Source organism: Mesoplodon bidens (assembly GCF_964165515.1).
Source record: "Mesoplodon bidens genome assembly, contig: HAP1_SCAFFOLD_287, whole genome shotgun sequence".
Classification (NCBI taxonomy): Eukaryota; Metazoa; Chordata; class Mammalia; order Artiodactyla; family Ziphiidae; genus Mesoplodon; species Mesoplodon bidens.
The window spans coordinates 222,013-294,101 of record NW_027671566.1 but is presented as its reverse complement, the minus strand read 5'-3'; the positions used below and the strand labels follow the sequence as shown (position 1 = coordinate 294,101).

At 38.8% G+C, this 72,089-nt stretch overlaps 1 protein-coding gene and 1 long non-coding RNA gene across 5 annotated transcripts; one reads left to right on the top strand and one right to left on the bottom strand.

Annotated features, from left to right (window-relative positions):
* The first annotated feature begins 26,625 nt into the window (after positions 1–26,625).
* Positions 26,626–56,278, top strand: LOC308611248. Its single transcript, XR_014014807.1, has 3 exons — positions 26,626–27,172; positions 40,430–40,513; positions 55,883–56,278. It is a non-coding gene; the product is annotated as an uncharacterized lncRNA (long non-coding RNA).
* Positions 48,063–71,522, bottom strand: LOC308611247 (spermatogenesis-associated protein 31A6-like). Of its 4 annotated transcripts, XM_081260106.1 has the most exons (8): positions 71,380–71,522; positions 69,779–69,867; positions 65,899–66,171; positions 59,819–60,014; positions 51,883–52,171; positions 50,883–50,940; positions 50,480–50,540; positions 48,063–50,251 (listed from the first exon to the last, which is right to left on the bottom strand). In XM_081260106.1, the coding sequence occupies exons 5-8, from the start codon at positions 52,063–52,065 to the stop codon at positions 48,232–48,234; spliced, it is 2,322 nt and encodes a 773-aa protein (XP_081116232.1). In that variant the 5' UTR covers positions 52,066–52,171; positions 59,819–60,014; positions 65,899–66,171; positions 69,779–69,867; positions 71,380–71,522; the 3' UTR covers positions 48,063–48,231. The 4 variants fall into 4 exon arrangements, with proteins under 4 accessions (XP_081116232.1, XP_081116233.1, XP_081116235.1 ...); XM_081260107.1 differs by lacking the exon at positions 59,819–60,014; XM_081260109.1 differs by lacking the exons at positions 51,883–52,171; positions 59,819–60,014 and having other exon boundaries at positions 50,480–50,616.
* Between the last annotated feature and the right edge of the window lie 567 nt (positions 71,523–72,089).

Sequence of the window (72,089 nt, the reverse complement as noted above, 5' to 3'; positions counted from 1 at the left end):
AGAATAATGTCTGGCACATGATAAGCATTATAGAGTATTGACTGCTGCTCCTAGTACTGTTATTATGAGAACTAACTGTTGAGAATAATCCTTCATATACTGGTTTATTCCACTGAAGATAAAGGAAACTAATAGAATATTAGAAATCTGATTAAATACAGAAAGCCAGTAAAATATACCAAGACAGAAGATGATGAGAGTGTAAAAGCATAGAAGAAAAAAAACGGTTTTTGTTTTTGTTTTTCTTTTTTAAAGAAGGAAAAAGCCTAGAAATAGGACAAAAACTATTCATTGGCTATACTGACATGGAGATCGCTGGTGACCTTCATAAGTAAAATTTCAGGACAGTGGGCAAAGAGATTACAGTGAGAGAAGTCAGATGGATGTAAATTCTAGAGTAAATGGGACGTGAGGACATGGAAACAGTATATGAAGATAACAATTTTGAAAAGTTCAGACAGGAATTGGCTAAAGAAGATATGCAGGGATTAGGGGAGAAGGGAGGCTTTCATGTTACACGTAGAGATTTTAACATTTTAAGTTGGAGTTACTAGTCTAGAATGAGGTTGAATTTTGGCAAGAATCATTCCTAAGGAGTAGATGGGCTGTAGAAAATGCAGTGCTGTGAAGTACTTGAGAAGATGAGAGAAAATGAAATGCTATCTGTAGTGCACATGGCCTTTTAACTTTCACTCGTGTAGTAAAAGGGAATACAAAGATCAACGCAAATGCTAATGAATTAATGGATTTGGCAGTGGACTATTTACTGACTTCTTTGTTCTTAGTGAGTCATGAAGCACCTCACCAGCTCAGAGTGAAGGAAGTAGAGAGGATGGAGGGACATTTGAGGAGGGCAGGTAAAGCTTCTCAGAAAATAGTCCTTAGGGAGAATTAGAAAGAACATACTGTAAGTCAGAGCAATATTTCCAGTCTTGAAAATCCATTTGAAGTTGGTGATTATTAATTTATTGGAATACCAATTTGCCCTGCCACATGATTTTCTCCAGCTACCTGGATATAAGTTACACAGAGGCAGAAAAGAGTGAGAGATAACAATCGAGGGAAAATACAATTAGTATTTTTTTTACATTTTTCCACTTCCCTGCTCCAAATCTGGGGAGCCTTCATGGACATGGCTGCCCTCCCAGCCTCCAGCAGCACTCTGTTATCAAAGAATTCAAAGAAATGGAACATAAGTTTCCAACTTATTAATTTAGCAAAATCAAAAATTATATATAATGTCTTCTGTTGGCAAAGATTTTTGCAATATAATTTGGTTCCATCTTTTGACAAGTAATTTGGCAATGTCTAGCAAGATAAAAATGTTAATAGCTTTTTACACATTAATTCTAATCCTGGAAGCTTATGCCAATATATAATCCAGAAAATTATTATATAAAGATGGTCATTGTCATGTCATTTGTAATAACAAAAAATTGGAAACACCTTTAATTGTTAACAATAGGAAAATACTTAAGGAAATTATATCCACTTAGTAGAAAGCTACACAGTTACTATATTATAATTACAAGATTATGGAGCAAAATAGAATAATGCTTAATAAAGAAAGAATGAAGAAAGCTGACCTAAAATTGTGTCTTCCTTATGACAGTAATTATGTAAACATATAAATATTTGTTAAAACTTAAAACCAAAATAAGGTTTTAAAAGCTCTGTACCAGTAATGGGGATTTTATGTTTGTTTCAAAATATTTTTTAACATAACTCTTATAATTTTGTTTTTTCTACTCCTTTTCTTAAGAATTTCTTATTATTACCTCATTTTTCATTTCATAGTTTCAAATAAAGTCAGCATTTTTATCATCAGAGGAGATTAGACTTATTTGACAGTTCATAATTCCAAGTATTTTGGTATAAAAAGACCATATACACTTGTAGGTGCTTTCAAAATAAAATTTCGTGAATTTTTTTTTTTTGCTTAGTCTTTCCTAGTATGGAGATTAAGCAAACTACCTAAAATTGCTAGCCATCCTTTTTTCATTTTTCTCATTTTATTCATTTATCTTGCCCTTCACAGGAATGATAACAAATGAGTCTGCAGTTGCATCTGCCAATTTCTTAAATCCTCTATTATCCACAATATGAAACCATACTAATATGAATGTTTCCAATATTTTCAGAGCTCTTTAGTTATTATACTTTAGCATTCTGTATGAAGTATCTTATGTAAGTGTAAAATTTAGACTCAACTTCTGGAAGCCTTTGATTTCTTAGTTCAAAAGTGAGAGATCCTTAGTTCAGCCATATGATTAACAATTACTTGTATAGTAGGAAGCTCCTAAATTATTGTCTTATGGATACCTGGTAGTTTTCTTTCCATTTCTCAGAAGTTCTCTATTAAACACATTCTCTCTCTCTCTCTCTCTCTCTCTCTCTCTCTCTCTCTCTCTCACACACACACACACACACACACACACACACACATTGTGATTAAAAGCACAGACTTTGGCATTATGAAGTCTAAGGTTCAATTTCCAGTTCTTTGATTTCTGGGCCACCTCACTTTAAGCAAGTAACCTAATGTCTCTGAACCTTGTTATTTTCATCTGTAAAATGGAGATTACAATTATATCAGATAATCCTCAAAACATCCATAATGATTTTAGAGTTTCAGAGTCAGGTACAAGCAGGCACTCAGTAAATGGCTAGTGCTTTTATTACTTTATTATTATTTAGGTTTTGGTTTTCCTTGAGTCTGTGAGTCCCCATAATGAAATGTAATTTCCAGTAGATTGAGTAACACCTGTTTTCACCAAAAATTGTAACTGAGTTCATTACTTTCTGTGCAACCCAGATTAGTTTTCTGCCTTCTGTGCCATATGTAGGTGTTCAATAGATTTATTTAATAAATGTATGAATGCATGAGTGCGTAGATGAATTTTTAAATGCTTCTTTTTGAGAAGGTAGAACAAATGTGACACAGTAGAACAGATAAGAAAATAGTGCATGGAAAAAATGGCAAAGTCACGTATGTTCCCAGGGCCAGCCTAAAGAGAATTACTTTTTTTTTTAAGGGGAAATGTGTTGAATAGCTTATTTTAATTATTTTTAAAAGTTAAGTACAGGGACTTCCCTGGCGGTCCAGTGGTTAAGACTTCGCCTTCCAATGCAGTGAGTGTGGGTTCAATCTCTAGTCGGGGAGCTATGGTCCCACATGCCTCACAGCCAAAAAACCAAAACATAAAACAGAAGCACTATTGTAACAAATTCAACAAAGACTTTAAAAAGTGGTCCACATCAAAGAAAAAAAGTTAAGTACAAAAATTTGCTGATGATTTACATATTTAGCACCAATAAGATAATGTGAGATTAGCTGTACTAAAACAGAATGTTGAGCTACATTCACATTAAGTGACATTATATAGTCTAAATTTGTGGAAAACTTCTGAGATGGCTGATAAAAAGTAAGGTGGTGAGTGACCTTTGAGCAGAAAAAGACAGAAAGAGAAATGGCCTTTTCTACATCCTATTGTGCCTCTAAGTAAAATGCTTGGTAATCTAGCTACAAAGCTATATGTTATTTGGCTTTAGGCACCTACTGTGATTTACCTTGTGAAGATCAGATTTTGCCATGGAGAGGATTTGTAAAAGTGTCACACATTCCAGTACCATTGGCAACCACAGCTACCAAAAACTCCAATTTAAATTGATGAACCTAATATCAGATGATAGTATCATTTCCTTGTGGGTGTTTTGGGAAAAGGCGGGTAGGAAATGTATAAAAGTGAATACTTTATCAACTGAAAAAACAATTCATCATTTTGAAAACATAAAATACGTTAAAGTTGTTATAGCATCAGGCATTAATATTTCACTGTACTTTAGTCATTGCCTACACTCAACATTTTCTGCCCTTGGAAACAGAATCATGCTTGTGGTATGCATTAATCATATAAAAGATTAAGCACTGAAAAGAAATTCAGCCTTTAAAGACAATTTGCTTTGATTTATTCAGTGGGTTCTTCCAAAAAGTTAATACCAAGAATTATTGCTTGTTGAATTGGAGTTACAAATTCTTTCAGAGTTACTTAGTATTTTCTGTAATATCAGTATCAAGGAAGGTAAAGCAAATTTACATATTTATTAGGAAATACAGGCACATAATCATAAAACAAGAAAACACCTCGTTTTTATAGACTTTATTTTTTAGAAGTGTTTTAATTTTACAGAAAATTTGAGGAGATAGTATAAAGTGTTTCCATATACACTATACCCATTTCCCTCTATGATGATCCACTTACATTAGTATGTTACATTGTTACAATCAATTAACAAATATTGATACATTATCATTTACTATAGTCCAGTTCCTTAGTTTTTACCTATTGTCCTTTTTCTATTCCAGGATTTCATCCAAAACATCACATTACATTTAGTTGCCGTGTTTCCTTAGGCTCCTCTTGGGTTTGATAGCTTCTCAGATTTTCCTTGGATGACCTTGACAATTTTGAGTAGTTAGGTTTTTGTAGGATGCCTACTACTAGAATTTGTTTGATGCATTTTTCATGATAATATTGGCATTATGTGTTTTGGGGAGGAAGACCACAGAGTGGAAGGGTTATCTTGTCAGATCACATCAAGTGTATAAAGTATCAATATGCATTATGAATGCTGAGGTGGACCTTGATCACCAGGCTGAGGTAGTGTTTTTCAGGTTTCTGCATCGTAAGATTACTGTTTTCCCTTTTTCATACTGTACTTGTTTGGAAGGAAGTCAATATGCTCAGCCCACAACTAAGGAATAGGGAGTTATGCTTAAGATGGAGTACTACATAAACTATTTGGAATTCCTTTGCACTGGAGATTTATCTATTCTCCTGCATTTATGTATCCAATTATTTATTTATATCAGAAGAACTCATGGATTTTTATTTTATACTTTGGGTTATAATCGAATTCTACTTTAGTTACTTTGTTCCTCAAATTGCTCTAGTCCTGACCCTTGTGAACTCTTTTCAGTTGGCTCTTGTCCCACTCTGAGGTATCCCCATCCTATATTTTTTTTGGAACTTCCTTAGTTTCTGACACTATAAGATGGTCTTGTATATAAATCTTGTATATTTACTGCCCCAGTCCTAGAATCAGCTATTTCTTCAAGGATAACTAGGTCTTTTTAGTGGAGAACGGTATTAGACAGCAGGATCTGGGTGTGGGGTGTGCTAATTGCTGCTAGGATGTCATTGCTTCTAGATCTTTTCAGCTGACAGAGCAAAGAGATAATATGTGTGTACATTACCCATGTATATGCACATATCTCTAAGTATCTCTCTACATGACCATGTGTATTAAGGTAATATGAAGCAATATTAAGCTAAACATGAATGTATATTGATGTTTCCAACTTTAATCTGTTACCACATAGATCATCTTAGCCTCATCTCTTGCTTATCTTTAAATTTCAACTCCAGCAAAACACTTGGCTTCTAGAAGTATGAAAATCAAATTGTAGCAACTTTGGGAATTCCGCCACATCATCTAGCAGAATAATTCTTAAAGGGCAAGGTGTGTATCATCAAATTTTAATTTACAGTCAGCAGTACTTTTTAACATCAAAAGGCCTCCAGACCTCTGCTTCCAAGAAGATGAAGTAGCCCATTTCTCCCAGGTTCTCCCACTTAAAACTAAAACCCTGAACATAACAACAAACAAACATAGGAAGACGCTGAAAGGTGGAAATGAGAAGGCAGACTTAACTAAGGACTTTGGGACTTGAGGAATGACATGGTGATGAGTCCCCTGTGTTTCCTGTTGCTTCCCATACATCCTGGAGAGGGTATTACAGGACCCCCAATCAATAACCACCAACAGAACAACAGACAAAAAAGCTTCAAAGAAAAACCCTACAAAACCCTGTTCCCCCTAGCCAAAGTATGAGGAAAGGGGTTGCTAAAGACAGAAGACCATTTGGGCAATAATATACACACCACTCGAGCCAAGTGCCAGTGGAATATACACACTACTCGAGCCAAGTGCCAGTGGAATATTGCACCCATCCCCTACGTCCTGTTGTTTCAGTTGGGCCAAGGTAGGATTTGATCTTCCACACCACCCCACTCCTGCCCTCAAGAAGAGCCAGCGCTCTGATTCCCCACCAGGGTTGTTTCAGTGTGGTCCAGTGGTGAGCTGAGCCTCCAACCCTTTCCATGAGCAAACAGACTTTAAAAGGTGGTGCCTGACAGGCTAGTTAACACTGGGCTGCCCTCACACAGTCGTGGGGTCCACTGGTGGGACTTAGCCTCCATCTCTCCCTGACATCAATAAGAATAGGGTGTTACAGATTGGAGGGAGTAGGCACCCCACTAACCCCCAACACATGATGTCAGTGAGACCCACTGGGATGCTGAATCCCCATAACCATCCTGAGGCAGTAAGACAGAATGAGATGGCACAAGCAGGGCTAGTTGGCACTTATCTTCCTCTTACCCTGGTGTCAGTGGGGCCAGCAGGTACCTGACCCTCTACCCACACCCGGCATCAACAAGAAGGAATGAAGTGGGAGGAAGGACAGCAAACAGTTCACTTCTCCCCTCCCCTGGTGTCAAGAAAACTACTGGGGAGATGAACTTCCACTCCTACTAAAAGGCAACACAATGATATTAATGTTCCCACTTTTGGGGGGAAGGTGTCAGAAGGGCCATAGGCTAGCTGAACTTCTACTTGATCTGTCTGCAGTGAGACAATGTAAGTGCCCACTTTTGCTGGGGTATTGTCAGTAGGGCCCAATGGAAATCTGTACGTCACCCCCCAGTCCTCATACTACGCCTCAAATAGGATGACTTCCTTCTAAAAAGTAATAATAAAATTAAATGGGATACAGAGTCATATAATAACTCCCAATGTTTAGAATACAATGGAAAAATACTCATGACACCAAGAACCAGGAAATCACAGAATAAATGAGAAAAGACAATAAACATACACCAACACTGAGATAAAACATCTATTGATATGATCAGACAAGGATTTTAAATAAGCTGTCACTTAAATGCTTCAATTAGCAATTATGCGTTCCTTGACAGAAATGGGAAAAATAGAAAATGTAAACAAAAAACTAGAAGTTATAACAATAAAAACAAATGAGAACAGTAGAACTGAAAAATAAAACAATGAAAAAACTTTGCTCAAGAGTAGAGTGGAGATTACAAAGCATAGAATCATGAACTTAGAAGAGATCAGTACAATGTACCATATGTACAGAGAAAAATAGACTGAGCGGTAGAGATGGGAGAAAGAACAGGATCTCAAGAATGTGTAAACAGTAACAAAACCACTAACATTTATATCATCAAAGTTCCAGAATGAAAAAAGAGAGCAAGTAGGACTGACAAAGTATTCAAAGAAATCATGACTAAAAAGTTCCCAGTTTTTTAGAAGACATAAACACAAATTCAAGAATCTGAACAAACCCAAAGAGGAAAAACGCAAAGATATCCTTGCCAAGACGCATCATAATTAAACTTCTGAAAAGTGGAGACAAAAAAATCTCGCAAGTGGACAGGCAGAAACAATGCATCACTTATTGAGAAACACCAATTCCAATGACAGCATATTTCTTGTCTAAAACTCTGGAGTCAGAAGCATTGACATAACATTTTTCAAGTGCTCACAGAAAAGAACGCTCAGCCACAAATTCACACTTTTATCTCCACTTTCCTGTTTGACTTACATTAATGGATTACTAACTCATCTTTCTATATCCGGGACTGCCGTCACCCTTCTCCAAAAATCTAGTCACAGTATTTCCAGAGTGATCGTTCTGAAAATGAAACAAAAGTTTCTTATAAAAATACCTGATTGTGTTATGAATCTTGTCTCTCTTCTAAGTTACCAGTTAAAATCCTTCAGTGGATTCCCATCTTTCTGGGAGTAAAATCTCACATCCAAACTCTCTTTGTCCTTTTGGGCTGCTGTAAGATTATACTGCAGGTTGGGTGGCTCATAAACAACAGGCATTTTTTTCTCACAGTTCTGGAGGCTGCAAGTGCAAGAATAGGGTGCCAGTACGGTCAGATGAGGGCCCTCTTTTGAGTTCCAGACTTCTCACTGCAACCTCACACGGCAGAAGAGCTTCAGGAGCTCTGTGGGGTCTCCTGTGTAAGAGCACTAATACCGTAATCATTTCCCAAAGGCCCCACCTGCTAATACTATCACCTCCGGAAATTAAGATTGCAACGTATACATTTGGAGGGGAACACAAAGACTAGACCGTAGCACTTAGTGTACATGCATGGACCATTCATGGTCTGGCTTCTACCACCCTCTCCATTGTCTTCTTTTCTTACACTCCAGTGAGCATTTCTTTTTTTTTTTTTTTTGCGGTACGCGGGCCTCTCACTGTTGGGGCCTCTCCCGTTGCGGAGCACAGGCTCCGGACACGCAGGCTCAGCGGCCGTGGCTCACGGGCCCAGCCACTCTGTGGCATGTGGGATCTTCCCAGACCGGGGCACGAACCCGTGTCCCCTGCATCAGCAGGCGGACTCTCAACCACTGCGCCACCAGGGAAGCCCCAGTGAGCATTTCTTATACTGATTATGAATGGAACTCCTTTCTGGACTGATCCTTAACCATTCATTTTCTGGCAAACATGAATTTATCTTCTCTTTTCCTCAAAAATTCACCCTTCCTTCATGTTACATATCCATTTCAATTGCCTTCTACAGGAAGCCCTACTGATATCCCCCATATACTACTCTCCACAGAATGCATTAAGCTCTTACCGTGTCTTCCTATAGCATTCTTTAATAATTTTTATGGTAACTATGGATTTTCTTATTTGAGTGTCACAATACATTGACTTCTAGGTGGCACGATAATGATTTTAGTAACAGTAACACTGGTGCCTAGTTTAACCCATGGCATACTTTAGGTGTTCAATAAATGTTTGTTGAATGAGTGAATGAATGAATGAATGGTCAATTTGAAATCTTAATCATGTTACTTTTCAAAAATCTGTTAAAAGATACCCACAGTTTTCCAGAAGATTAGGGACTTAGGATCTTCAACTTGATTTAATAGAAGAATTTTTACTCATACATCATGTTTAAATACCTCAAAGTAAAACCATTATCCCAGGAATTTAAGGTTATCCATTTGGACTTGCAAGCCAATAATTAATATATTCTGCCCCAACTGTATTAGATGGTTTCACTGTTCCACTCATATCTCCCCAGCACTCATCATTCCACTATATGCTGATAGACTCATGCTACCACCTGCAATTATCCACCTTAAGGCAGGCCAGAAATGTACAGGAGTTAATGTATCTGGGTGTAGCTTTCAACCAAGGACAGAGGGGACTGGAAGATAAGTACTTCAAGTTTCTCACCGATTCTTGGGATAACTCTGAGACATGTTCTGTAGAGTTTCACAGAACTCCCCTGAACTACTGGTAGCAGTTCCCTGCAGGAGTAATTTATTCAGCAATGCACCTCTGTTGTCTTCCTTCCATGCCTCCATTCTCAATTCCCACTCCACTTCTGAGTTTTCTGGAAGCACCTCCCAGATGAACAGTTTGCATTCAAATTACTGCCTCAGGTTCTGCTTCTAGGGGAATTCAATTTATAGCCTCCTAACGATCCGGTGCTCCTTACAGAGCCATCACTGGTACAAGTACCAAGGCATGGCACATTATGTATCACTCCTCCTAAATCCTAATATTTTTAAACAGATAGGAAAGAGTATGACCTTGAAGAGAAAAATCGTTTATATGAGAATGGCCAATGGATAAAGGGAAGGAGAGACAGTGCCATTTGTTTTCTATTAATGATAGTGTGAAATTTATGGGCAGATGATCTAACAGGTGTGACTATAATTTGAGGAGCCTGCTCCCTTGGTTACAGAAGACTGCTATTTTTATTATTATGGAAGCACAACCTCATGACTTTATTGCTTCACTTGATGTAGCCTTTTCCTTTACCCTTAAATCTTTCTACATCACTGAATTGCAGCCAATAGCTTTATTTTCTCCCTATGGCTCCATCACAAAAAAGGCACACATGTGCACACACACACACACACACACAGAGTTTTGTGTATGCCAGTGCTTGAAAAGACAAGCTCATGGTGCATGTATGCAATGGATATTGTACATTACAGGTCTCTGTGAAATAGTCTTCTGCAGGTTCCTATGTTTATTTTATGAATAATTAACTTTAGTAAAGTTAATTTCCTGAAGATCTTGATGAAGACTGAAGAAAGGAAGTAAATTTTAAAGAAAAAGACTTAGAAACTTGCCCTTTTTGCCCTCTCTTTGTGTCTTAATGAACAAAGGATAACTGGGCCTTTTTTGAAGTCTTTGCTTGAGTTGAAGACACAAAATGCAACCTGTACTCTTATCATAATATGTACAGTTTATGAGTACACAAACTTATAAACCGTGAATTTCCCTAAAGTTATTATACCATTTAGAAGATGTTTGCTTGGACGTTTACTTAAAACCAAACAATTGAGGTCTATAAGTCCAAATAATTTCTTTCTCTCTTGCTGTCTCCATTTCAGTTTCCTGAGTTTCTGGGAAGGCCTGGTTTCCCCAAAGGAACGATTTCTGGTAGAAGTCTGAAGGTCTGACCCAAGAAAAATAATCCAGTATAGCCAATGAATTGAGGACAAGAAGGTTTCCAATCAGGTAGGAACATTTAATCTCATACATTACAATCACCTTAAGTAAGGTGTGCTGATAGCTGGATATGATTTAACTGCTTGGAAAAAGTTGCATATATAACCTACCTCACAAGGAAGCTGGTCTCAATTCCCTTAGAGGTTGTGGTGTTTATCGGAGAGTGCCTTGGGGGAAGACGAATACAATAACAGTATGATGCTATTTTTTTTTCATTTTTAGCTCATTGTTGCCAAGTACACATGGTGATCTTGGTGCCTGTGGTTTAATCCCAGGAGGTTAGACATGTGGAACAACACATTAACCCTTTTTAGTATTTTCTCCCAAGACAAATCATTTTTATAGGTTGTCTCCATGGTCTTCTAGTTCCTTATCAAAATTAAGCATCAAGTCTTCTAAGTGAGCAAAGCCCCAGTCAGTGTGCGGAAATCAGCTTGGTTCTTACTGGGGCACATCTTCTTGGTCTTGGCACAAAGTGAGTTCACACAAGGAGTTAGAAGGAGGAGAATGGGGCATGCGAAAGGGGAGTTCTGTGTTCTCATTTACCTATGCATGTTGAACCTCCACTAACAGTTTTATTTTCATTAGCAATTTGTGCTAAAAACTTAGGGTAGGGCTTCCCTGGTGGCGCAGTGGTTGAGAGTCCACCTGCCGATGCAGTGACACGGGTTCGTGCCCCGGTCTGGGAAGATCCCACATGCCGTGGAGCGGCTGGGCCCGTGAGCCATGGCTGCTGAGCCTGCGTGTCCGGAGCCTGTGCTCCGCAAGGGTAGAGACCACAACTGTGAGAGGCCCGCGTACTGCAAAAAAAAAAAAAAATCTTAGGGTAAAGGGAATAATGAAGCTGTCCCATTATATGGCAGGACAAAAGATAGTAGTGACATCAAAATCAGGGCCTATCCATCTCATTTGCAGTTATATACTCAGTGTTTAGCATAGCATTTGACCCCTCATCAGTATTCAATAAGAAGATGCGTGTTGAATGACTTAAGGATGAATTAATGAATGAAAAAAGTTAATATGGTAGAAAATGTGTTTTATCCTTGTATTTTTGTGTGTTGACTTCTGTATTTCAAGACCCAGCACTGTAACTGACACATAGAATATAAGCAGTAAAATTTGTTGAAAGAATGAATGAGTCCCCACAATTCTAAGAATAATTTTAAGACCAACACAGACCCCATATCTGCCAAGGTCTATGACAGAAGTATCCAGAGAAGAAAGCCTGATCTCAGCTAGTGGTAGAGCTGACAGAATTTATCTAGTTTTAATAATTTACAGCTCATCCCATTACATTTAGGCATAGTACCTACATGAGCCATACAATTAAATGTTGACTGAAAAAAAAATGCACAACCTAAAAGTTGAGAATTATGTTTTATTTGGAGGACATACTGAGGACTTAAGTCAGGAGACAGCCTCTCAGATAGCTCTGAGGGACCGTTCTGAAAAGGTAAGGCAGGGCACAGGATATTTAAGGGGTTTTGCAAAAAAAAAAAAAAAAAAAAACAGGTAGTTGTAACATCAACATCTAGCTCCCCCAAGGTAGACTGCAGTGTGTTACCCTTTCCTCGGCCTACCCTGGGGCACCCTGAAGGGCCTACGGGTCTGAGTGTGGCCCAGCAAGCCCAGGGGAGCCGGCGGGTCCTCAGAGTTCTTGTCCTGAAACTGGCGCTGACGCGATGGGGCCACGAGTCTCTAGACGCTTACTGCCCTTAAACGAATGCAGAACTGCGGCTAAGGCCTCAGGGAACGTGCTTCACGCCTACCCTTCTGGATGGCAAATCAAGACCTTACGTCGAGGCTAGGGCCCACGTTGAGATTCCCCTTAGCTCTAGAGCAGGCAGGAAGAGCTCCCACCCAGGACCTGGAAGCACCCTCTTTCTTTCGAGAAAACTCTTTTTCTTCTCAGAGCCATGCCTACACGGATGAGCATCCGGGCCACATCAGTGTTTTTCACGTAGCTTCAAGGCCGCATAAATGCAGCTTTCAAGGCGGGAAAACAAGGCCTGTCTCAAACGGCCGACATTTCCAGGTTGACATGGGGCAGAATCTTCAGTGGCTTGTACCAAACCAAAAAGACCAAGCTTCTCACTGAGTCCTTCCACAATCAACTTTTCTAGGCAGCGTGTTCTTCCTGAGGTGAACTGCCTAAACGAAAGAATGCGCTAGGGCTCCTAGGGTCCTGCGAATCTTCCAAAAGCCTGCAGCGTTACAGTAGACACTGTGCTCTAGATGCACTTGGACCGCAAGCCGACTTTCTCCTTGAGGCAGGTTGACTTCAGGTATGAAGTACTGGGAGGAATTGTAAGCAAAGTGTTTTTCTCAGTATAGCTCCGACTGTGGCAACGGGGCCAGCGATGACAATGAGGCAGACTTCCATGGCCTGCTGCAGCTGCTACAGTCATCTTCCTGAGGCTGCTGGTGAGCTGAGGAAATCTAGCTCCCCCGAGGACGTGTGCAACATGCTGCCGTTCACTCGGCGCACACACGGGTGCTCCGAAGTGTCTCCGTGTCTGAATGTCGCTCCTCAACTGAGGAGAGCCTGGGGGTACTCAGGGCCCTGGCACGGAAACGGGTGCTTTCACGAGGAGTCTAGGAGTCCTGAAAATCTTACTACAGTTCGACTAAAGCAGAACGGCGACTACTGCCTAATGGAAACTGCTGCACGCCTTTCATTCAGCATGCAGTTCAGGGCCTTATTTCGGGGCTGCTGCTCAGTTGAATTTCCCTTTAGCTATAGAGCAGGGAGGATGAGCTCCCAACCAGGAACAGGAAGCACTGTGTTTCTTTCTTTAAAACTCTTTTTTTTCTCAGAGCCATGCCTGCAGGGACTAGAAACACGGCAACAACAGTGTTTTTCAGTTTCTTTCTGGCCGCAAGAATGGAACTTTCAAAATGGGAAAACCAGGCTTTTCGCTATAGACGCCATGTCTAGATTGACACACAGCCTAAATACGTGTGTTTTCTAACAAGTAAAAGAGACACAAGCTACCCACTGTGCCCTAAACTGAATCAACTTTTTAAAGCAGGGTGTTCTGCGGCTAGCGAACTGCCTCAATGAAGGGATGCCTTCGGTCGGCCGAGGGGCCTGTGTATCTTCCAATATCCGGCAGTGTTACACGAAGAACTGTTGTTTAGTTGAAGTTGCAGTGCAAGCTGAATTTCCCCTTGAGGTATGGTGACTTCATGTATGAGGTCCGAGGAAGAATTGCCTTCCTCCCCTTTGAAGTCCCAAACCACTACACCCAACATCTTTGTCTTTAGTTGAAAGTGGTATTTAAGGTGAGGATTTCAGCCATTTGGGAGATTTACTGAGTTCTCCTGGGTCTCTTCCATGTATACATATTATTAAATTTTGTTTGATTTTCTCCTGTTCATCTTAATCTGTCTCATATCAATTTAATTCCTAGACTAACCAGAAAAACCTAGAAGGGTACAGGAAACTTTCTTCCTGCCCAACAGGCATTATAGTGCAGGGCACATTGCCTGCCTTTGAAAGCATCTGAACTTATACACATTGAGAACCCTCTCCTTTCCATGCCCCTTTACCATAGGCATAAAGATTTCTGTGCACATCGAGGCTGAGCAGAACTCCTGAGTCCATCATTGTTTCTCAAGGCAGTCATGAAGACTGTCAGAGAGGAAGAACTTTTCCTCTGCCCTTCTGTAGGCAAAGGGAGTAGGGGGTCCCCAAAGAAAAAGAATCAAATATAACTTTTTGACATAAGAGAAGCCATTTTAAGCCTAAATCATTTGTGATCTCAGCCTGGTCATGATGCTTGCTCTTGAACAGGTCTCAGTAATTAATGATCTTGTGAAATAAAATTGTCCCTTACCATCTGGTTCTATAAGAATGAAGTCACTAGCCACTGTAGTCTCTGACTTTGACAAAAAGTAATCACTTGATCTAAAAGAGAACTGGAAATTTTTCTTTGAGCCAAATTTGAGGATTATAACCTGGGAAGAGCATCTCAGAAAACTCTGAAAACTGTTCTGCCCATTAGAAATCCAGGGAGGTGTATAAGTTTTTTTTTGAGACAGAGGGCTGTACATCAAATGACATTTTATTGAACGTTTACATAATTCAGATCTAAGTGCCATCCTGCTGGTCATGTAACCCCTTACAAGGTCAAGAAGAAATGTTATCTCTTAAGGAGGGAGTTGTCTTGTTGATGTTAGGAGAATGTTGCTCTTTATGGTTGAGCAAGTGTTCCTGCCTATGGGGGAGTTTTGGTCAATGTATAATGCAGATGCACAATGCACAGTGTGGGGAGAGAGGAGACCAAAGGGCAGAGAAGAATTTATGTTTAAATTTCTCTTGTCTTGCCATAAAATATAAATTTTGTTTCACAACCTTCAACACACCCTGAATGGAATTCAGGACAGAGATCAGGAATGAGGCAGTCTATGCTCTGGGAAAACCCGGCAGAACAGGCCTTCAGATAGTTAGATATTTTCAGAAGATTTTTTTTTTTTTTTTGTGGTACGAGGGCCTCTCACTGTTGTGGCCCCTCCCATTGCGGAGCACAGGCTCCGGACGCGCAGGCCCAGCGGCCATGGCTCACGGGCCCAGCTGCTCCACAGCATGTGGGATCTTCCCAGACCGGGGCACGAACCCGTGTCCCCTGCATCGGCAGGCAGACTCTCAACCACTGCGCCACCAGGGAAGCCCCACAGAGAGGATTTTGATCAAATGGGCTTTTCAATGTTCCTCCTGTTCTACCACACCTAGTATTATACTACATTTATCTCTAGTGATAGCTTCTTCCTGGGACAGGCCTCCTGTCTTAAATTATTTTAGGGAATAAGGGGGAAGTTCAAAGGCTCTTCCTGTGTCTTTTGGGCCTTGATTGTTTTCAGCTCAAAATAATCCACATGCCATAGTGGCACATCTTGTGGTGGCCTGCACTTAGACCCATTGGCTCCCACGTGCAAATGAGAACCATGCAATGACTCAGGGAGAGCCCTGAGCACATTATTCAGATAGACACCAACATGATGCAATTTTTCTTCGGTGTGTTCAGTGAGAGAAAGCAATACAATAGGCACTGCCCTTTTACTTTGGGGGAGGTTGAAAGTCCCTTCTTGGAAAGGAAAAATAAGTCCTTTTAGAGCATTTAGAAAACCTAAAACCTGTGACTCAATTTTTTTAAGTGCAGAGTTAATTTTACCCAAATGTGTTTTCTTAAAAATTGCAACCAGTCAAGATCAGTATCTTCAAGGGGTGCACCAGTTGTGATATTTGCTGACTTTACACTGTTCTGAAATTGAGGATACCTTCCCTCTACTCAGTTAATGTTTATTTTTATTAAGTTTTAAAACTGTTTTAAGTAGGAGATCTTTTACTGGAGCCTGCGGTTTGATAATGTTAACCACTGTGACACTGCTCTGTTACCTCACATCAACCAATCAAAGAATGGTGCAGGAGCTGATCACATACCCTGTGATTCCCCTCTCTCACCTGGTATTTAAAAATGCTTTCATGAAACCCATCAGGAAAGGGAGTTCAGGGGTTTTGAGCACTAGCTGACCTGAACTCCCTGCCTGGCACCTGCAGTAAATGCTGCACTTTCCTTTGCCATAACCTGGTGTCAGTAGATTTGCTTTACTGCACATGGGAGAGCAGACCCACGTTTTCTTCATCAGCATATTTATATATATATTATTATATATTGTAGGCAATGGAGATATTTTACTTCTTTCCTATTGTGCTGTTTTATTTTCTAACTGAGTTAACCATGAAAGTCAATTTTTGTTGATAGGAAAGAAAAGGTACAAATTAATTAGCTATAGTTAAAAATTTAAACCTTTCAAAATGCTTGTTATTTATAATGAGATTTATATAACGAGAATTAGGAAATAATTCTGTATTTAAATGGTTAGATTGTGATTGTGGAACATGAAATTGGTAGTCCACAGGACATATACTAAATTTTCACGCTTAGTGATACTATACTTGTACTGCCCATGTCAAGCTAAAATGTTGTTTTTCAACAATCTTTAGCAAACATATCTTAGTTTTATTATTCAGAGGGAATATAGGAGCTCAATTTGTTATAGGGAACTTGAGCATTCCATCAACAGGAATTTGAAGAATACACTAAGAATATCTTCTACATTACATTGGAGTAGTGAATTACTGATAATTATTTAGGGAATTCTTTTGAAAAATATAGTCATCAGGGGCCGATAATTGAATTCTATTGAAATATAGAGATAGATATTAATAAGAATGGAAAATCATATTTTCATTTTATATTGCCCATATCTTCATTTTATTTGTAGTTTTTGAAAGTTTGCAAGAGAAAGATATCAGAATTTATACTTCATTCAGCAGAATCCCTTGGACCAAATGATCACACACTCAGAATACATAAGTGGAGACATTACTGACTGTGGCCCAGGAGACAAGGACAAGACCTAGAAAAGACACAGTAAATAATGGAGGGAAAAAAAGATTGGAATAGACAGGCATTTCTCTTAATGAAAAATGTTAACAGTAGAATCCTTGAGGGAGAATCTTTGAAAACATTGGATTTCTATAACAATAAAAAATTGAGTCCCAAAGTACAATGAGAAATAACAATAATGAATAAATAGGATAAAGAAATTATATGTTAACTGGCATACATTCCAGGAGATTATCAGACTCCTGCAGAAACCAGGGCGTTCTGGCCTTTAATTCCCCTTGGGCAGAACTGCAGCGCCCCTGTCCCCAGCCTTCAGCCATCAACTCCAGGACTACACAGGCAGAGTCCTGGCCCTCAAGTCAGGCTGCCTCACTGACTTGAATGCCCATGGAAAAGGGAACTTTGATCCTGACCTGAGACACAGCCCTCAGATGTTTGTAAGCTGGAAAGTCTGCGTCAGACTTCCTCCTTGCATCTCTCTAGGGTGAACTAGGGAAAACAAGACATCACAAAACCCTTTCCCACAGAAGAAGTCTGGGAAAAAACACATGACGATGTTGGCCTTGGTGCCAGGTGAGGCTGATATAACTAGAGCACACCTTCTCCTGGGTTTGGTACCAGAATCCAGGGCCCTGGTGGGAGGACCTGGGCTCTGCCCTGGGTTGCATGGACACAGACAAGCAAGTATGATCTCAGCAACCTTCAAGGACCCAGATGTAAGAAAGAGGCAATGAAGACACGATGGCTGCTTCAGGGTGGCTTGGTGTCAGCCTAGAACAGCTGGACTTCATAAGGAGTAACACACTGTGGAGGGAAATAATAAAGAATTTATAATAGGAACAGAAAACAGTTTTATTTGAGCCAAGCTGAGGGCTATAATCTAGGAGGCAGCCCCTCAAAAGGCTCTAAGGAACTTCTCCGCTGAAGCATGGTAGTCTTATACTTTATCAGAGCAAAGAACATACATCAAACATGACAGGGGTCTATTCCTTAAAGATTTAAAAAGAGACAGATTGAGGACATATCTAGTGAGACAGTAGGATCCTGGTACCTGGGAAAGGAAGCTCGTCTTCGAGAGGGTGTTAACATGGACATCGTAAGAAGGGAGTCATTTCCCCTTATTTTTGAATCAGACATTTCTTTTCCTTAATGGTTAAAGCAGATGTGCTGTGTGTGTTTGACAGGCTCTTTCAGTTCACACAAAGTTTAGACTGAACCATGTATAAGCCTAAATGACTTCCCCATACCTCACTACGTGAAAAATTTCTCCCTCAACACTATAATTTGGGGCTTGACTAATCTTGGCGATAAACCAGACACATAATACCCTCAGCTCTCTAGGCCTCTCCACCTGCAGATCCTGCTGTCTCCTCCCTCCAGGGCCCAGCACCACAAGAGGCTGTCAGGTGAGGGGTTTGGGACTCAGAGAATTGACTCCCGAAAGTGTTTCTGTTTTCCAAGATAAATAACAATACAGTTTGGATTCTAAAAATCATCCAAATAAGTGAAAAAAAAATGCTAGACCAACAGTGAATCACAGCGTTTTTCATAAGATAAATGAATGTTATATAACGAAAGAGTAAATAGAGCCCAGAGGCTTTAATATGTAGAATTAAAATGGAGTTCAGTAGTGTTTAAAACACATCCAAAGGTCATATTTATGAGCTGCAAGTCCAACTGTATTCCACAAGAATTTAGGCAAATGCATGAAAGATGAGTTATGAGTAAAGCACTATCCCCAAACTGTGGGTGTGGGGAAACTCATCCTAGCACTTTGTGCAGAACTAATACATTGCAACCATATCTGGTTTCAAAATTGATATTTTCTGCAACTAAAAAGGCAGAAATAAGCTAAATAAGCTACCTATCCCCCTCTGTCCTTCAGTTATTAATTAAGACTCCTATTTCTTCCTCTCTTATCTATTTTTTAAATTCCAATTTCAAATGCCAAAATATTCAGCTATTATATATGTTATTGTTCTCTTAATTTAGTCTCTACACAGCCTGAAATTTCTTTTTAATTTCCCTATTATATAATTAGTGTTATATTCATCAATTATGTGATATTTCCAGCAGGTCCTGAGCTTTTATGCTCCAAATGTATGCCCTTCCATACTTTAATGCACATAAATATACTTTATACTTTTACATCAATTTAAAAAGTAATCTGTTGAGTGCAAATTCTGTCTTCAGCATTTTGTTGGGGTCAGCAGTGGGGAGAGAAAATGTAGAAGAAGGAAAAGACATGGCTTATTGTTCTCAAAAGAAGTTACAGAGAAACCTCTGACTTCCTTATCAAAAGGAGGCCCATTTCTTTTTCAATGTCTTTTCTATTGACTTCAAGTCTATCGGGCTTTAAAATTATTTGTGTGTGTGTGCTCATATTCTGACTGTCTCTCCCAGCAGATTGTGAGTTTTGTGAAAGTGAAGCAGGAGATAGATGGGCCCCAGGGTAAGCAGCAGGAGTTCATTCCCTCTAGACAGAAACTCCAAAATATCAATAACAGGACAATCGAGAAAGGAGGCTGTGCCCTGCCCAGATAAGAGATAAAAGACTAGATATTCCTCATTCTCAAGTCAAGGAGACCTTCCCAGCTACACATGTGCAGAAGGGTTCCTTGGAGGTCAAAAAGGGAGAGGGCACCACCCCATAGTAAGTGATGTCAACTACCCATAGGCTTCTTCGCTAGAATCCATCTTGGCTAAGAGATGCACATGAACATGGGAGGACCCTGAGGTATACCAAATATGAACTCAGAACCAGGCAAAGCAAGATGATTGGTCAAAGGAAACCTGGAAGAAATTCCCCATAAAAATGATTCAAACTACCATGCGAGCGCAACTCTCTCTCTGAGCCCGCCCATGTGTCTATCCACATGTATTCTTTGTCCTCCTAATAAACACTTTACTTGTTTCACTACTTTCCATCTCTGTGGAAATTCATTTCTACACAGCAGACAGGCCAGGACCTTGTCACTGGCCACTAGTTCCTAGTGGTCTAGTGGCTAGGATTTAGTGCTTTCACTGCCCCGGCCTGACTTCAATCTCTGGTCAGGAACCAAAATCCTGCTTCAAGCAGCTGCAGGCTGAGGCCACCTGAGATGAAAACAGGGGCAATGTTTGTCTTGTTTTAGGTCATGTCTTGTTAAAAAACAAAATTCAACTGAGTCAATTTGAAAATCTGATTGGCCTTATTTGATGCTTTATGAATTGGGCAGCATCCCATCTAGTAAATAGAAGGGCACTTTGAGAAGTTATACAGAATGGAAGGTTTTTATAGAAAGGAGGGTGGGCGAGAAAGTCATTAGCAAAAGAAAAAAGGTTATTTGGGACCAGTACTATCTTCTCTTTGGAGGGAAGGGAAGCCTTGAGTTTTATCATGCAGATTGCCTCTTCTTCTTGGGTTGGGGGAGATGGAGAGGGCCCCTGTGACAGATTACCACATTGGTGCTGACCAGAAAATTCCAGATTTCAGAATTAAGATAACATTTCTGGTGAAGGTCGAAATTGCAAGTAGGTTAAGTATTAAATATATGCGTGGTGTCGTGGGCTTTAGCACAAATGAAACCATTTTGTGTCAGTGGTTTTCCTCCTTAATAGTCCCTAATGTAGAACTAGCAGAAGCACAACAAAGATTTGTGGAAAAGTAAATGAGTGCCTAACTCAATTGATCAACTGGTGTAAAGAATGTGGCATAAGAATAAAAAGATCTAGAGAGCAGATGAAAGAAGCTTTTGTGTATATTTTTAAAAGGAATGTCTTCTGTGTTTTCAAATTACTGCAAACCTAATCAGCAATGTTGATGTGACTATTAAAAATGATGCTTTTTGAAAGGTTAGGGAAAGGAAAAACAAGAAAAAAATAAGGGTGTTTGGCATTCTGGATGTTGGCTAAATGGCAATTTAATCACTAAGAACATATTTTATTCTATTGTCATGATATATATGTAATATATGTAAACATTTATTTATATGTCATACATAATATATATTTCTTTTTAATCACCCCTATTGGGGTACAATTTACATACAACTAATAGTACTCATGTTAAGTGTATAGCACAGTTAGATGAATTTTGACAAATATATACAGTTGTGTAATCACTACCACAGTCATGCTACAGAAAATTTCCATTACCCAGAAAGTTTCCTTAGGCTCCTTTGTGGTCAATCCTCACCTTCCTACAAAAGTGATATGATGATTTGCTTCCAGTGACTGTAGTTTTCCCATTCTCAAATTTACATAAATAGAATCTAACAGTATGTATTTGGTTCCTGTTTTCTTTCACTCAGCATGTTTTGAGATTCATCCATGTTATGTATATTAATATTTCATTGCCCTTTACTGCGGATGTGAATTACTCATTCACTTGATGATGAACATTTGAGCTGTTTACAGTTTGCAGCCTTAACCTTTATGAAACCACTGGGATTTCCATTAGAATTCTTTAATTTCTTACCCAATTCAACAGTATGATTTGAAAGTTATCAGAAACCTGCACTTGTCAGAAAGTCTTTAGTATGAATCTTCCTGAAGATGAAGCATTTTTGCAAAAGCATCTATGAATGATAAAAAGATTTAAAAAGACACAGTTAAAGATCTGGTTAAAATGCAATTGACAAAAAAAAATTTGTTTACTGCTGTAACATACAAATTTGACATATTCAAATTTTAGAAATTTTATTTAATTTCATATAACTTATAAGAATATCTATATTAATGATATTTAGTATAATCTAAGTGTATAACCTAAGAAGGTTGGAGATACATTTATCTCTAATCAATTGACAGTGCCTCCTATAACATACCAAATAATCCTAATTAGTTTAATATCTCTCTTTGAGATGACTTAGGGGTCCTCTGAAACATCCCAAAGCTATCTAGAGGTCAAACTAACTTTAATTAGGATTCTATCCTTGAGAAGTTTATCCAAAATGTTAAAAAGTTTCAAAACACTTGGTCAAATAGGATTACAGATCACTGTGAAACAATGCTTATCCATTTAACCAAAGTGACAATGAAAGATGTTAAAAGCAAATACAGAAAGTTATAACAGATTATTTAAAAGGTAAAGAAAATTTACAATCTGTAATCAAAAGCAAATCAGTACTCCAAGAAAACTTTTTTCTCTTAACAGAGAGAGAAAAAAATTTCAAGTTTTTGTACCACTTTACTTTTAATCTTAAAATTCATTTACTCAATTAAATTCATTCTAATCTTAGTGAGTCCTGACAACACATAGAATTTCTTTCTAAAGATTACTTTTTCCCCAGAAATCTACAACTTTCTATATTCATATTAACTTGCCCTTTATTTTATTTCCTATTTAGAAATAACCAGCATTAAGACAAAATTACTTCCTTTTTCTTTAACAAAATAAATTTCTATTCTTCATACCTTCTTTTAATGAAAACACACATCCTAATACCCTGTATACTAAAATGTTCTCTTTATTTCTAGTAGCTTTAATTACATATTTAATTAGAATTCTCAAGTCTTAAAAACCTAAATTCCTAGTGAAAATTAAGAAGTAAGCAATTATGAGCTGTTCTTTACATTAGCATTCTGTAGATGGGCAAATTTATAAATAAATGCTATTTATAATTTCTAAAAATATGTGCTTTCTTATGGAAAATGTCTCAGTGTGACAGCAAACATATTTATTAATAGTCTTAAATATCTTTACTTCCTCTGTAAAAGGAAGCCAATGTTTAGTAATTAATATTTCAGTATATTATTTTATTTGGAAATGACCTCGATATTCAATGAATTCTCGTCATTTAGCTTAATTTAGTTAAACTCTAAAATTTCAAGTTACTAAAACTTCCAGAAAAGCTATTTTTAAGTAGACATTCCTAAAACATAATTATTCCCAGAGTTCACCTAAAAACTCTTGTCTCATTTACCTCTGTTTTATTCACTTGTTCTCAAAAATTATGTTTAGATTACCCAAGAAAACTTTATGAGACATTAGACCAAGTCAGCCATTATCCCACATTTAATATTGAATATTTTTCAGATCACATGAATCTGAAATTCATTCAAGTTAGTTTCTTTTATATTTCTGAGAATTTCTATAAGTGCTTAATTTCCTTTAAGTCAATTAAATAGAGCTCATTTACAAACTAACTTTGATAATACCATCCAAAGGAAAAGAGACATATTTGTAATGTACACATGGACATACATACATCCAGACAAACAGAGATCTCACAGTTTTCCTGCCTGAGTTTAAAAAGGACTCTTCTCCCCTTTCTTCCCCCCTCAGTCTCAGGAATTGGCGATGGTATAGACAAGAGTGAGTGAGAGTACATTAGAGCCCAGGGTAGAACATTTACATTTCAAAGGCACAGGGAGAAAAATGTAAGTTCCTCCTAGTAAGATTCGTTTCCTTCTGGTCAGAATAGTGAAGAGATACTTTTAACAAGCCAGCTTTTTCATATGCAAAAACAAGTTTTAGAATGTCAAAAAGTGCCCCATCTGGGTCATTATTCTCCAGAGCCTAAAGAATACTGTGACCACATGATTTTAGAAAAATATCACCTTCTCCTTTTCATGGGTATGAGCCCATGAAACGAAGAGCTAAGAATTTCCCAATTCTGCAAAATACACTGTAGGGAATATAAGATGAAACAGAGCTCTGATTACCCATTCTCAGTTGCTTATGGCTGGTAATCTTAAAATCTCAAACAAACAAACAAATGTAGTCTCTCAGTGTTGCAAACTCCTCAGCCCAAAAGGGAAAATCCCAAAAATGTTTAGCCACTGACAGACCCAAATGGCTAAGAGAATGAATACCCTGGTATTATCACACACAAGTTCCACTACTTACTAGAGAAATCTCAACCAGCAAAGCATGTGTCTTTTTCCCTTTACCACAGAAATGAAAAGTGCCATGGGCCAATGATGCCTGGTCAGTGGCAAGTGTTCAGGGCCATCTCTGAGACAAAGGTGCTCAAGCAGCTGCTGAGTAGTATCCATGAGCTGCCACTGGTCAGGGGCCAGTGTGCTATGGTTGAGATGCCCACTAGGGATGGTGGCCCCTTCATGGTTGCCAAAATTATTGCCAAACCAAACACAGATTCACTCACCCAATACAGAGCAAAGCCAATCTACTGATACCAGTTGTGGTGAAGGGTTTTATTTGCAGGATGCCAAGCAAGGATAACAAGCAGCTAATGCTCAAAAGACCCAAACTCCCTGAAGACTTTTGGGCAAGTGTTTCTAAAGGCAACATTAGGAGTGAGGGTCTCAGGGTGAATTATCAGTTCATGGACATTCTTTTGATTAGTTGGTGGAGAGGTGACAGGGTGATGTTTTGGGAACCTTAACCATCAGCCTTCTTGTTCCAACCAGTCTGGGACCTACATGATCAGCATGTAGTCAAATCCTCCATCAGGTGGAGAGCCTTAGTGTCTACAAAAAACGCTCAAGTGTCGTGGTCCAAACGTGGGTTGGAAAAGAATTTCCAGACACAAGGCAGAATGTAAAGAAGATAGAATTTATTAGAGGAAAGGGTCTCTGCCAGAACAGCAGGCTGACTTCCTAGTAGTCTGGGGGAGTCGACCCCAAACATGTGCTATTGATCAGTTTTTATAGCCAGAAAACAAAGGAATGGTCCAAGGGGAAAATTTCGTTTACTAATTGGTGGAGGCACATATACTTTCCTTCTGTAGGGTGGCAGTGGGACAGGGAAGATGCCTTTTCTTATTTGGGACAGGTCTCATGGCCCAGCTGGGCTCAGGAATTTCATAACCATCACAACATGGTGGGGAGGGCAATTAAGGGTCTGATAAGGGGTGTAACGCTGACACTTTTTCAGAGAGGGTTGTCCTTTGTCCTTGAAGCACCATTGTCCTTGGAGCACCACATCAAGGATATGTGTCAGACTGTTATCTATATCCCTTGAGGAGAAAGGGATATAAATAACACTGTTTTTCAATCTATTGTTACTTTTCTTGCTTGACTGCTTTTCCTTTGTTTCTGAGTTTTGTCAGTTCTATAATCATTAACTGCTCTTTGGAAATCAAGGGAGGCCTAGGAGACTAAAGCTTTTTTCTACAAACAAGAAGCAGGGAACACTGGGAAGGCCCCACAGGATTCTACTCAGTTTCACAATCATGAATAAAGTTGTTTCTATGAACGTTCATGTACAAATTTTGTGTGGACATATTTTTCTCATTTAAATTCCTAGGGGGTGAAATTAGGGGGTTGTATTAATGCTAAACTGTTTTCGAAAATAGTACATTATTTCACGTTTTCTTCAGGAACGTATGGGACTTCTGGTTGTTCTCCATCCTTACTAACATTTGATGCTATCAATCTTTTTAATTTTAGTCATTCTAGTAGATGTGAAGTTATTTGCATTGTGGTTTTAATTTTTCTTTGATGACTAATAATGCTGAACATTTAAAAAAGTTGCTTATTTACCATTCATGTATCTTCTTTGGTTAAGTGTCTTATTAAATTTTTTGCCCAATTTAAATTGAATTGTTTGTCTACTAAGTAGTGTTTTAGTAAAAGCTGGAGAAGAAGCAAGTTTGGCTGGATTACAGAAAACAAGGGGGAGAGTGGTAGGAATGAGGCCAAGAGAGACATGGGAGAAGGGGAGAACAGATCAAAAAGGACTTTGAGGCCTTGGTGCGAACTTTGGATTTATTGTAATTAAATTGAATTCACTGGATGATTTTGAGTATAGAGTGGCACAATCAGGCTTAAATTTTAAGGGACCACTTTGGCAGCTCTGTGAACAGGCCAGAGGAATGGGAGTAAACACAGGATAGACTAGGAGGTTATTGCAGCAGTCAGAAAGAGAGAAACTGGTTAGTTGCAGTTCTGAATGACCTTTCCCCTCACTCTTGTTCCTGACATTCCAAACTGTATAATTTCAGATGTGGAAGACTGAGAAATTTCCTGGATTTTCTCAACAGAATATTGACTTACTCAAGGCCTTTAAGTGGAACACACTCTACTGAGGGTTGAGAGAAAGCTGACAATAGTGGCTTGCTTAGCTTAACTCAGTGGTTATGGTTGTTAGTTGTGGTTGCAATATTATGGTTGTGTGACTCTTTGGTTAGTATTCACTTTCTCCATCTTGGAATATAAGTTTGATGAGGATGGAAAAATTATCTCTTTTTTTAACTCACCACTGTAGCCTCAGTTTGAGCACAGTGCCTGCCAATTAGCATTTAGTCAATGGGTTTTTTTGTAGGGGAGTGAATGTGTGTATGTGTGAGGGAGAGAGAGAAGAGGGGCAGAAACAGAGAGGGGAAGAGACAGACATAGGGACAGGGGAACAAGTCCATATTGCAAAAGAACAGGACAATATTTTCTGTGAGTAGAATGCTCAGAGCCTGTGTACTGTGTTCTTTTCTACTTTCTCAGGTTAGATTTATCACTTCATAAATTTTCTTTATCTTATCCAAAATGAATCTACATTTTTTTTTCTTATAAGTATAAAGAAAAAGATTTTTTTGGGGGAAATTTTTAATGTCTCACTACAATTCAAGTACCATAGATGTCTCTTTCTATTATTTGTATATCCTGAAAATATACCAGCATTATTGTCTAACACAAAGGAAGTTGGTACTATAAATTATAAGAGACAGGAGCTATGTTTTCACAGCTCTGTTTCTTGAGCACCCAGCCCAATGGTATTGTGGAGATGGAATAACAATCACCATGAGCACAGGTCACTGCTGACATAGGGACTTGCTTTCTCTCTAAACCATTTGACTTTGTTGGTGCCCAGGGCAGGATGCTCCAAAGTATGCCTCAGTGGAATATTACTTTGAATTAAAGTTACTGAAGAAATGACTGATGCAAGAGAGACACACTGACCTTCCTATCTGTCTCCATGAAAGCAGGAAATTAATATCTCATGTGAATGGTGCCCTCCCTGTACCAGGAGGTAGAAAGACATCATTAGCACCAGAGATAGGGAATGCAGGGTCAAGAAGACTGTATAAACCTTGTTACTTCTTTAACTCAAGAAGGTTGGCAGGGACATTTCTTCCTCCTCAACAGCTGACAAGACAACCAGAAGGCTGGCTAAACCCTGCTTCCCACCACAAGACTGCTGCAGCTGAGAGATCCTAGGACACATGACAAAGGCCAGCAGAAGGTAAAATTTCTTATCTCCTCAACTTCCCAGGCCTTTAAGGTCTGGTGGGAGGGAAAGTGCTTAAGAGTCTCCTTTTCTCTATCTCTAAATTTAGATTAGCAGAAGAAAATACTTATGGAGCAAGATCCTTGTGACATAGAAAATCTGGTATTTGGAAATGAGTAATCTCATCTCAGTTTTTCTTAATCCTTTCCTCCCAGAGACAGTCACTGTTTTTCTTTGTCTCTGTCTCCTGAGTCATGTTTCATAAGAAGAAAGAACCATAGGGCAGAAGACAGGCATAGGCCCTATAAGCCTGCTGTTTGAGACAGCCTCACAGACTGGTGAGTTAACAGTTCTCTCCAGTCCAGTGCCTATTAAGACAAACTTTGCTGTCAGTCCTCTGTATAAAAACTGGATGAGATTTTTCCTTCTGTATTTTTCTATGTCCTGAGAGTTTGGCTTTTTGTCCAGTGAGAATATTATCTCTGGTCTCCACCATCTGGATGGTGTATTTACTGGGGTGCATCTGGTAACCCATTGAATTGACTGGGGTTCTGAGACACAAAGTCATAAACAGCACACTCTAGTCTTGTTGTGCCAGCTGTCAGAGGAGTTTGTCCTAAGGGGACCCAGTCCATAAGGGGCCTTTGTTGTTTCAACCTTCATTGCCTTGTTAGTGTTGGAAAAGTCCCATTCCAGTAGCATATGCCTGATGTCACAGATTAGTAGGTTTGGGATCAGAGGTGCCTCAAATTCCCAGGAGAGACCAGGGACACAGTTTGCATTATACCACCCTTACTGCCTGTGCAATGAAGGCCTTTGCTTTCTTAGATTATCCTTGGAAATGAATTTTCACATTATAGGGGCTATATCATCTGTGCCCTCTCCATCTGAAAGTCTGCTTATTTTATCCATGGTAAGGATTTATTCTAAGCCTGAAAAGTTACCTCTGGGTCGTTCCATAAAAAGGCTTACTGATTTGAGTCACTATTTGAAATTAATGTAAGGTCTTACTCCTCAATGGCCAGATGATGGATCCTTTAAATTTGCTGTATTTAAATGATTGCCTTTTTGAGAGCTCTCATCATAAACAGCTGTCATATTGATATTTATGGAAGGATCAAATTGAAAGGAAAAATAATGTATAACAGCTAGCCTTAGGGAATCGTTATTAAGATGAAATAACAGAAATTAGACTTAAAGATCCAACATGAATTCCTCTTTTTAAGAAAAATTTTAAAAATTGCCCCATCTCCTCAGCAATTCCTTAGGCCCTCCTACAAATAATTAGGAAAAGATCAGTTGGAAGCCAATATTCAAGAGCTAATAGAAACAATTATCTTTGTCTTCCAAATCTCTACAAAACCAGAAATGCAACTTAGGAACGAGTCAAGGCCCATTTATCTTCACCAACCCTGAAACCTCTTCCTCTCAAATTCTTGTAGATATTATAAAAGTTGAGGATAATTGGAACAAAATTGTCCTGTACTTAAGAAGAAAAAGTATTTTAAATAATAATTACCCTGAGACTTATGATAATAGAAAAATACACTCCAAAACTCATAGAAGAAAATTTACATTTTTTTCCTCTGTCGCTTAAAGTTATAAATCTTACCATGTCTTTGAAATGTAAACACAGCCACATTGCTTGAGACTGAGCCCAGATTAGCTCAATTGTTAGAACCTGAAACTAAAATTTAAAGAAAAAAAGAAAGAGGTTTTTTTTTTAAACAAAAACCCTCTCTTGCTCAAACTCTAAATGACAGTCTCCTTAAAATTGTTTATCAAGGGCAAGTACACTTAAAGGGCAAGAAGACTTAAAAGTCTTCTCCATAAATAATAAAAGACTGTAGCTATCTGAGTGAGTAAACTTAATTTATTCCAACAAGCAATATAAAAATTCTCAAAAATATAACAAAAACAAATACAAATATTTTTCAAATTCACATGATCTAGGATAATTTTTGGTAAGTAAAATCTAGTTCAGGTTTAGGTTTAATTAATATAGACATATCTTAAGAGTTATCAGCATTAAGTATAATAGCTTTATTCTATGTAGTTTTACTAAAAGTCAAATAAGCTCATGTTATCTCTTTTACAAAATTTCTCAGAAAAAAGTAATAATAATAATAATTTAAGATGATGGCTAACACTATTTTAACATCTTATGAAATTGTCATGAGTAATCTGAGTGATTGTTAAGAACAAATTAATTAAATAGACATAAGATAAGAATTCTTTTAGGTAAACTTTTTTTAGCAATAATTGTTTTTGCTATGTCAACTTAAATAGTTTTCTAAATGTCTTTGATAAATTGTACCCTTAGAGTTTTGCTAAGTTAAATTAAATGAATTGAATGTCTAGATCATTTCCAACTAAGACAAAATACTGAAATATTAATTGCTGAACGAGTCTAAGTTTACCTACTTTTGACCTCTTATTACACACTAAATATGTTTGGTTCTATTAGTAAACATGTCTTGTGCTTCATTAAAAGCTTGTACTATGAAGTAGAATATGTTTCTAGAAATTATGAAATGTATTTATAAGTTTGCCAAGCCACAAAATACTTACACAGTTAATAATTTTAACTTTATCTTTACAAAAAAATTAAAGCTTCAAAGGATTAAGAATTGTAAATAATATATGTGGTTCAAGCTGCTAGGAATTATAAGGAAATTAGAATGTGTTTTGGGGTAAGAAAAAGTGTAAGGTATGGAGATGTTTTTGTTAATGTAAAAACTTTGTTAAGTGATTTTTGTCCTAAAGCCGGTTACTTCTAAATGGGAAAGAGAACAAGGGACAAACCAAAATGGACATAGAAAGTTGTAAGAGGTTTGTTAAAAAGGAATCTTTAGAAAGGAATTTTATGTGTAGTCAGGTCTAAGATTGGAATGAATTTAATAAAGTGATTGATTGAGTTTTAATATCCAATGTAAGCTGGTAGAAAATTAAAATTTGTTTTTTCTCTCTTTTTGCAAAATTTTCTTAATTATTAGTCTGCTCTTAATGAGAAATTGTAAACAAAGACTTTTTTTTTACATTTAATGTAATCTGTCTAGCAAAACAAATATTGTTCATTTTGTCTTTATGAGTCTTTGATAATTTTGAAGAAAAACTGAGTGCTTTCAATATTAAAAGAGCTAAGTCTTTGTACAACTATTTAACTATCTGTATTTACATGTGAATCTTTGTCACTTTGATTAAATTGATAACTAAATATTAATTCACAGTGACATATGATCGTATTTGACAAAGTGTTTTAAAACATTTTTATTTTTGAAAAAGTAGATTTTCCCCCAAACCAAATTCTAAATGAAATCTTATTGACCTGGAAATAACGTTCAGGTTTTCCAGAGGCCCCCTGGAACACCTTAAAAGATTTGTTTTGGGCTTCCCTGGTGGCGCAGTGGTTGAGAGTCCGCCTGCCGATGCAGGGGACACGGGTTCGTGCCCCTGTCCCGGAGGATCCCACATGCCGCGTAGCGGCTGGGCCCGCGAGCCATGGCCGCGGAGCCTGTGTGTCCGGAGCCTGTGCTCCGCAACGGGAGAGGCCACAGCAGTGAGAGGCCCGTGTACAGCAAAAAAAAAAAAAAAAAAAAAAAAAAAAAAGATTTGTTTTATCTTATTAGAAAAGAGAGCTATGAAACTCATTAGGCTTATTTGGTATGTTACTTACATGGGAAGCATTGCTAAATAAATGATCATAAACTCTAGGTTATATCATAAGGGTGAATGTTATTAATATAAATGTTCTAGAAAGTATATGAAATTCCTAAAATTGGATATGTCCTAGTATAATGTTATCAGTCATAATTCTAGTTATTATCTTAAATGTTTTGTGTCACAGATAAATTTTCTTGTCAATTCCATTAGAATGAATCAAATTTTTAGTAATGGATATTTGTCTTTTATTACTTAGACGATGGTTTCACTCAGATGCTTTTACAAAAGCTTCCTGAAAATGTGTTTCATGTTCAGAGAAATTCTTGGAAAAGGATCTAACAAGTATTCTAGAGCACAAGTTTCTGATGAATTTCAAATCATTACACTGAACTGAGTAAGAATTTACAAAACCCTAACGGAGAAATTGATGGTTTCATAAAACTTCTAACAAAAGATCAAACAAAACAAGAATTAATTACATGGGACTAAGTAAACTGAAGAAGATGGTTATAATGTTTTATGATTTTAAAAATAAATTTATTTATTTTATTTATCTTTGGTTGCGTTGGGTCTTTGTTGCTGTGTGTGGGCTTTCTCTAGTTGTGGCGAACGGCAGCTACTCTTCGTTGTGGTGCGTGGCCTTCTCATGTTGTGGAGCGTGGGCTCTACGTGCATGGGCTTCAGTAGTTGTGGCTCGTGGACTTCAGTAGTTGTGGCTCATGGGCTCTAGAACACAGGCTCAGTAGTTGTGGCGTGTGGGCTTAGTTGCTCTGGGGCTTGTGGGATCTTCCTGGACCATGGCTCGAACCCATGTCCCCTGCACTGGCAGGCAGATTCTTAACCACTGTGCCACCAGGAAAGCCCCATTTTATGATTTCTTTTTCGTAGTACACGGGCCTCTCACTGTTGTGGCCTCTCCTGTTGCGGAGCATAGGCTCTGGACGAGCAGGCTCAGCGGCCATGGCTCACGGGCCCAGCCACTCAGCGGCATGTGGGATCTTCCCGGACCAGGGCACGAACCCGTGTCCCCTGCACCAGCAGGCAGACTCTCAACCACTGCACCACCAGGGAAGCCCTATGATTTTTAAATTTGAAACATTGCTGGTTCTTTTTTTTAAGTTTTGTTTCTCCAAATTTAGGAAAATTTGTTTTTCTCTTTTTTTTTTTTTTTTTTTTGCGGTATGTGGGCCTCTCACTGTTGTGGCCTCTCCTGTTGCGGAGCACAGGCTCCGGACACGCAGGCTCAGCAGCCATGGCTCACAGGCCTAGCCACTCCGCGGCATGTGGGATCTTCCCGGACCGGGGCACGAACCCGTGTCCCCTTCATCAGCAGGTGGACTCTCCACCAGTGCGCCACAAGGGAAGCCCTGTTTTTCTCTCGGAAGCTTAGAGCAATTTGGTAAATTATACCCTTGTAAGCAAAATTGAATCATTTGTCTTTTTCTCCCTACCCGATTCCTCCAGAATTCAGAGGCTTTCAGTGAACATTCTTATTTTCTTGGCAATATAGTTATTTGCATAATTTCAATAAGAATCTGTTCTCCTTATAATAGCACATAATTGCAAACATTGATTATATTACTAAAGTTTTGCCTAGAATGTCATATTTGAGAGAGATATACATAAACTTAGATTTGACCAAACAGCTTTAAGAAACTAAGGTTGACTTCATGGAGCCAATAAAGCCCCTTGGGAAAATAGTGTGGTACCTTGCTTACAGAGTTCCCAGCAGCCTTACTAGCTGAGTAAGGAAGGTCACTTCCTGGCAAATGCAAGAACCTCAGAATATTTGGGGGACATTGAGGAGAAAAATTCCCCCAAATCTATGGATGTCAAATGATTGGCTTGGCTTCTTAGCCTCAAGGGACTATTAAAAGTTTAATCTGGAGATTCCTTATAAAAAGTTCCAGCAAAGCAGATTTAAAAGAGCCTATATGGGAGATTTCCCTCTAACCCTGGAGATATTCTGCATAGACAGTGGTTGACCAGAGGTAAAGCCTGAAGTCCTTCATGAATTTCAATCAAAATTGGACTTTAAGAAGCCAGAACTCCTCACAGTGACATTCAGGAGAGAGGGTAGAGACAAAGATGGCAGAGTAGAAGGACGTGAGCTCACCTCCTCTCATGAAACCACCCAAATCACAACTAACTGCTGAACAACCATCAACAAAAAAGACTTGAACATACAAAAAAGACATTCTACATCCAAAGACAAAGAAGAAGCTACAACTAGATGGTAGGAGGGGTGCTTTCGTGATATAATCAAATCTCATACCTACTGGGTGGGCGACCCAGAAAGTGGAAAATAATCATCATATCACAGAGGTTCTCCCACAGGAGTGAGAGTTCTGAGACCCACGTGAGGCTCCTCAGCCTGGGGACATGGCAATGAGAGGAGGAGATCCCAGAGCATTTGATCTTGAAGGCCAGTGGGACTTGAGGGCAGGAGCTCCACAGGATTGGGGGAAACAGAGACTCCACTTTCGGAGGGTGCACACAAGGTTTCATGTGTACTGGGACCCAGGGCAAAGCAGTAACTCTGTAAAAGCCTGGGTCAGACCTACCTGAGGGTCTTGGAGGGTCTCCTGGGGAGGAAGAAGTTGGCTGTGGCTCACTGTGGGGGCAAGGACACTGGTGGCAGAGGACCCAGGGAATATTTTTTGTTGTGAGCTCTCCTGGAGGTCACCATTTGGGCACTGAGACCCGGCCCCACCCAATAGCCTGCAGTCTCCAGTTCTGGGATGCCTCAGGGCAAACAACCAACAGGGTGGGAACACAGACCCTCCCATGAGCAGACAGGCTGCCTAAAGTTATTCTGATCCCACAGCCGCCTCTAAACACCACTTGACACAGCCCTGCCCACAAGAGGGAGAAGACCCAGCTCCACCCACCAGTGGGCAGGCACCAGTCCCTACCACCAGGAAGACTTCACAAGCTCCTGAACCAACCTCACCCATCAGGGGGCAGGCACCAGAAGTGAGAGGAGCCATGATCCTGCAGCCTGAGGAAAGGAGGCTACAAACACGGAAGGCAGAGAAATGTGTTCCAGATGAAGGAACATCATCAAACTCCAGAAGAACAACTAAGTGGAGTGGAGATAGGCAATCTTCCAGAAAAAGAATTCAGAGTAATGATAGTAAAGATGATACAAGTAACTGGAAAAAGAATGGAGGCACAGACCAAGAACATAGATGAAATTTTTAACAAAGAGCTAGAAGTTTTAAAAAACAGAGATAAACAATAACTGAAATGAAAAATAGCCTACAAGTAATCAACAGCAGAATAAATGAGGCAGAAGAATAAATAAGTGAGCTGGTAGACAGATTGGTGAAAATCACTGCTTTGGAACTGAATAAAGAAAAAAAATGAAAACAAATGAGGACAGTCTAAGAGACCTCTGGGACAACATTAAATGTGCCAACATTCACATTATAGGGGTCCCAGAAGGAGAAGAGAGAGACAGAGGGGCTGAAAAAATATTTGAAGAGATAATAGCCATAAACTTCCCTAACATGGAAAAGGAACAGTCACTCAAGTCCAGGAAGCACCGAGAGTCAAATACAGGACAAACCCAAAGAGGAACATGCCAACACACATGAATCAAATTGACAAAAATTAAAGACAAAGAAAACATTAAAAGCAACAAGAGAGAAACAACAAATAACATACAAGGAAACCCCAGTAAGGTTATCAGCTGATTTTTTCAGCAGAAACTCTGCAGGCCAGAAGGGAGTGGCCCACTATATTTACAGTGATGAAAGGCAAAAACCTACGACCAAAAATACTCTACCCAGCAAGGCTCTTATTCAGACCTGACAGAGAAATCAAAAGCTTTATAGACAAACAAAAGCTAAGAGAATTCAGCACCATCAAACCAGCTTTACAACAAATGCTAAAGGAACTTCTCTAGATGAAAAAGAAAATGCCACAACTAGAAAAAAAGAAAATTATGAATGGGAAAGCTCACCATTAAAGGCAAACATACAGTAAAGGTAGGAAATCATCTACTCACAAATATGATATCAAAACAAGCAATCATGAGAAGAGGAGAGTACAAATGCAGGATATTGGAAATGCATTTGAAATTAAGAGACCAGCAACTTAAAACAACTTTATATATACTCTGCTATATCAAAACCTCATGGGAAATACAAACCAGATATCTACAATAGATACACAAAGAAAAAGCAACCCAAATGCAACACTAAAGATGGTCATCAAACCACAAGGGAAGAGAACAAAAGAGGAAGGGAAGAAAAAAGAGCTACAAAAACAAACCCAAAACAATGAACAAAATGACAATAAGAACATACATATTGATAATTACATTAAAAGTAAATAGACTAAATGCTCCAACCAAAAGACATAGACTGGCTGAATAGATACAAAAGCAAGAACCATATATATGCTGCCTACTAGAAACTCACTTTAGATCTAGACACCCACACAGACTGAAAGTGGGAGGGTAAAAGAAAGGTATTCCATACAAATGGAAATCAAAGGAAAGCCAGAGTAGCAATAGTCATATCAGACAAAATAGACTCTAAAATAAAGACTGTAACAAGGACCAAGAAGGACACTGCATAATGATCAAGGAATCAATCCAAGAAGAAGATACAACAATTGTAAATATATATTCACCCAACACAGGAACGCCTCAATATATAAGGCTAATGCTAATAGCCATAAAAGGAGAAATTGACAGTAACACAATAGTATTGGGGGATGTTAACACCCCACTTTCATCAATGGACGGATCATCCAGACAGAAAATCAATATGAAAACACAGGCCTTGAATGACACATTAGACCAGAAGGACTTAATTGATATTTATAGAGCATTCCATCTGAAAGCAGCAGAATACACATTCTTCTCAAGTGCACACGAAACATTCTCCAGGATAGATCACACACTGGGCCACAAAGTGAGCCTTGGTAAATTTAAGAAAATTGAAATCATATGAAGCACCTATTCCAAACACAATGCTATGAGATTAGAAATCAACTACAAGAAAAAAACTGTAAAAAACACAAATACATGGAGGCTAAACAATATGCTATAAGCAACCAATGTATCACTGAAGAAATCAAAGCAAAAATTAAAAATATACCTACAAATGAAAACAAAAACACGAAGATCCAAAACCTATGGGATGCAGCAGAAGCATTTCTAAAAGGGAAGTTTATAGTGATAAAATCTTACCTCAGGAAACAAGAAAAATCTCAAATAAACAACCTAACCTTATAAGTAAAGCAACTAGAGAAAGGAGAACAAACAAAACCCAAATTTAGTAGAAGGAAAGAAATCATATAGATCAGAGCAGAAATAAATGAGAGACAAAGAAAACAGTAGGAAAGATCAATGAAACTAGTAGCTGGTTCTTTGAAAAGATAAAATTGATAAACCATTAGCCAGCATCATCAAGAAAAAAATGGGGAGAGCTCAAATCAATAAAATTAGAAATAAAAAAGAAGTTACAATGGACACCACAGAAATACAAAAGCTCATAAGAGACTACTACAAGAAACTATATGCCTGTAAAATGCACAACCTAGAAGAAATGGACAAATTCTTAGAAAGGTACAAGCTTCGAAGACTGAAGCAGGAAGAAATAGAAAATATGAACAGACAAATCACAAGTACTGAAATTGAAACTGTGATTAAGAAACTCCAACAGGGCATCCCTGGTGGCGCAGTTGTTAAGAAACCACCTGCCAAGGCAGGGGACATGGGTTTGAACCCTGGTCCAGGAAGATCCCACATGTCACAGAGCAACTAAGCCCATGGGTCACAACTACTAAGCCTGCTCTCTAGAGCCCACGAACCACAGCTGCTGAGCCTGCATGCCACAACTACTGAAGCTCACGTGCCTAGATCCCATGCTCTGCAACAAGAGAAGCCACCGCAATGAGAAGCCCATGCACCGCAATGAAGAGTAGCCCCCGCTTGCCACAACTAAAAAAAGAAAGCCTACATACAGCAACAAACACCCAATGCAGCCAAAAATAAAATAAATAAATAAATTTATTTTTAAAAATTTATTTAAAAAAAAGAAACTCCCAACAAACAGAAGTCCAAGATCAGATGGCTTCCCAGGTGAATTCTCTCAAACATTTAGAGAACACTAAACACCTGTTCTTCTGAAACTATTCCATAAAATTTCAGAAGAAGAAATATTCCCAAACTCATCCTATGAGGCCATAATCACCCTGATACCAAAACCAAACAAAGGTACTGCAAAAAAAGAAAAAGAAGTCAATATCACTGATGAACATAGACTCAAAAATCATTTACAAAATACTAGCAAAGTGAATCCAACAACACATTAAAAGGATCAGACACCATGATCAAGTGGGATTCATCCCAAGGATGCAAGGATTTTTCAATATCCACATATCAATCAGTGTGATACACCACATCAATGAATTCAGTAAAGTCACAGAATACAAAATTAATACACAGAAATCTCTTTCATTCCTATACACTAAAAACAAAAGATCAGAAAGAGAAATTATGGAAGGAATCCCATTTACCATCACATCAAAAAGAAAAAAATACCTATGAATAAATCTACCTAAGGAGACAAAAGACCTGTACTCTGAAAACTCTAAGATGCTGATGAAAGAAATCGAAAGTGACACAAACAGATGGAGAGATATACCATGTGCTTGGATTGGAAGAATCAATACTGTCAAAATGACTATACTACTTAAGGCAATCTACAGATTCAATGCAATCCCTGTTAAATTACCAGTGGAATTTTTTTTTTAGACTTTTTTCATGTGGACCATTTTTAAAGTCTTTATTGAATTTGTTACAATATTGCTTCTGTTTTATGCTTTGATTTTTGGTTTTTGTTTTTTGTTTTTTTTTGTTTTTTTTTTTGGTTGCATGGCATGTGGGATCCCAACTCCCTGACCAGGGATCGAAGCCGCATCCTCCTCATTGGAAGGTGAAGTCCCAAACACCGGACCGCCAGGGAAGCCCCCACCAATGGCATTTTTCACAGAACTAGAACAGAAAAATTTAAAATTTGTATAGAAACACAAACCCCCAAATAGCCAAAGCATACTATGAAAGCAAAATGGAGCTGGAGGAATCAGGCTCACTGTCTTCAGACTATATTACAAAGCTACAGTAATCAGTATGGTACTTGCACAAAAACAGAAATATAGATCAATGGAACAGAATAGAGAGCCCAGAAATAAACCCACACAACTATGGTCAATTAATCTATGACAAAGGAGGCAAGAATATACAATGTAGAAAAGACAGTCTCTTCAATAAGTGGTGCTGGGAAAACTGGACAGCTACATGTAAAAAAAATGAAATTAGAACAATTTTCTAACACCACAGACAAAAATAAACTCAAAATGCATTAAAGACCTAAATGTAAGATGGGATATTATAAAACTCTTAGAGGAAAATCCAAGCAGAACACTCTTTCACAGCAGCAATATCTTTTTGGATCCACCTCCTAGAGGAAAGAAAACAAAAACTAAAATAAACAAATGGGACCTAATAAAACTTAAAAGCTTTTGCCCAGCAAAGGAAACCATAAACAAAACAAAAAGACAACCTACAGAATGGGAGAAAATATTTGCAAATGATGGGACTGACAATGGAATAATCTCCAAAGTATACAAATAGCTTATGCAGCTCAATATCAAAAAAGCAAACAACCCAATCAAAAAATGGACAGAAGATCTAAACAGACATTTCTCCAAAGAAGACATACTGATGGGCAAAAAGCACATGAAAATCTGCTCAACATCGCTAATTATTAGAGAAATGCAAATCAAAACTACAATGAGGTATCACCTCACACCAGTCAGAGTAACCATCATCAAAAAGTCTACAAACTGTAGACTACAAAAATGTTGGAGAGGGTGTGGAGAAAAGGAGTCCTCCTACACTGTTGGTGGGAATGTAAATTGATTCAACCACTATGGAGAATATTATGGGATTCCTTAAAAAACTAAAAATAGAACTACCATATGATCCAGCAATCCTACTCTTAGGCATGTATCTGGAGAAAATTATACTTCCAAAAGATACATGCACCCCAGTGTTCAGTGCAGCACTATTCACAATAACCAGGATATGAAAGCAATTTAAATGTCCACTGACAGATGAATGGATAAAGAAGATGTGGAACATATATACAATGGAATATTACTCAGCCATAAAAATGAATGAAATCATGCCATTTGCAGTAACATGAATTGATGTAGAGATTATCATACTAAGTGAAGTAATTCAGAGAAAGACAAATATCATATGATATCACTTATCTGTGGAATCTAAACAAATGATACAATTGAACTTAATTACAAAAGAGAAACAGACTCACAGACTTAAAAAACAAACTTATGGTTACTAAAGGGAAAAGGTATGGGGAGGGATAAATTAGGAGTTTGGATTCACATATACACACTACTATATATAAAATAGATAATCCACAAGACCCTACTGTATAGCAAAGGGAACTCTACTCAATATTCTGTAATAACCTATATGGCAAAAGAATCTGAAAAAGAATGGATATATGTATATGTATAACTGAATCATTTTGCTGTACACCTGAAACTAATTCAACATTGTAAATCAACTATACTTCAATATAAAATAAAAATTAAATTTAAAAAAGAGATTAAAAAAAGAAGTGTCTTCCAATGCAAGGATCAGATCAAAGAACATGAATGGAATATTCCTACTGGGACGATTAGGAGGATAACACATCCTTGGTAGGTGCAGAGCCTGTTCACTTATCCTCTGACTTTCCTTGCCTTTCTCCACTACATCCAATTAAGCAGATAAAAACTTCGAGAAAGCTGCCTCTTCCTTCACCAGTGCCAAGAAGGACAAACTCAAAGAGCCATTTGTCTGTCTGTCTTCCTCTGATGTTGCTTCTTCACGTTTGAGCTATTGGGAGGAGAGAGAGGCAATAAATTCTCTTAATAAAAGCAAAAAATAAAAATAAAAAACAAGCCTATATGGTCAGTCACAATCCTTGCTATACTTATATAAATAAGACCAAGTTTATTGAATCTAGACTTATTTTGCAAACAAATTTGTCTTAATTTGGCTATCTTTGATAGAAATGAGGGTGATTTTAGAGGGAAAAATTATCTTTCAATAGAAACCAAAATACGTATTGTGGATATTAGATTCTAGTGCTATTAATTTTCCTTGAAGTTTTGTTAATTACCTGAAAACTGAACTGTATCCTGAATTTTTCTAGTTTCCTCCACTACCTGACTACAACTCTCCAAACTAGTGTTTCCAAATTTTCTCCCACCCTTTTGACTTGGAATCATTGCAACTAAAACTGCCTTTTTTTCTGAAGTCCTGCAAACTGAAGGTAGTTACCGTTAATATAAACTTCAGAGAAATCTCCACAGCAGCTCATGTTTAGACAATCTTCTTCGTTCCTGTTGCTATATGGACCACTCAGAAAGTTTACCTGAACATCTGATGGACATTCAAACTACAAAAGATGCTTTAACCCTGACATTTAGAGATCTTCTCAACTGTCTACCCTCAGAACTCAAAAACTGATCCGAAATTTGCCTCAATTATTAACCATTGTTTTTTTGTCTCCATAGCAATGCCTCTTATTAAATACCTGATTGCTTGTACAGTAAGCTTAACTTCTACTTGGAAATACTGCTTTGGAAGAGAAAATTAAGGTAAAATGATCATATGGATGGACTCTAATCCAATATGACTTGTATCTTTATAAGGGGGGAATTTTAGAACACAGACTGAGGGGCAACCATGTGAGGACACAGCGAGAAGGTAGCCATCAAAGGAGAGACCTCAAGGAAACTAAACTTGATACTTTGATCTTGGACTTCTAGCCTCTAGAACTATGAGAAAATATATTTTTGTTGTTTAAGCCACCTAGTAGCCAGTGTGGTATTTTGTTATGGCAGCCCTAGCAAACAAATACAATCACTATTAGGGGAAAAAAATCATGTGCTTTGTTATTCCAGTAGAATGATTTTAACACTGATTACTTCTTACCTTGAGATTATAAAAGACAGGGATAAACATTACTGTAGAGTATATATGAGTTGTGTCCTATGAAACAAAGCTAGTTAACAAACACCTCTCAGCTGTAGATGATGCCATGTGTTCATCTGATCAGCAAGAGGACATGAGTGGAAGGGAGAACCTTTTCTGCTTCAGACAAGCAACTTCCTGGGTTACCCTGAGTATGACAAAGAGGGCCATTGCTTGGGGACCAGGTCTCCAAGCAGTCACAACAGGCCTCAGGAACCCACAAGAAAATTGTGAAGGAAGAATATTACTAGCCAGGCCCATATGTATCTTTTCCTCCCATCACTGCTCTTCTGTGAAAAATTCTTCCAAATACATATTTTTGTCCCAAAATATCATGTTGGACGCTCGCTACTAGGAGCAAAATTTTCTAGCATCTCTGTTGGATGAATTTTCACACTTGCAAAATCACTCAGAAAAGAGTTCATCCTCCCAACACCTCCCCTGCACCAGTGTCCCCCTAAACAGCATCTGACCACAATATGAAGGAACTTACCTCCCAGGTAAACAGATGCTTGAATGTGATTTAATTATCTCTGCATCCTCTCCCTGGTCTCCCTGTGAAATCTAGTCACCTCTTTGCATTAAAGCATTTCTGTGAGAAGCCCTGTAAGGTGCTGGATATTCTCAATTCTGTCCTGCTGGTTTCTCTGAAGTGCCTAGAAGCTGTCCTCTCCACACACAAACTATTCTGACAAACTTCATTTGAATGAGTTGGATTTTAATTCTCAATTTGCTTCTGTTCCTAAGCTCTTAAGGCTTTTTTTTTTTTAACAATTCAGAAAAAAACATTAAAAAAAAGACAAGGTTGGGCTTCCCTGGTGGGACAGTGGTTGAGAGTCCGCCTGCCGATGCAGGGGACACGGGTTCGTGCCGCGGTCCGGGAAGATCCCACGTGCCGCAGAGTGGCTGGGCCCATGAGCCATGGCCGCTGAGCCTGTGCGTCCGGAGCCTGTGCTCCGCAACGGGAGAGGCCACAACAGTGAGAGGCCCACGTACCGCAAAAAAAAAAAAAAAAAAGGCAAGGCTACTCGCAGATCTAACATGCTAAGCTTTAACTTAGTACGTTCTTAAGACTGATGTTTTCCAAGGAACAAACTTTCATGTTTCCTGTGCAATAATAAAGGTTTGTTATAAAAGTTAAGTACGAAAAGTGAAAAAAAATAAAAATAGTGGTATCTTCACAGTTGAGTTCTTAACATATTTTCTGATATATGTAAAAAGAGAAAAATTGGCAAAATGAGTACCAACATTTTTAAAAATAATAATTAAGCCTAAATCCCTAGATTTACCAATTTTATAAAATAAGAAAATAACATTTTATAAAATACAATTTTATGAAATATGATTTTATAAAATTTGTTTAGGTAAGTAACAAATGATTTGCCCAAAAAACAGATTTAGCAGGTGGAGTCCAGGGGGCACATTCTACAAAATAAGTTTATTGACACTGTAAAGGGTTACTAGCATAAAATTGTGGTGGGAATAAAAAGGGCAGTGACCTTCCTCCTGAAGTTTAGGAGTGATCCCTGATTTGAGAGATATCTGAGTTGAAGTGGTCATTGGAAACAAATGGTAGAGAGAAATCACAGAGAGCAGACTGTATCAATTCCAGCTTCTGGACTCAGAGAAGGAAGGAAGAGCTTCAGATTTCACTGCAGAGAATGAGGCTGAGAAACTTTAAAATCAGATGCTGTTTCCCAGATCCAGGGGGCCAGCTAATGCACAAAAATGCTTAAAGCCACATAGGTATGTCACCTTTATTTCCTAGAGAAGATGTTAGCATTTTCTAAATCCTCATCTACCATGCCTGGCATGCATTATTTTATAGCTTTCTGGAAGTTTCATCAGCACCACTTGTATATTTGTAGTACGATGTGTCTGTGGAGAGTACAGAATGCAGGTCCGGGGTGGGGGCAACGGACTCTTCTAGCTACCACAGTGAGTGGTGCCCCTGCAAACCTGAGTAAGGAAGACAACTTGCCTTTGGGTGGGTAGTGTTACAATCTGCATGTCTAGGGGCACAAATGTAAAGACCAACCCTGTTCTGGGAATGATTATAATTCTGACTGACCTCAAAGGGGTAATTATGAAACCCCTGGATCATCAGGATCTGGATGTTCCCTACTTTTTCCATGGTGTGATCATGACAGAAAGTGTGGCTGTAGATATCTGGGAACATTTCCAGAAATGTCCTCCTGTAGGAGTTAATTATAAAGTAAATGTGTATAAAACAGAAAATAATATTGAAACCTATCAAGGGGAGTAGATCTTAAGGGTTAATATTGTAGATGGACTACTTTGGAAAAACTCTTTTTCCCTCGGAGTATTAAAAAGTCATCGCATAATTGCCATCTCCACATTTTGTTCTAGAGTGCCTGGTTTATTGATACCAGTGTGAGACCTGTTTTAAATAAAAATCTATTTGTAAAAATCCAGATCTGTAATATGTTCTAAATATCATTAGAGTGTCTTTTAACTATAGATTAAAAATCACTTCATTTTCAACAAAATATTTTGATGTAAACATCAAATGTTTTGAAAACAAAGGGGATCTGTTTTTGTTGTTTTCTCTTTTATCTAATTTTTGTATCCATTTTGTCTGGGCATATTAAATGGTAAAAATATTTATAAGATTTTCAGTAGGTGAATCTTCTTAAAAAGAAAATACTGAAGGCCACAGAGTCTGGGAATATTAATATCTTTTTAATAGATTGATCCCCTTTGATTTCTTATTCTGGAGTAAAAGTACAAGTTTTTCCATGAAAATTAGACACACAAATCATCTGACACAATGTATGGCAGATGGAAAATGATTGATGGGAATTTTGCTTTAATGCACATTGCTCATTGTGATTTTGCCCAGCTTAATGAACTGTGAATTAATAATGAGGAGCAACACATTCAACGTATTATAGTAATAAAGTGCTTTTATGGACATTTTTCATGTTTCCAGACTTTCTTGGCCACCCTGAACAATTTTAACTCAAAGGATTAAAAAATAATCGCTTATTTAACTGTGTTAAAATAGTCAACTTTGAAAAGGATATTTTCCTGTGTGAACTTTTTCCTAATTGATTCCATTTGGTTCGGATCAGTAAAGTTACCTGAGTAAGCTGCACTATTAAAACAAAGTGATCTGATAGAGTATTAGATGACATACGTGACCACAGCCCATTGTTTTCTGATTCAACGACGTAAGGGAGTAAAGTGAAAAATTAATACTTATACATTTGTTAATTAGGAGAATAGAAAAACTAAATTTCTTGTAGAAATAAGCCCAGAGTCCTCGTGTCAGCCCTGCTCCTCTTAAAAGACCGCGACGCTGTAATACCAATGGATAATCTGGGAGACAACCAGCTGTCATTAAAATAGATTTTACCAAGGCAAGGACAATAGGTTGCTTATTAGCAGTGAGAAATCAGTAGTCTTTTAGAAGTGTACCCTTTGGAAAGTGTGAGATATATAATAAATGAAAGCCTTTCATTATTCATTGTTATAAGCCAAATGTAGATTAAATGTAGACTACCTTCAATTCAGATATTCAGGTATCCTTCCCTCAGTAATTTTATGAGGTAACATGTATAATGTCAAGCATAGGCTAAGTCATATATTTTATAATCCTTCAAAAATTTTTAAAGCAATGTGTTAACCCTATAATGAATATAAAATGGATCCTAACTGCATGTCTTAGAAAATGTGCATTTCATAGAATTATTTAAGAATGAAGCCTTAATAGCCCATCTTTTTAAGTATGTTAGCTGAACGTTATGATTGTGTAATATCATTTTAGGGCATTACCACATTTTAAGAAATAAAATAATATTCAGAAGCATAATTTTGCCAGAATGTAAAATTTAAAACCAGAAATTTGACTTGTGAAAAATCCTCACATGATTATTGGCCTGTTAAAAAATAAAGCAAACCCCACAAACCTGATGCAAGCTATTATGTGCAAAATAATGTGCTAGTTACACAGCCCTCTGGGAAGTGAATGTGAGTCCGGATGCTTCTTTCTTGGTTTATTTCATTCCTAGAGTACCTTTGTTGCAGGTTTTTCTTATGTTTCCAAAGGAAACAAGTAAGCCATCTCAAGTTTAAGTTTTGTCCTCAATAAAGTAAAAAATGTGCCAGATACCATTTGACTGGATGATAACTAAAACTGGACAAATATTTTCCCTCACTGGAGACTGACAGTGTTCTAGTTGTGCTTAAAATTTGTGATTCTCCTAAAAAAAAAGGGTACAAATGAAAACTTATGGTTACCAGGAGATAAGGGGGGAAGGATAAATTGGGAGATTGGGATTGACATATACACACTACTATATATAAAATAGATAATAATAACTTACTGTATAGCACAGGGAACTCTACTCAATACTCTGTAATGGCCTATATGGGAAAAGAATCTTTAAAAAAAGTGGACATATGTATATGTATAACTGGCTCACTTTGCTGTACACCTGAAACTAACACAAATTTGTAAATCAACTATACTCCAATAAAAATTTTTAAAAATAAAAAATAGAGTACTACATGCATTTCTAAGAAATAAACATTATTTTCTTCATTCTTCTAAAATAAATAAAAATAAAAAAATGTAATTTGTGATTTTCAAGCTAATGAACACCTAACAATGAAATTTGCAAATCTACATTTGGAATGTATAATTCTTTTGTTCAGAGGCAGTGACATTACAAAAGAACAAAACTTCTCAAACATTTCCCCATTTAGAGTAATGCTGACAGTGAGTGTCTGGTGGATCTCAGAGGGGCACAACTGATGATATATTTATCATGCTGCCAGTTTGCTAAGTGGTTTCCTATTCACTAAGAAAGACTTGTCAATGGATACTGAAGAATAGATGTGAGGTCTCTGTGAGGTCTTTGTGCCAAGTCTCTGTGTGTTGTCTCTGGGTGAGATCTCTGTGTGAAGTCTCTGTATGAGGTCCCTTTGGAAGGTATCTCTGGGAAATCTGTTAAATCTGTGCTAGGTTTCTGTCTGAGGGTCTGTGAAGCAACATGAGGTCCCTGTGTGAGGTCTCAGTATGTGATCTCTGAGAAAGGTGTTTGCGTGAGAAGTCTCTCTTGAGAGGTGTGTCTGTGAAGTCTTTGTGTATTGTCTCTGGGTCTCTCCATTTCTTTTTTTCTTTTGGTCTCTCAATTTCTTGTCTTACTGTACCTTATGGAAGATGGAGCAGCAAGAGAAGGGCAAAGGGACTTGCTTCTTTCTGTTTTCTTGCTGTTCCATCAGCATCACCTGTCTGTGGCACTCTCCCAGCAGGAGCCGAGAGGTCCAAGTCCAGCTTCCCCATATTCCCAGAACTCACTTCTGGGTGCCCCTGAGAGGACCCAGCAGCAGCCAGGCTCAGGTCCCAGCCCTGTCAACTCTTTCCTCTGGGTACCGACCTCTCCCACAAGTCCTGGCTCCACTCTCACTGCTGTGCCCATTCTGGAGGCTGCCTTGGGAATTGGGGCCCAGAGGTAGGGCCTGGCTCCAGGGAGAAACCAGGGGTGTGAGCAGTCCTGTGCTCACTCTGCCCCCTCCACCCCAGGTCACAGCATTTCCACGTGTTGAGGGGCCTGACAGGGATGGGGGATGGGGTCCATTTCTGTTGTCATCTGGATCAGGGGCATCAGCTGGAACAGAAATCTCCACACTGAGAAAGACACCACCTGGAGCTGTGTCCACCATGCGCCCTGCACATGGCAGAAAGCACCAAATCACTCTAGAGAAATTCTTCCTCATCTCCCTGCTTTTCCATATGGATGGGGGTCAGGAGACAAGAAAAGCTGTGCCAGAAGCAGATCAGTGGAACACTCCTGGATTGCACCCGGCCCCATCCACTTTGCACAGGTCACCTCCACACCACCACAAATCCTGTCTGATTGCTTCTTCACCTGCCAGGCTCTGGGGTGATCAAGGACTGGGAGACAGGCAAGGCTTACTACACAATCACAAGCCAGTCCCCACCTCTCCCCTGGAGCAGTCCTTGGGCCATGTGTTTATGTGAAGGTCACCAGACTAGGAGTCACATCCCAAGTTCCCTAGTCCTGGCTTTTACACCTATTGTTAAGTTATCCTTTCTAAAAGTCAAGAGGAGATGATGTGTAAGCTTATTAAATATAGTATTAAGAGATTAACCTTCCCTGATTTGCTTTACTTCTATAAGTTTGACTTTCTGTTTTGACCTAAAGGTGGTTTCTCTAGGTCTGTGATCTTAGAGTTGGAATAGGGTAGAGACCCTGGGGTGGGGCCATGATGAGCTACTGGACCCTTAACTTTTCCTCCCCTTTAGGCCTTTAGATGGTGGTTGTATGTCAGGGGGCTGCTCTTTCAGAACTGCACATTTATGGGAATCTGGTACCACTTTGCCTCCTTCCTTGGATCCAGTGATTTTTCTACACCTACATCCCACCCTAAATTCACAGTGTTTGACCATCAGGTAGTTACTACCCACAGTCACACCCCTATTCCATTCATCCAAAACTCCTTCTCTGGGGTTAACATAGAGTGGAAGGTAGGTGACCCATGAACATAGCCATTCATTTATATGGGACTGGACTCAACACAGCCCTCAGCAGCCTCCCTGATACTCCCCTCACCTACACACACACAGCTGGAAATGCCATCCTTGCTGCTGCTCTAAAGTATAGGAAAAACAGAGGTGGGGGAGGGTGATGCTGTACATTTTATTATGGCTAAGCTAAAAGGGGTTCATAGGGCATATCTCAATCCCAGCCTTCATCAGAGAGAGAAGGAACTCTTAAGAGCAGATGTTGTATATTCCCTACCAAGAGATCCAGGGGCAAGCTTTCTCCTGTTTCTGAACTCAGAGCCCATACTCTATTCCCCCCAAACTTCCATCCACTTGGCTCTGACACTTCCTGGAGACTGAATTGGAATCTCCAGCCCTATCGTGTAAACCTATCCACTACAGTTGCATAAAGTTCAAAGTAGCATAGAAGAAGGAGAAAGATTGGTTGAACCAGATCCTTGGGTGTGGGTTTCATAGGTTTTTCCCGTCTCATTGTTAGAGTAATTTTGGTTTGTGTAATGACAGTATTATAAGGTGCAATGAAGGGACACGAGACAAGGAGCAAGCTTGTGATGCTACTGTCCACCTCCCTCCATGCCCATCCCTTCTAGAAGACAAAGTGCGCAGCACAGACAGCAGCCATTACACTATGCTTTTATTAGGAAAAAAAAAATATATATATATATACATGTATTGGGGAACACTAAATATCTTGGATGTGCTAATGAGAAAATCATTTTCTCTACATGGACTGAATTTTTACTTGGAGACATGTTTTCCTACTAAAGGGAAGACTAAAGAAGGATTTTACTGTCGACCAGGCAAGACACCTCCCCAAAGATGACAATGCCTTGGACAGTGTTGATGGCGGGCTGGGGCACCTGGAATCCTTGGCCCATACTGGCAGGTACTAACTGGAAACAAACCCTTCTTGGGGGGCAAGGATGGGAGGCACCTTAGGCCCAGCTGCTCATCTTCGAACCTTACACTTTTCAAACTATGTTGGTGTCTGACTTTCCTTTCCCTCATAGAACAACTCTGGCCCTTGGAGGTGGCTTTATGACTACAGGCTGTATAACCCATCATTCTCCCTTGCTCTGGGTAGGAGGTAAGCCTATGGTAGCAGAAACACCCACATACTGGGACTTGGAATTCCAGTTTGTGTTCATTTAACTTTGTGGCATGAAGTCCATGGTGAATTGCTCTTTTTTCTTCTAGGATCTGTCCAACAGCTGCCATGCGTGCCTGACCCTCAGCAGTCTCACTCTTCAAGATTGATCTGCTTTTGACTGATCCGTGACTCCGGGCAGTGGCTGATATGGGCTTTTTTTTTTGCAGAGCATCTCGACCATTGACTTTTTTCTTGGGGAAAATCCACTTTAAAAATAGCCTCATCCTTTTTCTGAAGAGGCTTTCTGGAGGGCTATGTTTCTTCTCTGGCATGCGCTGGAGACATCTGCTCCCAATAGAGTCCGTTATTCCCCTGACCTGGGCAGGGTGGCGCATACTTCCAGCTTGAGAGGTCCCTAATTCTTTAAACCTTTCTTCATGCTCTCCTGGTTTATGCCCCCTACAGTCCTCTCTTTTGTAAGTAGGGGCAATCATCTTGCTCTGGCTCTTCCGTGAGTCTTGGAGTTTTGAAGTTTTGGGCTCCTGCTGCCCTAGGTTGCTCCTTTGGGCTTCCATAAGGCCACTTGGCTCCTGGGAAGCTAACCTGTCTCTGGTGGGGACTCTCTGGGGATGGCACTGAGGCACCTGAGAAGCCAAGTTGTCTGCAGCAGGGAACCTGTGTTTGGGAAAGTCCTGAAGCTGGTTGTCTGACTGTACCTTTACTTTGGAGTTAAACTCACTAGCAACCTCCATGTTAAGGCATGGCTCACCTGGATGTTGGAAAACAGACATTCTAGGTAGTAGGAAACTTTTACTGGCCCCTGGCACCTCTAAACTCCTCATATGTACATTTGTGGTTTGGGATTTTGTCAACACTTTGGTTTCCAAGATAACACGAGACTGTGGTTGAAGAGCAGGAGACTCCTTGGCCTCCACAGCCTCCCTGGCCTCTTCACCTCTCAAAGACTGGGATCCTAAGTTCACCTCCATCACTGTTACCCTATGGCAGGGGTCTCCTGAGGCCTGACCACCACTCTCCTCTCTTGGCTCATTCCTGACCATTGCTGAACTTGGACCTGGCTCTAGGCTGTCCCTCTTGACCCATTCCACAGTCTCACTCTTCCAGGTTCTGCCCACAAGGCTGAGTGTGAGGGACTGAGAAGGTGGCCTGCCCTCCTGTCCAGTCAGAGAAGCCTTTGAGGGCCCATGGCAGTCACCAGATGGAATCGCTCCCAGGGCACTCTGGATTTCCTTACACACAGTTGAGGGGACAAGGAGAGGCCTCTTCAGGGTAGGAACTGACTCTTCTGTTCTCACCTTCTCTCCTGAATGAGCCTGAGGAGGTTTCTCCAGGAACTCAGCAAACTGGACTGTTGAGTGGGACCCAGACACACAGGTAGCTGCAGGGGAAGAGGCAAACTGCAGAACGGTGGAGGGTTGGAACTTTTTCAACTTAAAGACATTTATGGCCTTGAGGACCTTGAGGGGTAGGGTCCACCTGTGCTTTACCCCAAACCGTATAATATGTGCTTCCAGCACCTCTCGAGTGTCTGGATCAAGGAAGGAAACCCTACAGGAGGTGTTCATGCAGGGTTCCCGACCCTTCAAGCAGTGTCTTCCACAGGCTCCAGCAGGCACTGCTTTGCACGCCTCACCAGGAGGGTCTTGACATGAGAGCTGATGAAAGTTGTCCTTGCCAGGAAGCCTCCCCAGGCAGCTGTAGGAGAGCAGATGGGGCCAGGATGGCTGGACAGGACAGGCAGGGGTGGGCACCTGCAGCCCAAGAACCCTCCTCTGCCCCCACACTGACTTCATAAAGCTCCTGCTCTCCCTCACTCTAGGGCCTTAGCCACGCCTTCCCATGGCTCCCCCTCCCAGGGCTGGGGTCACATTATAGGCTCTGGGAGGAAGGACGACCCAGGAGAGAAGGGGAAAGATTCTTTACCTTTGCAGAAGTGAAACCAGGTTGTGAGTCCCCTCCAGTTCTTCCAGGCAATCTCTGCAAGCTGGAAATCAGGAGACTGGGTCATGGTGGTGAAGGCAGAGGCCTAAGAGTCTTTCAGGAGGCTGAGTGCAATGGCCCTTTAAGGGAAATCTTTGGAGGATTAGACTCTGGAGCCCAAGTATCAGTGTCCAAGGCCACATGTCCCTGACAGTGATGGTAAGTCTCACTTGAAAAGGGTTTGTCCTTTGCAAAGTGCTTCCACGTTAATTAGGCTCAGGCTCTGTTTCCTGAGGAATAAGCTCTGCCACTGGCATCCTCAGAGACCGTGAAGCTGGGCCCTCAGGGTTAGGAGAGATGGAAGCTAACTCTCGGGGGCGCGCAGGGCTGAATGGCAAAGGCTTACCTTTCAAAGATCCACTTTTCTTCCTACTCCTGCTCCTCCCCTTCAGCTCTACTTGATGCTGAGAGAGAAGAAAAAATGAGGGGCGAACACCCAACTCTCACTGTCCTCTATCTAGGCAAGCTGTGTTCATGAACAACATGACTTTCTACATTTAACTAAAACTCTGTGGGTTTTCTTCCCCTTTTACTTATTTTTAAAGTGGATAACAATATTTTCAGTTTTTCTTCTTTGAAGCGTGCAAAGGTTTTTTTTTTTTTTTGCGGTACGCGGGCCTCTCACTGCTGTGGCCTCTCCCGTTGCGGAGCACAGGCTCCGGACGCATAGGCCCAACGGCCATGGCTCACAGACCCAGCCGCTCCGTGGCACGTGGGATCTTCCCGGACCGGGGCACGAACCCGCGTCCCCTGCATTGGCAGGGGGACTCTCAACCACTGCACCACCAGGGAAGCCCAAGAAGGATTTTTTAAGTTTTAATCACCATAGATTTCTTCTGTCACTGTTCCTCTGATCAAGAAACACACACATTCTCAGACCTAAATGTCCACGTGAGCTTTGTCAGATAGGATTCTGCTTCCCAAGGCCAGACCTCCACTCCAGCCTCTTCTCTCAGGCTCTCAGGGGCTCAGCCCCAACACAGAGGAAGGTCTCACTTGTGACACCCGCTGTGGGTAGGTGGCTGGTGAACCAGGGCTCAGGGGTCAGCCTTCCTGCAGAGATTGAACTCTTAGTAATCCAGTCCTTGACCATTATTAGTCACTGCATTTGGGACTTGCCCTGGAGCCCTCTACCATACCTGAACTCCTGGTCTACGATCTTAGGCTAGAAATCCTCATGCCCACTCTAACCCCTCTCTGGCCTGGCTTTTCCCTAGAAGGATGATGTTCTATACTTTTCTGAGAGTTCCCATCTCAGGAGTCTCTCTAGGTGGTTTAGAAAAGTGGAAACAAGAATAAGAAAAAAAGAGATAATCTCTGCTGGGATTAAGCCAAAGGTTTCTTACCTTCCTGATGTTTCTATGTTTCCTAGGTGGTGCTAAGAATGGATTACTCTGGAAGCAGGGGAGTAACATTAGGAAGAGCACCAGTCCACACAGGAACCCAAGGATGATATTAATCACCCAGGAAGTTGGGCTGCATCTCAGCCAGATAGCAACAATGTTTTTCGAAGAAAAGAGATTCTCCATCTTCTGAATTGCATTGCTGCCCTCAGGCAACAGAGCACTGGGAGTTCACTTGATGGCAGAACCCCAGGCCTGCATCACAGAGCTGTGGCCTTGTCACAAAGGGCTCCTGAGTGTGGGGGAGGGGCAATAAGAGAAACAGGCTGAATCACTGCCCCGCCTTCCCATCCAGACCCACAGACACCTGCACCCTCCTGGGGCTTCCAGATCCCTCCTTCCAACTACTCTCATCCTGTCAGAGAGACCTTAGCCAATTTTCTGTTCATTGCATCTGGAACCTGGTTCCTTCATCCATTAGAGACCTTTACTTGAGGCCCACCAATTTGATAACTCTTGAACATCTTAAGCTGACCCTGGAAGACTGGCTGTTTCACAGACATTTTTACTCAGGATTTCCTTTGTCCTCAGCTCCAACTTTCCCACATCATGTTTGTGTCTTGTGTAAACCCAGGGATAGAACTTGAATTTCTTTTACACTTATTTAGTTTTGTGAATTGTGAATAGTGTATGTTTTGCCTCATTTTCTATCAGAGGGAACTACACACAAAAATTAAAATAATTTATTTTTCAAAATTCATAAGTATGAAAGAATGATAAATAGTTATGTAATAGGGAAGAACAAATCTGACTCCACATTAGATCTTCTTTACTTTAATCTTTATGCTTTGTTGCCGGAGCTAACTCTGTCCATCCCTGTGACCCAGGCTGGCTCTGCACTTTTTGGAAAACAATGTTGCCTATAGCCTGAAATATACAGGATAGCCTATTGCTAAGGCTCTGACTTTTAAGAGCCCATTCATGGAGATAAAAAGTTGCAGAACAGAGAATAATAATTGTTTTGTTGGAGGTTTACAGGAACACGTGACCTGACCAGGATCTGACCCATCTGGCCAGCTGCTAGAACAAAGGATCCAACACCAAGATATTTGCAACAATTAGCCATGCCCCTCCCTCACCTTGCCTTTAAAAAGGCTTTGCTGAAAGCCTTCAGGAAGTTTGGGGTTTTTCCTGGGCATGAGCCACGTGTCTTCTTGCATGGCACTGTGTAAACCTTTCTCTGCTCCAAATTCTGATGTTTCAGTATTTAGCCTCACTGTGCATCAGGCACACAGACTTGCATCTGGTAACAGTTAAACCTTCAAATGATGTTTTTGTAAGTTTATAGTGTTTATAATTCTGGAGTTAGTAAATCTTTAAACTGCACAAAAACTTTTGGGACACACTGCAAACACGCACACACACACGTACTCATTTTCCTTAACCAATCTAGTACTTTCAAATCCAATAATCCATAATTTTCTACTTAAAAAAAAATCTTTCATATGTTGTCTCAACCCAACTTCTTAGTTTGCAACGATAAGACAGTCCCCACTCTCCAGATAAATTTTGAAATATGTGGTCTTAATCCATTAAGGCTGCTATAACAATATACCATAGACTGGGTAGATTAAAAACAACAGACATTTATTATTACAGTTCTGGAGGCTGGGAAGCCCAAGATCAAGTCACCAGTATGGCCACCTCGTAGTGAGAGCTCTCTTCCTGGTTCACAGCTGGAGCCTTCTCTCTGTATCCTCATATGATGGGAGGAGGCTAGAGATATCTCTGGAGTCTCTTTTATAAGGCACTAATCCCATTCATGAAAGCTCATAAGCACTTTTGCATGGCCCCGCCTCCTATCTTTAAGAGGTAGGATTTCAACATGTAAATTTTGAGAGAACATTAACATTCAGACGTGCACTCATTCTATACCCGGAAGCTAGGAATGGGTTAGGGGAGCCAAGGTCCTGACCCTAACGGGCTGTAGGGTGAAGAGTAGGACTAGGAGTCAAACCCTTGGGGCTGAGCCAGGTCTTGAGCAGCCTCTTCAGATATTCCTAGTGTGTTATGTATGTATTCTCTTTTCTGAGTGTGCCTTGCCTTTCCTGCCCCATCCTCCCAGGCCCCTGAAGCTTCAAGTCCAGCCTGAACCATATAGAAAGGGAGCTTTGAGTCTTACACAAAATTCCCTTATGACACCACTTTCTATCCCTTAGCAGTAACACAAGATTCACTGAAGGATTCACATGGTAAATATGTCTTAATGCCCCATGAGGGCTTTACAATAATGTGTATTCTCTGCTTCTTGGTCATAATTTTATACAGTTTTAGTGGGAACGTGAGCATGTGAGTTTATTTGGCTATATTGCCATGAATGTGCACTTTCACAAACATATCTCCTACATCTACTATTTTTCCTACAGTCTTTTCCTCCCATATGATATTCTCACCTTAATTCAACCTTTTATCAAAATTTAGACTTAGGTCTGTCACCATGTGGACATGCTTTGTAACAAAATAGCTTCAACCGAGGAGGTCAGTGGAAGGCCTGGACCAGCTATCTTGGTTCCATGATAGTAAGCAAAGGATCGCAAACTACCATGTTAAGCTTAAGCACAAAGCAAAGTTTATTTAAGCATAGGTACACTCTCAGAGAGGGAGAGAGAGGAGAGAGAAAGAGCAGGCTGTTTCTGAGAACAGGCTATTTCAGCGAAGTGAAGCAGGCCCAAAGCAAAGTATATCGAAGCAAAGGTACACTCTCAGGGTGGGGGGGGATGGGTGTACTGTTTCTGCAAATTGAAAGCACATTCCTAGAAAGGCTTACGAGTGCTTTTAAGGAGCATTTTGCAGAGAGGTGGGGGTGAGTGACAAGGATCATTATTTGATTGACAGTCCTGAGCTATGTAACAAGCTTTCTGCTGCACATGCTCTCATCCTTGAATCCCCAAGAGATTCCTACTGGGTGGGGTGAGGGGCAAAACCACATGTAATTTATTGTAATTATGGTATAATGAGTTTGGATTTACTGTAGGTTATGCGCCTGTCTGGTCTGGGCATGCACAGCCTGGAGAAGTCCCCTGGTGTTGCTGTGCCTCTCTTTATCAGGATAAGCTGCCCACCACCCGACCATAGTTTCTCCCGTTCTGGGTGGAGTCAAGGGAGGGTCCCCAGGTGGCTGCGTGTGACTCAATTTCTTCTTGTCTTTCCCACCACTGTCACCTCCTTGCTGCTAACGTCTCACTAACTACCTAACAGGTCTTCTTTGCATTCATATTTGCTCTCTAAATTTTCTCTATGACTTTATTTTCAATATGTTTTGTTTGATGGGGTTTTTTTTTGAAATTTAAAAATCTTATGATAACATTTATCTTGATTTATTTAATTATTGTTCTACTGTTATTGATTTCTGCCATCTTATTTTATGCTTTATTTTCTACATTTTCTTTAGTGTTTCTTTTTTCCCCTTCTTTGGCATCTTCCATTTTACAGGTCAAGGGTACTTATGTTTGTTTGACATTTGGGAATTTTTAATATTGTAATGGTTTTATGTCTTGAATTATGTTAATTTTCTCCTCAATTTCTTACCCGTGGATGAAAAATATTCCCTGCCATATCCGTAGACAAAGGATGTTGCAGTCATCAAGTCAGACGTCAAAGCAGGAACCCTCAACTGAGCACCTTGAGGGGATTCGGGATGGAGAAAAACAGGGTACTGATTCTAGAGTTAAGGTGCATCTCAAAGGAATGATTTCACGGAGCCCAGATTCTTTCATCTTCTCATACATAGAAAAGTGCTAAAGTCCTTAACTTGAGATGTCTAGTTTTCTTTAATTAATAGTAATCTTTTGATGTTCTGACTACCTGGTTTTGGTTGACTCCTCCCTTAGGTCTTCTGAGCAGTTCCTCAGAGTGATCTGACGGGCTGTGTTCTGGGCTTAAGTCCTCAGAAAATCTGCCAAATAAAACATAATCCTCCTTTTGGGTTGTGCATATTTTTCAGTCAGCAGTCTTGGCAACCAATGAAGGGGCCCAGAGCAGACTTTTCTTCTTTGCCTGAACTCTATGAGGATCCAGAGTCCTGGCGCCAGCAGAGGCTTCTTGGGCCTGTCCGCTTTCTCAGAGTGTCCAGACGAATTTGGGTGAGTATCTCCTGGTTCTTGGATCTCCAGTTTTGGTTGATGATCCTAAGTTTTATTCAGTGGTGTTAAACTCTTCTCTTGAGTAGTAGGTTATCCTTGAAACTTGGTTTCAAGAAGAAGTACCTGGGTCACCCTCAGTGAAAGACACTGGGAAGATTTTTACTCAGTTTAAACACTGAGAGCTTATCCTCAGTAGAAAAACACTGGGAAGACTTTTGCTCAAGTGGGTTAGCCTCACTTAAAAGACACTGGGAAGATCTTGCCCAGTTTAGACACTGTGTGGTTTATCCTCAGTTGAAAGACTGGGGAGACTTTGCTCAGGTGAAAGACACTGAGTAAAGTTGGACTGGGTAATTAGGTGGAAGACTAACCTGTCTTCCTTGAATTGGCTACTTTAATAGAGTTTGTCAAAATAAAAGTGATCTTCACAAATTGAACTCAGAATGGGGAACTTAGCTTTCAATACAAAAGAAAAAGGAACAACAGATTTCCAGCCTCCAACGGATATCCTGGCCAGGTTTATGTACATACAAAATTTACATTTACAAGTGCTTACTTACTTGGGACTTAAAGAAAATCTTGCCCTAAAAATGACTAAGATAGGACTCTTTTATTGCATATGCAGTTAAGTTAGAAAAAGCTGGCTTGATAAAAACATCTTTTCAGAATTCTGACTTCAAAAAAACAAAAGGCTTTCTAGGGGAAACTTGCATTTCTCTTCCTGTGTCTTTGAAATGTAAGTGTTCTGATATTCTTCAGAGTGTGTGTGTGTGTGTGTGTGTGTGTGTGTGTTTTGAGAACTTGGTCACTACCATCCAAAAGTACTTATATGGTGTACATTTGGCAGCCAGTCAAATAGACTGGGATTCTGAGCAGTCTTTTGTCTGACTGTACGACTCTCAGGGGCTTTTTGCCATCTTAACCTTCATTGTGTCAGCCTGTACAACAAAGACCATTACTTTCTTAAACTACTTTTGGGAGTAAACTTTCTGGATCTTATTTAGACAGCATCCTTTACACTCTTTTGTGGGGAAGCCTCTTGCGTCTTATTGGTTTGAGTCACTATTAAGGTATACCTCATTTATGGGCAGATCATGGATCCTTCAAATTGGAGAAACTTCTAAATTGGTAAATTTTTAGAGAGCTCTCATTATAAACAGCTGTTTCATTGGCTCCTATGGGGGGAAATGTGGGAAATTAGACATATAATGGTTAACCTAAAAACTCCTTTAGTTTCAAACAAACCCAAAAAATTGGTTTGGGAAACCTTATTTGTGGTCTCTGCTTCCCCTAAATGGGTCTTACAGATGCTAATAAAAACATTAGAATAATTATTGTTAATTAGGTTAAGTAACAGGGAAAAAACTGAAGGAAAAGTCTAAAAACTTTTTCCCAACAAGGTGAAAATTTTAAAGGGACTTCTAAATGAATAAGAAATCTTTAGATGGTTATTTTAAAGTGGGATAAATAAAACAGACATTAATGAGATAAATCAAAGATTGGATACAATACTACCTAAGATTGGATGGGCCAAAGGGATCTCCTACTTGTCATCAACATTAAAGGGCCAGACCCAAACAAGTCTGCCCTATTTACCCCAGTTTAAAATAAGTATATTTTATTACATATAAATTTTATACATGTAAAATTACACTGAGATACCTGACCAACAATTACTTGGGGCAAAAGTTAGACCAATTAATCAAGTTAAAAGATTGACAAAAGTGCCTGAGTCCCTTGGCTCAACCACTCTCTGGGGACCCCAGAGTCTTTATAAAAATTGGTATGTTTAAATGGGCATTGTATAAGATAATTACCTCTCTTTTGCCTAATTATATTGTGTGGGATAGACATGTTTCACTGGCAAATTCTTCCCCTGTTTGATATTACAAGACGGCATATGAAGGAAATATTAATTAAACATACTAAAGGAAACCAGTGGGATTACCTGAGCCTATACAATATAAAGTAAAAACTGACAGCTAATATTTAAGGGATAATAAAAATAAAGAATGGAGACTTTACTCTGGGTCTAATCTGTGCACTCAGAAAGAGGGTCTTTGTTGAATGCCTTATGCAAGTTTTGAAGGTATGATAAATTAAACCATAAAGTTCTAGACTATAGAATTCTGAAATTTCAGTCTAGTTGGAAATCTTCTCACTGATACAGAAAAGCAAATTAAAGAAAACGTAGTTGGGCAAATCAATCTTTCAATATTATTTAGGTGACAGGCCAGTTCTTTGGGGAATTAAAAGCAACTGTCTTTGTCTTGCAAATCGGTACAAATCAGAAATGTAAATACAGACCACAATGACCTGAGACTGAGCCTAATTAGCTAAATTAGGTAGAACCTGAAACCAAGGTTAAAAAAGGGGGAAAAGTGGCCTTTTAAAACTCAAACTGCTGATTAGTCAGTCAAGAAGACGGAGGAGTAGGAAGATGTGGAGTTCATATCTCCCCACAAATGCATCAAGAAAACATCTACAATGGAACAATTCTCCCAGAGCGCCTGATAAACACTAGCAGAGGACCTCAGGCACCTGAAAGGACAAGAAAGATCCCCACGTAACCAGGTAGGACGAAAGAAAGAAGAAGGGAAAAGGAAGAGCAGATGAAGTGGGACGTGACCTGTGACCCTGGGCAGGGGAGCGGAGCTGAAGGTGAGAAGAGGTTCCCGCATCTGGGGAAGCAGCGGGGAGAGAAGCTGGGGCAGAAGGAGAAATTTGGTGGCTCAGAGAACAGTGCAGCAGCCAGTCTGTGGCAGGCAGGAGAGAGTGAGGCCTACACAGATGGTCTGGCCACAGCTCTGCATGCCCCAGCCACTGGTGACCACTGGTGCACACGGGGGCTGAGTGTTGGAATGTGGGGTTTGAAGAGCAGACCCAGGAAGGGGAATGATGTTGGCTGTGAGGAGACAGCTCAAGGGGATAGGAGTGAGGAGCTCCACAACAAGGAATGCTCCTGGAGGAAGCCCAGACCAGCATAGAAGCAAAGTGCCACTGCTGAGTGATGCACAAAGGGCGGGGCCCCCATTGCAGCCTCTCTCCTCACACACCGGCCCCTGCCTCCACAGGCACTAGGAAGGGCTCCTGCCAGAGTGGCTCACATGCCCCCAGCCATCATCACCTCAGCACTCTCCTGCTTGGGTGGCCCATTTGCCCAGCTTGCCACCTTGACTCCCTCCTGCCTGACAGGCTCGTACATCCCATAGCCACCCAGCACCCTCTCACCTGGGCAGCCTGCCTGCCCTGATTGCCGCTTCTACATCCTCCTGCCTGACAAGCTCGTGTGCTCCAGCACCCTTGGGAGCAGACGCCAGTGGGTGGCCCACATGCAGAGATGGGGCTGAAACCACAGCTGAGTTCCAGGGAACATGCAACTAAGGAAGAAGAGCTGAAATCTCTCCTCATGGCTGTGCAAATCATGGCATTACACTTCCTCTGATGGCTTCCTAAATTCAGCACTTGGGAACATCCCAATGGACAAGTGCTCCTGCAGCTGAGACAGGTCTGGCTTTAGCAGCTGTGGGTTTTGTGGGCACATACATGCTGGGGTTTGGCCAGGCCAGAGTCTGAGCTGCCTCCATATCTCACATAGTGGGTCCAGGTACATAACTACTGCAGTCCTGGGACCTGACCTCAGTGGATCTGGGCCAGTGGCCTGGTGAAAATGATGCCTGAGTCACCAGGGCCAGTTGCCGGCATAACCATGGTTAAGGTGGGACTGAGAGCAGTACCAACAGCCGTGTACTTTGTAAGCCCACACAATGGGCGAAAGGAGACAAAACAGAGCACACCCACAGGTGAACACCTCCAGAGGAGGAATACTCAATGGCTTCTATCCCAGTGGGAGTGCTCCAGTCCTCCCGACCTCACACCGCAGATCAGAAACACAGCTAAGAAACAGATCTGACGGCCTCTACTCCAACGACTAGGGGTCAGAACCCAACCCTGACAAGGCAGTGACAACCACAGAGGAAAGGGAAATTTCTGCTGAATAAAAATCAAAATTAAGAAAATCAACAGGAAAGATCAAACTTGGAAAATGTTTGCAATATCAATATCTGGCAAAGAACTTACATACAGATTAAAGAATTTTTACACTTCAAATATAAAAAGACAATCCAATGGGAGAAAATGGCAAAAATATATTTATGGATATGTTATATATATAAATGTAAAGTATATGTATCTATGAATATATGTCTATTGGCTATTTGCATGTCTTCCTTTTATTTTTAAGTGCCTAATTATATTTTTTATATGTATACACACTATTACATATAAAATAGATAACTAATAAGAACCTACTGTATAGCACAGGGAACTCTATTCAGTACTCTGTAATGACCTATATGGGAACAGAAACTAAAAAAGAGTGGATATATGTATAGTATAACAGACTCACTTTGCTGTACAGCAGAAACTAACACAACATTGTAAATCAACTATACTCCAATAAAAATTAATTAAAATATTTACATATATTGTATACAACATATATATTAAGTATATATAATTTATATATATTTAGAGATTGCTCCATCAAAGACGTATAAATTATAATTATAATGAGATACCACTACATACCACTATAATGTCTAAAATTTAAAAAACTGTTAATGTCAAGTTTTGGTGTGGACCTAGAGAAACATGAATACATTGTTAATGGGCTTGTAGCATGAAAGCTTTAAAGTTAAATATACATTTACATATGACCAAGCAATTACCTAATAGTTCATACTTATCCAAGAGATATGAAGTCTTATGTCACACAAATTTGTTCACAAAAATGTGTAACACCATTATTCATAATAGGTAAAACTGGATATGACCAAAATATCCAAGATTTTTTTTTAAACATCTTTATTGGAGTATAATTGCTTTACAATGGTGTGTTAGTTTCTGCTTTATAACAAAGTGAATCAGTTATACATATACATATGTTCCCATATCTCTTCCCTCTTGCATCTCCCTCCCTCCCACCCTCCCTATCCCACCCCTCTAGGTGGTCACAAAGCACCGAGCTGATTTCCCTGTGCTATGCGGCTGCTTCCCACTAGCTATCTATTTTACGTTTGGTAGTGTATATATGTCCATGCCACTCTCTCAGTTTGTCGCAGCTTCCCCTTCCCCCTCCCCATATCCTCAAGTCCATTCTCTAGTAGGTCTGTGTCTTTATTCCCGTCTTACCCCTAGGTTCTTCATGACCTTTTTTTTTTCTTCTTAGATTCCATATATATGTGTTAGCATACGGTATTTGTTTTTCTCTTTCTGACTTACTTCACTCTGTATGACAGACTCTAGGTCCATCCACCTCACTACAAATACATCAATTTCGTTTCTCTTTATGGCTGAGTAATATTCCATTGTATATATGTGCCAAATCTTCTTTATCCATTCATCCGATGATGGACACTTATGTTGCTTCCATGTCCTGGCTATTGTAAATAGAGCTGCAGTGAACATTTTGGTACATGACTCTTTGAATTATGGTTTTCTCAGGGTATAGGCCCAGTACTGGGATTGTGGGGTCGTATGGTAGTTCTATTTTTAGTTTTTCAAGGAACCTCCATACAGTTCTCCATGGTGGCTGTATCAATTTACATTCCCACCAACAGTGCAATAGGGTTCCCTTTTCTCCACACCCTCTCCAGCATCTATATGGTACTGGCACAAAAACAGAAATATAGATCAATGGAACAGGATAGAAAGCCCAGAGATAACCCCACACACATATGGTCACCTTATCTTTGATAAAGGAGGCAAGAATATACAGTGGAGAAAAGACAGCCTCTTCAATAAGTGGTGCTGGGAAAACTGGACAGGTACATGTAAAAGTATGAAATTAGAACACTCCCTGACACCATACACAAAAATAAACTCTAAATAGATTAAAGTCCTAAATGTAAAGCCAGACACTATCAAACTCCTAGAGAAAACATAGGCAGAACACTCTATGACATAAATCACAGAAAGATCCTTTTGGACCCACCTCCTAGAGAAATGGAAATGAAAACAAAAATAAACAAATGGGATCTCATGAAACTTAAAAACTTTTGCACAGCAAAGGAAACCATAAACAAGACGAAAAGACAACCCTCAGAATGGGAGAAAATATTTGCAAATGAAGCAACTGACAAAGGGTTTATCTCCCAAATTTAGAAGCAGCTCATGCAGCTCAATATCAAAGAAACAAACAACCCAATCTAAAAATGGACAAAAGACCTAAATAGACATTTCTCCAAAGAAGATATACAGACTGCCAACAAACACATGAAAGGATGCTCAACATCACTAATCATTAGAGAAATGCAAATCAAAACTACACTGAGGTATCACCTCACACCGGTCAGAATGGCCATCATCAGAAAATCTCCAACAAGATTTATATGGGTGAACCAGTTTGGTATATCCATACAATGTCATATCATACAGCAGTAGAAGGATAGAATTATGAGGAATGCAACAAGGATGAATCTCAGAAACGCTATGCTGAGAAAAAAGCTAGACACACAAGAGTATGTACTTTATGTTTCTGTTTATATGACTTTCTAGAAAAGGAAAAATGAATCTATGGTGACAGAAAACATATCAGCAGTTGCCTGTATCAAAGATGGAGTAGAGAGTGACTGCAAAGAGGAAAGGGAAAACTGCAAAGGGGGGTAATAGGAAAATTGTCTACCTTGATGGAAACAGAGTTACAAAATATTTACATTTGTCAAAATTCATTAAAGTGTACATTCAAGTTAGTATATTTTTATATTATACCACAATATATTTCTTTTAATAAAAATAATTATGAAGAGTAGGTAAGTGGGCAAAGGACCTGAACGCCAGCTTTAGCTATGTTAGAGCTGTAAAATCAAAAAAAGATCAAGTTGCCCCTAATTTAAAAACCAAGAAAATGCATAGAAGTTGAGGAATAGAGATTTTAACTTATTTTAAGAGTGAGTTTTCTAACAATTAGAGCTTCCTAAAAATGAAATAAACTTATTTTGAGTTGCAATTTCTTTCTCAGTGAGGACACTCAAGTACAAGATGACGATCATTTTTCAGGTATGTTGTAGAAGTGCCTTAGAGATTGAAATTTGCATTAACCAATACTTAAGATGATTCAATAACATCAGAAAATATGCTATATTTATATATGCTCTTTTATGGTAGAGTTCTGTCTATAATGTTTTCTAAAATATCCTTTGAATTAATATTTCCATAGTAGTCTCCAGTGCTGCAAATATAGGCCAGAAAGTTAGATCTGTGCACAGTCTATTTTTTAAGAAGCTTGTAATCTGGAAGAGAAGATAGACAAAAATGTTGTAGCAAAATGCAGTAAGTTTCATAAGAGATATCCTCATGCTCTTATACGACATGGAAGCAGTGTCACATTCTTAATATGTCATCTTTTTCTGAAATACTTCAGTATTAATTTCTAACAATGATAATAATTAATTAAGGCATGAATTATTTACGGAGAGATACTAGTTATTCCTAAAATATTTGGAGATTGTTTTAACATGAAGATATTTCTTAGAATACCTCCAGTAAAGTTCCAAAACGTGTCTTTCAAAGCCTAAATGTGTTTGTACAAGCCTGAAAACTCAAGGAAAAATGTGAATGTTGCTGATTATCCACCATTTAAAGTTTTCTAGGCTTTGGCATTTTTCTGTAAGTATAAATAATTGACTATGAACTATGCAGAGAGTTGTTTTACCTGAATTTCTTTGAGATCCATCAGATGTGGCCATTAAAATGAGCCAATCTCCTCCATTACAACTACTCACTGTGCAGGCTTCTAGTCAAGCATTGGTGGAGATAGCGCAGCTCAATTTAAATTTAAAATTCAAGGTAATGTAACTAAACAAGTTAGTCCTATCCTTTTCCCCTTACTTTCCCTTAGAGAGTTTTTGAAGTTAGGGATTTGTAAAATGAAAATATTAAACCAAATTTAATAGCAAAATGTCATTGATATCATTAGTGAAACCAAGCCCAGTTTCCATTTACCCCAAAGTATAAATCGCCTATCTGAGAAGCAGTTCAAATTTAAGTCATGTCAGATTGGTGGTCTTTCTGAGTTTCAGTTTGGAGCTCTTATTTGAAGTCATTGTTTCATTCAAGAGCATCTCAATATCAATAGCAGGTTTTCTACTTCAGCAAAAGCCTTGATGTACATCAGTGCCATTGGGTCCAGAGGATAGCCTCTTTGTACGTTTTTTTCTCCCAGTCTCACTGCAATGTTAAAGTCACTGATATCACAGAGCACATTTCTAATCCTAACTATATGCCCTAATTTTGGCAGAAATCCACTCCTCCACTTTTATGCAATGTATTAACAACCAGAAATTTAATTGTATTTGTTGAGACTGTAATATCAACGTGAAGCATTCCTTTTTTTTTTTTTTTTTCTTTTTTTTGTGGTATGCGGGCCTCTCACTGTTGTGGCCTCTCCCGTTGCGGAGCACAGGCTCCGGACGCGCAGGCCCAGCGGCCACGGCTCACGGGCCCAGCCGCTCCGCGGCATATGGGATCCTCCCAGACCGGGGCACGAACCCGTATCCCCTGCATCGGCAGGCGGACTCTCAACCACTGCGCCACCAGGGAGGCCCAAGCATTCCTTTTTTGAAGCTCAAATTCTTAATACTTGCTTTCCCCTTTGCAAGAAATACTTACTCCTTTACTCCCTTGTCCCCTTAGGCTACCTACGTCATACATCAGTTAAGAAGACATTTCACAAGGGATGCCTTTCCTCATCCTTCCAGGTGAGAAAGGCTCCCTGTTCCATGGCTCATAGTACCCTGTCTATATTTACTACAATTAGTAATTATTCTTTAGACTGCAGGCTCTAAGAAATATGGACAATGCTTGCTTTTCCACACCTTGTATTACCAGCACCTAATGCAGTGCCTGGGACATAGTAGAAGTTCTATAAATATGTAATGATTGATGAATGAATGAATGAATGAATGTGTTAGTAACAAGATAAATGCATAAATCGTATTTGTAAAGCACAATACAAAGTAATTTCATAATATTCACCCACTTATTTGTACCTTTATACCCTTCTCTTCATTTATATATCTTAGAATTACTTTTAATTTTATCAGCAGGGATACAGGATTAAATGATGAAATTTTGATGAAATGTGTTAGAAATATTTGTGAGTGAGTAAGCACTATGCCATGGTGAGAGAGAGAAAAAAAAAAGCTATTGCTATATTCTTGACTCAAGTCATACTCAATATTATTTGTTACATATTATATTACACACACAAATGCATTCTCACTGGCATGGTATCACCTACATTATTATAAATTCCATTTCCTTCCCAATCCCTTTAAAGCCCATATCTGACCCTTAGACTTATTAAATTGCATTGTTTTAAACCACTTCTCCAATTTGTCAAGGTCATATTATGGTCATGTTGAATTTTGATCTTGACAAAGTATTCATCAGTCTTATCAACTAAAGAGAACTGTAAATTACTAAATCCACATGCGTTTCTATCATCCTAGACTTGATGAAAATACTAAATAGCCTCTGGCCCAGGATTGACCTCTACATATAAAACTTCTGTCCACTTTGGTTGAGAAGGAACTATAAGTGAGTTTAATTGTTCTACCTACTTTGTTTCCAATAAATAGGTCTCTGGTGCTGATCTCTTTTTATAAATTTGTGAATGAATTCAATTAGTAACATTTTTTATAATATTAATATTTAATGTCTGATTTCAAGTCGTGGATGAAAAAATGCTAACATCAATGAAAACTACTACTTGCCCAAATAGATTAATAATAGTAAGAACAGTTAAAGTAGATTTTAAATCTACTGTCATGTTTATTTACTTTCCTCAATTGTTCCCACTGTGCCACTTCCTTACTTTCTGAATATGACAGGTTCATGCATGACGTCCTCCTCTAGATGCTGTGCCATTAAGAAATCTCACTGATTATAATAGGTGATCATCTATGATGGATAATAAGATAAATATGCTTGTGCATTTTCAATCACAAATCCATGTCTTGCACAATGAAATGATTTTACTTGTTGCTTGATCATGGGGACTTCTTCCTCTGAATAAATAAGACTTGACTTTGCCTCTTTATGCAGTCATCTGTTCACAGTTCTGCCTCTCTCCAGTAGACTGTGTCTCCTTAAAGACAAATGAATATTCATTCATCTTTGATCCCCATTGCTTAGCATGCATAGTAATTGTTCAACAAATATTTGTTTAATAAGTTAAACACCAATATGCCGTGAAGTAGGAAAATCTGGAGATGTGAGTGGTCAAGATGGGGGGTGTGATTAAAGGACCCCTCTGAATTCTAAGAACAACATACTTAGGAGGGAATGCATGAGTAATCAACGGGGCTGACTACTTGACAACTAGCATGTATTCAACTTTCAAATTCTATATTATAAGCATCCCTGAGTGTAATTTGAAATGGATAGACAGGAATTTTTATTTTATTTTTTCTAATGAGGAAGCAGTGTAGGTCTCTATTCTCATGGCCTCTGTTGCTTCCTATGAATATTTCTCCAATATCTTGACATAATCATTTTCAGGAAGCCAAGAGAGTCCAAAAGAAAATGATAAACAACAGAAATTGCTTTCATTTTCTAGTGTTTGGAAAAACATAAAAATAGGTTTAAGTTTTTCAAACATACTTAGATTTCATGAGATTTTACTTGGTTTATAATCAATATGATAAGATGCATCTATATGTATATAGAATCGTCATTCATTTTAAATTGCAAATAATGTGTATCCCCATGGCTGATTTGCAAACTGTCAATAATAAGAACCAAGCTTATGTCCTCCTAAGTCTTTTGTAGCCCCATTTTAACACATTTTCTGAAAGTTATTTCACTTCAACCACTCTAGAGATTTTCTAAAAAAACAATAGATGACTTTTTAAAATTTTCATTTCAAAATGAAAATATTAAAATATGCTACAAATTGGTGCAATAATGGAAGCTACAACTTACCATGTAAGTTTGTTTGTAATTGAGCAAAATATGTTCCAATAATTTTTGCACTGTATTTGCCTTTCTCTCTGTAATTACTAACCCTTTTTCTTTCACTATGGAATGTGAATGTTGATTTCTCATCTTCAAATTTGCCTTTAAATACATTTCTACCCCTATTTTTCTTCCATCTGGAAGCTAAGTTTTCAAGAGAAAATTTGTTTCCACAAATATTGAATGTCTTCATATTAGGAATAATTCTAATGCAACTACTTTGTATTTGGAAATGTGCCACTGTGTTTAGGAAGGCTAAACACATACTTTTGGGTAAGTTCAAGAAAGATTACTCCAATGATTCAACCAAATATATTTCAAGCATATTGATAAGAAATTTCAAACTAATTGTGTGTGATAGCCATCAATTAAAGATGTAAAATGAATGCCTGCTATTTTAAAACATAATTAAGCCAAGGAAAAGCTATGCATAACTAGCATGTTCCGTAAAGATAATTGGCTCACTAACTAAATTCTAACAGCCCATTCACATTTCTAGATTTTAATTGAAGAATGGATGGAAATAGTAAGGTGAGCTCATTGCCCAATACACATAAGCATGTGACAATTTTAATTTCTGCAGAGATGCCCATATCGTATGAAATCTTATTAATATTGTGATGGAATACAGTGAATCATGCTGTGAAAGAAGCACATATTTGACTGTTGTACATGTGTTCACACACACGCACACACACAAACACACAGATACACACACATTTCTTTTCTCTCCTCTCTATTCTCATTTCAGTCCCATTTTTCCTTTTCTTAGGTAACTGGTATCATGAATTTAATATAAATACTTTGAATCCATGCTTGAAGTTTTTACTATATGCAAATGAATCCATGAAAAATACATGATTGCTTTGAGTTTTAAAAATTTGTATACATGTCATCATGCCAAACATGTAATCTTGAAAATCATTTATCATGTATATAATTAATTATTTCGAGTGAAGTATTGCATTGCATCTTAAAAATAGTTTATATATGTCTTTTGTAAGCAGCAAAAACTGGAATTTTTGAATTTATTTTTATTGTCTCTGTGATCAAATGTATTGTGATTATTGATCTATTTCTCCTTTATTTTTCCATGTTTTATCCCTCCCGGTACTAACTTCGTTTAAACACATTTTTCATTCTCTTTTTATGGTCTACCTTTTTATGAATCATATATGAAGTATTCATTTTTAGTGTTTTCTGAAAAATTTGACATATATTTCTAACTTTAAAAAGTCTAAAACTAATTATCTCATCTTCCTCCTAAGCGGTTCATGGACCCCTCAAATTTTAAATCTGATCTCCAGTATTTCAGTATATTATCTAGTGTTTTAGTTTGACTTTGTATATACCCCCATTGGCTATTATTTTTTACACTCAACCGTTATTCAGATTCATTCCAACATTACAAATTTCTTTGCTGGTCACTGTTCAGTGCACCTTCCTACTTCTTTTTATGCTTATTTTCTTTCTTACTGAAGGACATTCTTTGTACAATGGTCTCCAATCTTGCCTAAAACACATGAGAATTATGTGAGAACTTTTTAAAGCTCCCATTATTGAAACACCGCCTAGATCACTTTGGTTAAAAAAAAAAAATCTCAAAGTATTGGCTTTAGGCATCAGAATATTTTTTAATGCCTTCAGACAATTCCAATAGCTGCTGCTACTGCTTTAATCATTTTTTGTTGTTGTTGTTACAGTTTGTGGGTGGTAATTCCTCTTTGTCTATGAATGAAAATTTCTTTACTTCTTGTTCTTGAGTAGTTTTTTAAAATGAGGTGTAGAGGTGTAGAATTTTAATTTGGACAGCTATATGTCTTCAGTACTTTGAAGATATTATTCTATTGTTTTCCAGCATCTACCTGTTTTCTGATAAGACAACGGCATCTACCTGTTTTCTGATAAGACAACGAATATTTAAAGCCAGCCCTCAAAAACAAGGCTTATTATTTCCAGGGCCCCCTTGAATTTCTTGGTTTCAACTCCTCCTCACTATTCTAATGTTGAATTTGTTTTTTCCCCTTAAATCCTGAGACTGGGGATCCTCCCCCTTTTTTGTAAGCTTGTTCATTTGCTTTTTATGTGTTCCTACATGTAAAAGCAACATATAAAAGAAAACACAAGTATAACAAACTGTGTGTTCAGATTGGAAGAAAGGATTCTCAATATCAGTTCAGCCTATCGTATTGACTGAAAGCATTTACCTTGTTTCTTTTACAACTAACTTGAATATTATGAGTGTTACATCTAATATACAGTACTCTTCACCCTTCTTGGAATGTCTATGCTCAATAAGGACATTAGTTGATTTGTCACTAATATTGCTTTCCCTACATGTGACCTCATTCAGAGTTCTATCCTGTCCCATATACATAGCATAATCTTATATTTTGTATCTAACTGGCATCAGTTTTCCGGTTTTTTTTTCGATTTACTTCTAAGCTTTACTTTTAGCAGGACTGTACTGAAACACTCTTACACCTTAATAGATCTAATTGTCTGGACTTAAAATAATAGATTTCTCTATCACAGGGGAATTTGTCTTTACAGATACTGATTTCTGTTCTCTGCACATGTTTTCATGTTATATGCCCAGTGTAATATGAAGCGAGTTAATTTATTGTGTTACATATAGTAAAGAATCCAGCAGAATAATGTTATTTAGGTTTTTTTTCATTATTTCTATGAATAACAACAACATCAACAATAATAGTAATAGAAAAGATAATTTTTACCTATAGCAAGTGTCAGTTTTTTCTTAAATGCAGTAGAAGGCCCTTCACACTCTATTTGTCAGCTTGGCTTCAGGTTTTCATTTTGTTGGCTAGAAGACAGATAAAGGGGATTATGGACAGAACTGAGCCTGGTTTCTGCTAATCTCCGACTTGAATTCTTTCAAGGGTTGCAAAATATGATTCAAGTATTTCACAGGCCTTTATAACCTTTGTCATCTGTCTGGTATATGTGCCATCATGGGTGGATTTGGAACTGACATTTTATATCTCTGATCTCAACTGTATAAATATTTGTTTAGACTGACTATCAACATAGAACACAGACATTCTCTTCTGATGTATGGATGATACAATAGTCCTTAACTGGGCCCCTAAGGATGGGGCAGGCACAAACTAACAGAGGGCAATGAGGCAAATTTACAATGAACTCAGATTTTATATTTTCCTTTAGGTAAAAGAGTGGTTGCTTCTATACCAAAAAACTATTTCTTATAATTTGGGTTACATTAAAAATATCTCATATATACAGCCATTTATCTGAATCTATAATAGTGACTTGGTTTTCTCAAATACATTATATATGGAGTCCTTTAGACTGGAATTAAATTAATCATGGTTGTATTTTTTTTCTATTGACTTCCCAGCTATTTACCCCTAGGAAAACTCTCTTAAATAATCAAGAGAAATATTTTAGGCAACATTATGTAAATCATCACCCTTATTAGATGAATTAATATTCTTGAAGTTACAGCTCATTTCATGGAAATCAGATTAACCTGGTGTTATGGGCATTGTCATTTATCAGTAAGTTATTTGTTAATATGCTCAGTATGTGCCATAAAATATGTAACTTTAATAAGAGAATGGATCACCTCAAATAATTTAGCAAATCTTGAAAATGATAAGGATTAAAATTGTGGATGTATAAAGGACACAGAAGCTTGGAGAACTTTAAAACCATCTATTTCTATCCTGTTTCTCTCAGACAAGGAAATGAAGGCTGACACTTTAGCATGGTTTGGAAATCCTTCTAAAAATTATCTGACTTTCTCTTAGAATTAACAAGTAATTTAAAGTTTTAAGAACTGCAGAACTGATCACATGAATTACCATAATTTAGTCAAGAATTTTTTTGAATATCCACCTTTTGACAAACATTGTACATATATGTACCAGGCTGTAGAGATGAATAAAATCATCCTTAGTCTCAAATAACTGAAAGAAAAATCCCCCAATATTAGTGAATACTGAGGAATTAAGGATGCTGCTATGAGAAAATTTTTATAATGTGAAATTTATTAAGTTAAATAAAATATTTTGCTTTTGAGATTAGAATGCCTTGTTTTTGTTCTAATGATACTGATGATAGTGGTTGTATTTTGCAGAAGTTTTATGGGAGCAAATTAAAAACTTGGTAATGTGATATAAATTTGGTCCCCCAAGGCGATTTTTATTGTGATTTCTATTGGTGTTGTTAATGAGAGAAATTTCTGTGAGCTATTAGAAAAGAACATGTGGATATCAATATCTAATCAAAAAGAAGGACAAAATAATGGATAATTAGAGAATATATATAACCAGTAAATTAAAAATATACTCACATGTTAAGGAAGCACAGTGGTGGAAGTTTTGCTCATCATAAAGCTTTAACAGTGAGTAGAAGTTATCTTGGTGTCTTGGGTGTGGGAAGATATGCTAACAACCAGTGATAGATCCGTTGTAAAATTTGGAACTGTTTCTTTGGTATTTAATTTCACTTAAGACCTGTGCTTCTGGACAGGATGGAGTAATAGGAACTGGATTTACTCTCCTGGCTTAAACTGCTAAAAGTAAAATATATATATATATTAAACAATAATTTTAGACATTGAACAACAAACAGCACAAGACAACGGTTGTATAAAGCTGTTAATTATAATGATAACCCATAAAAACCAGTGGCATAATGTTTTGTGTAATACAGTTAAATGTTGGTGTTTGAACAAGTCCCTGGTCACCTGTAAAAAATAAAGGTGGATTCTCTTTTCATATTTATTAACAAAATGAATTTCATAGGGATACAGTATTTAAATATGTTAAAATACTACAGTTACTAGAAGAAAACATTTTTGTTTTATTTAATAAAAGTTAATTAAAATTTTTTTTTAATATTTGTATGTGTTGCATTTATTGCTTTAAGATTATACAAATATGTTTTGATATAATTTAATACATGCAGCGTCAACTAGAGTATTCAATACACAGAGTATTCAATGGGTATAGCCTTAGTAGTGGGACCAAATTAGCCCTAGACTAAATTGTTTCAGTTGCA

Excerpts from the sequence above, each read along its gene's own strand:
- LOC308611247 (XM_081260106.1), bottom strand. The coding sequence starts at position 52,065 with ATGGAGAATCTCTTTTCTTCGAAAAACATTGTTGCTATCTGGCTGAGA. Across the intron at positions 50,941-51,882 it reads AACATAGAAACATCAGGAAG|CATCAAGTAGAGCTGAAGGG; the intron begins GTAAGAAACCTT and ends CTTCTCTCTCAG. Across the intron at positions 50,541-50,882 it reads GAAAAGTGGATCTTTGAAAG|CTTGCAGAGATTGCCTGGAA; the intron begins GTAAGCCTTTGC and ends CCTGATTTCCAG.